At 34.0% G+C, this 72089-nt stretch overlaps 1 protein-coding gene across 1 annotated transcript; it reads left to right on the forward strand.

The window, feature by feature from the left end:
* The first annotated feature begins 28274 nt into the window (after positions 1-28274).
* Positions 28275-56396, forward strand: LOC146997962 (uncharacterized). The gene is made up of 2 exons (XM_085812759.1): positions 28275-28469; positions 55206-56396. The coding sequence occupies exon 2, from the start codon at positions 55309-55311 to the stop codon at positions 56140-56142; it is 834 nt and encodes a 277-aa protein (XP_085668885.1). The 5' UTR covers positions 28275-28469; positions 55206-55308; the 3' UTR covers positions 56143-56396.
* The last annotated feature ends 15693 nt before the right edge of the window (positions 56397-72089 follow it).

The raw sequence follows: 72089 nt of genomic DNA on the forward strand, positions 1-72089 counted from the left end.
TTGATGTTGAAATTGGTATTCAAGTCTTCCTATAATACAACGTTCAAGAATTTCTCCAAGAGCTTTTATGTATAATTTGAATGCAGATTCTATCTGGTCCAGGAGCATTTTTGTTATTGAGTTTTTCAATAATTCGATTGAGTTTCATGTATGTAAATGGGATATCATTTTCGTGGAAGTAGATTAAAACGAATTAATCTTTGTTCAGTTGAATCATCATATATGCGTTCGTTTGGTAGAATAACATCTAGGATGTTTTCTAAAGTGATCTTCGTAACATTTTTATCATTATTTCCCGTATTAGTGACTGTAAGTTGCGTTGGGTGGAAGATTTTGTTGGTTTCAATTTTGTACAATGAGCCATACGTATCCTGGTTGTTTGAACAATAGTTGCACCATGCTTAACGTTTTCAGATATTATTTGCTTTTTATATGAGGCTTTTCGTTTTTTGTATTTTTGAAGTCGGTTTAGTCGTTCTTCATCATTTTGCGATGATTTGAGATTTCTTCGTAATGCTCGTGTTTTGTGTGTTTCTTTGCGGAGTTCTTTCGTCACCAGTTGATTTTTATAATGGGAATTGATGATCTTTTGAAGAAGGTACGTTCTTAGCTATCTTGAAACTTTCTGATAAGTTCCTTGGTAATATTATTAAGTTCTGTTTTTTTTTTTTTTTTTTTTTTTTTTTTTTTTTTTTTTTTTTTTTTGTACACAGAATAATAGAATTTAGAAAGTCATTTGAAATTGAATTGAACTTTTGTTGAAATTTCTTTTCTTTGTTATTATTGATTTTATATCTTGTAAGTGCAGTAAAGGACGTATATTCAGTTATATCAAAAGAGATATATTTGTTATCAGATTCAGTGTTCATCTAGTATTGATCTGTTGTTAATTTTATTATCAAGATGTGTTGTAGAAATAAGAAGATCAGTCCAATCTTTATTGTAGGTATTATCAAAGGTAGGTCGGTCAGTAAAATGATTATGTAGAATGAGATTGTTTGCATTTAAAAATTCTTCAAGTATTTCTCCTCTGTGGTCTCCTCTGATCGGTTTGTAAGTATCCCCATTAAGTACTATGGGAGTTAAAGTCTCCACTAATAACATGCGACTATTATTATTGTTGTAAGATTTTATTTAGTATGGATAAGTTTTGATTTGGATTTTTGACGGAGATATATAGATACTAGTAATAAGAAGCTGAGATGCATTAGTATTGATTAAAATTGTGATTATATCTCGAGTATTAATCATTATTGTAGAATTCCATTTATTGTTTGGAATGAATATGGCTGTACGAGGAGATAAAACACCGGTTGAAGCATGACGTTGAATAATTGTCCAGTTATTTGGAATTTTTCCTAGTCTGCCAGTGATGCAATAAGATTCTTGTGTTATAATAAAATCTGCCAGATAATCTACTTGATACTGACTTAGTTGGTCGGTGACGGTCTTCTCTCTTTGAAGATTTATTTTGAGAAAGCGGATGACATTATTATTCTTTTTATTGATGGAAATGGTCTATATATAGTCTGAAGGATCTTGTATTATTGTTGATAATATGTATTGGATTTTACTCGTCTAACTTCTGTTTGATATGTGGACCAGGAAATAGCTAAAGCTGGATGTTTACACTCAAAGTTTGCTTCATACTTTTCATTGTTAATCCAGCAGTTTATGCAGTACGGATTTTGGGAAGAACGCAAGAAACATGATAATTTCCGATGAAGAATGAGCATTTTGGTTTGTTTGTCTTATGGGAGAAATCCTGGCAGATTTGACATCTGCGTACACCGATAAACTCGGTTATTTTATTGGTGCGCCATCCAATATATATTTGTTTTTTACTCATAAAATTTTGGAAAGTTTTACCGTGACATTTTATGATCCATTTATTATTTTGATCATTCAGTTTAAATAAAGGTCTTAGCTCGGAAATATTATGTTTCTCGGGCGATAATTTGAATCAGTTCATCAGAGTTGAAATTTTTTGGAATATTATGAATTGTGCATTTTGGTATTCTGGCTTCAGGAAATTTTATGTTAACTATATCTTTTGCAACTGTTTTGGCAATGAGGTTATAAATGATTTTTTTCTATATCTTCTGGATTATGACAGTGTATTGGAAAGCCCCCTTGAAGAAGGGTGTTTACTTTTTTGACGTTGATATTTAATGTTTGCAGTGCTATTACTTGCAGTGGTATATGATTGATTTGTTCTATTTTTCTTTTCCGGTTCTTGCTTCGTTTGGTCATTAAATCAATCGTTCTACAATCGTTATCCAGTTCTGGCTCTTTTCGCAGTTCATCCGGTTTCCTTTTCGGGTTTGACAGTTCTTTTCCGGTTCCAGTTTGTTTTTCAGATTTGTATTCTTTTCCGTTTTTGCTTCTTTTCCAGGTATTGCGTCTTTTCTGACTCGTCTATATTTTCCAGTTCTGGCATCTTTTCCGGCTCTTGCTTCGTTTCCTGTATTTGCATTTTTTCCAGTTTCTTCTTCTTTTTCAGTTCTTCTTTGTGTTTTATTTTTTGCATTTTTTCCAGTTTCTTCTTCTTTTTCAGTTCTTCTTTGTTTTTTAGTTTTTGCATTTTTTCCAGTTTCTTCTGCCTTTTCAGTTCTTCTTTGTTTACTTGTTTTTGTATCTCTTCCAGTTGTTTCTGAATTTTTAGTTCTTCTTTCTTTTCTAGTTTTTGAATCCATTCCAGAGTTTGCTTCTTTTTCAGTTCTTGCTTCTTTTCTAGTTTCTGTTGCTTTTCCAGTTTTTGTTTGTTTTTCAGTTCTTCCTTCTTTTCCAGTTTTTGCTTCTTTTTCTGCTCTTGTTTCATTTTCAGTTCTTGCTTCTTTTCAAGTTTTTGCTTCTTTTCCTGCTCTTGATTCTTTTTCAGTTCTTGCTTATTTTCCAATTCTTGTATGTTTTCCAATTCTTGTATCTTTTCCGGTTCTTGCTTCTTTTCTCGTTTTTGTATCTTTTCCAGCTTTTGCTTCTTTTTCAGTTCTTGCTTCTTTTCTCGTTTTTGTGTCAATTCCAGTTTTTTCTTGTTTTTCAGTTCTTGCTTCTTTTCCAGTTTCTCCTTCTTTTCCTGTTCTTCCTTTTTATTCAGCTCTTGATTCTTTTTCAGCTCTTGCATCTTTTCCTGTTCTCGCTTCTTTTCTAGTTCTTTCTCGTTTTCCAGTTTTTGCTCCTTTTCATGATCACAAGGAGGGTTTTCCAATCTACAAAATAATCAGTATCTCTTTATTTCAGTAGTAAAAGAGTGAAAGTAATGCAACGAAAATCACGTTTAACATGTACAACACTTCCATATTTAGATACTATATAACACTTTTGGCTCAGTTTCATAGGGAAAAATCTAACCGTAGATTCATTGCCTGATAGAATGTTTTTCTACAAAGGGCGAATTTTTAGTTTTCGTTGTTAGGACCTAAAGCCAAGCAGAGAAATTAACTCTTTCGCATAAAGTCGCCCGAAAGTCGCCCGAAACGCCCGTGCATTCAGGCAACAGCAAACCGCCGCAACGCCTCGTTTATTTTCTACCTAGTTCTTTCCCCTCCACGTTAGTGTGTATGGCTCATTGGTTTCGCGAGTTGTTAAAAGACATGTCAATCATTCTTTTGAAGCAATAAAATAATAATAATATATAACTAAAAGAGAAATAAAAAATAAAGGAGAAGAAATAATAAAGGAAAGGAGAAAAACGAAAAATAAAAATAATAAAAACAATAATATAAATTAAAAAAGGGAGAAAAACGGAAAGTAAAAAGGAGAAAAACGGAAAGCTATTGACGGTGCAAACCGGCCCTAAGGTGAAACTGCACACAATGGATGAAACCGGAGGGGGAAAGGAAAACTATTCCAAGACAAATTCGTAAACACGGGCGTTTTCGATGTTTATTGAAAACAGATTCGGTCGTCCCTCGATGCGAAAGAGTTAAAGCATTTGGCATGATTTGTATGCAATAAGCGACCACCATGAATCTCACGTAGAGCGTAATAAGTTGCAAAGTTTTAGTGCCTTACTTTTCCTTACTTAATTTTTACATAAGTTGTAATATAAATAATAGTACTAATAAACAGGTGGCTTAAAAGCAGAGGGAAAGAATGGCGAAAATTGCAAAATAGGAAGAAAAAATTAAACTGAAATGAAAAATGAAACAACTACAAACAAAGGATGGAAAAAGCATTTTAGAAGATATACAAGTAACGTACTTTCTGAATCAGCAAAATCTGTATTTAAACGAGTATAAGTTTGAAAGCTTTGGATTCATTTACATTTTTGAATCAATTACTATTTCTTACGCATGCCAGATATATTAAATTTCTTCAATTTTTGTATAATTTACTTACGTATTTTGTATTTTAACCTTTTCTTATTATTATCCCAGTAGAGGTAACCTGACACCTCATTAAATTATCTCCGAGTTTCCTCATTTAAGTCATCTTCCTGTCAGATCAATCTCTTTGCATCGCTGGTTGCAAAGGTTTCAAATTTTTTCTCGTTATTCCAAATTCGGAATATATTGCTGGTCTATTTCGTGGTACAGCAGAGGAGCACTAGGAGTTTTGCCACCATTCGTTTTCAATTGAAAATTTTATTCTCATTCTTCAGTTGCATTCTTAAAGTTTTAATTATTTATACAGGAAGAATGAAAGAAATCAAACAAAGCAAAATAAATTACGAAAAGATATATCTGTTTTCTCCTATATTTATTGTTCCCTGTAATTTCTTTTGTCTGTTCCATTAAATTTATTGAAGGAAAATTTGCGAAGTCTTACAAAATGTATTTCCTAAATCCTAAGCGAATTAAGCCTTTCTGAGCGTTTCGGCTACACTTTAATGGCTTTTAAAATGTAATGTTAGAATATTGACAGCTGCCTATACTGAAATATTTTCTATAGTCCTCGAAAAAAGAAGAATTAAAGTTCCAGGAGTTTATACAATGAAGGACACACATTTCTTATTTGAAGGGCAAGAGAAAAAAAAAGATATTTTCGGATGGGGATATGTAGCATTTTAAACACTATGTTTGTAAATTTCATGATATAGTAGTAACACTTGAGTCATAGGTAATTATGCACATATATGAGAGAGACGACGACGACGAAAAATGAAATGGCAAAACATGACCGAAAACACTTTCCTGGTCGGTACAAACAACACGAAACACAAGAAAGAACGGACACCAGTTATGCTTAGCACAAGAGAAATTAAAAAATAGGAACAAAATTAGACACTTATGGACCTCAATGAAATTCTTCGAAATTACGACCTGAACCCTGATGCAGGTATCACATCTCTCGCACATCGAACATAAGATGTTCTTGAAAATACCGTGCACCCCCAGGACTTTCCCAGCAGCTGACAGGATATGTGCCACAAGTTCCTGTTGGAGTTCTAACGGGGGTTTCGTGCACTAATGTTTTGACGTACCCTAGAGAAAGTGATAATGCAAGTGAGGGCTCGTGATCTTGCTGAACAATGCACTGGACTACCCCTACCAAACCCATGTCTAGGATACTTCCCGAAGGAACTTTCGAATACTTTTTTTGATGACGATCCAATGTTTTTGTTCTTATTTCTTAGTTTCCGCCGCGCTAAGAATAACAAACAAATATCTTTACACTGTTCGTACCCTATTTTTCTTGTGTTGTCTCTCGTCACTATGGCGCCTGAAAGCGTTTCCGACAATGCATTGCAATAAACGATTATATGTATATATATATATATATATATATATATATATATATATATATATACCATTAGTAGATGTTGAATGTCGACATTTACCGGTGTAAGTCAGAAATAAGAGTATTTGAAAATATTTCGGACATACAACAAGCGACTATGTGAATGTTGACATTCACCGGTGAAAGTCGACATTCTCCAGATTTCGGTGTTTCACCGTAACATATATACGATAAACGTATATATATATATATATATATATATATATATATATATATATGTGAATTAATGTTAGGAATTCTGATCGCACATGTTGATCTATAATACAGAGCAAATTTGAAAGATGAATAAGATAAAATATTCAGATTTATTTCAATTCACATTTGCGGCCCCAGTTCATTTGAAATTCCAAACTTACCTATTTCTAGAATATTTATATTTCTCATATTGTTGGAATAGGAATAAAGTAGTACGACGCCGTGTCAGCGGTGACAGAGATAGAAAAAATGTGCATAGTTCGACAATATTGTGGTTTAGTAAGAGAAATATTTGATTCAGGAAATTTTATATTCCCACTTAGCTAAGTCATCATCTTTATGTAAAAATCATGTGATGGGGATATATATATCTACATAAACATATATTTTAATTAATTAATTTTTATTTTTTAATTTGCTATTAATTCAAAATCATTTAATATTACATATTAAAAACAATAATTGCAATGAAAAGTTAGAATCTCGAAATTTTTATTATGTTTGATGAGTACATTGTCAAAACTCGAGCTAAATAATATCATAAATCTCTGTAAATCTAGAAATATATAGTCTAACAGAAAGAATGTGAGGAGAACAATTTATATTAGATTTGTTCCGAATAGAGTATGGGATGGATTTCAGTGTTTATTTAATTTGTTTTACATATATATATATATATATGCATATTATTTATAAACATAAAGTCTTTTTTGTCTTTGTTACTCTAATTATATCAACTATTTGACATTTACTTCTCATTCACAAATTTTACAAACTGGCCGTATAAACACGTGTATTTTGTATATTAGCTTTCTGTTTAGATATTTCATTAGTTAATGCAATAAAGTTTCCTTATAATCAAAAGGTATTACAATAAATATGAATTCTTCACAATGTAATTTTCCATTTTAAACATTTATAATCTATTTTTGTAATGAAGGAATGAAAAAAACTTTAAGCATTATAAATCTGAAAACGTATTATTTTCCAGACCAGCGTTTTTGTCAAAAAATTATTAAAGGTATAATTAAACTGGACCTGAAACATTATGTTTTGTTTTATTATTTTTTCCGAAAAGACTTACGTCTCCGACACGTATTGCAATCTTAAACATTGGGGATCCAATTCTTCTAGTAATTGTCCGCTGTAGTATAATTCTGCTTCTCCTTCTTCTTCTTCAAATACACGTCGATAATTATTTGCGCTGAAATATTTTTATTTCATTAAATATATATGTTCATATGTTTGAATTAATTAATTTAATAAATGATTACTTATACTTTTTTTGTCAAAAGTAGTAAGTTACAGTTTGCGAACATTTTTACAGATTGTCAAAGATTTCTAAACGCTCAATGTTCCACGAAGAAAATATCTTTACTTATTCAAAATCTTTTAAAAACAATAAATATGGAAATGAATATTCCTCTTATTAGCCTAAATTCCATTATGAGGATATACAGGTATAAAAGGAAATAAAGTTGCTGGGACCAGCAGCTCAAGATGCTATATTATAAGGTCTGATTGACATCTATCATCTCAAATCAAACCTTGCAATGAGGGAAATAATTTCCAAACACGTTTTAATAAAATAACAAACAGGATGGGACGAGGCAGATACAAGAAGATTGCTCGACGGTTACCTCCCGCAAGTATCCCTATAAAGAATAAATTTTTTCTCCAATTAGATTGGCAACAAGTCATGGAAAGTTCCCATTTTATTTCCAGAGATTCTTAAGAAGCACGTAAAATGCGAGCGCGAAAAACCTGCAAATCTAGCAACATTTAAGCTTTATAAATGGCACACTTCCTATTCCTTCATATGTATACTTTCCTTTCCTTCATATGTATTGCAATTTATCATATGATCATTATTTACAGCAATGATTCTTAAATGTCTTCCACCTAAGGCTCCTAATGATGCCGAGGAAAACTTGCGCAACTGTGACAAAAAGAATATTTAAAAATACAATAAAAGCTTGAAAGGTAATAAAAATGCCTGAATTTAATTTCCTTTTATTTAAATGAAGCTTAATGTTTTTAAAGGAAATTGAATATTGTAAACAGGAATCAACAATATAAATATCTGTGGATTTTTGCCTCTTTGTTTTTTTCTTCGTAACATCATATCTCCGGAACGGGGAGTTTGAGTTTGGAAGGAGGTATCCCCGGATTTCAAAACTTCTTGGTTAAACTTTCCGACTATTGTTATCTTCCTACGACTATCACTCGAGATATTACATAAAATTTCGGAAAACGGTAATTTTTCGTATTTATTTTTCCAAGTGGCCGAAGTCTAGCGCACTGGACATCAAAATGCTTTACTTGGAAAAATGTTGGCCCTTCTCACTTTCAAATCGTAGAGTTTGTTTAAGAGATATTTTTAAGTTAAAAAAAATATGAAATAAATAGTATTGCCAAACGTGAAACTTATTGTTATTATTATTTACGGTTATATTCTGAAGTTGAAGAAAGCACGTGATTCCATATAACGTCATTGTATGTCGAAAATCTTTCGTTAATATCAGTATTTTAAATGAATAGCTGCTTTTGGCAACTTTTATGTTTCACCTTTGGATACGTGACACGATATGCTATCGCTACGTTAATTCCTTTATTGAGATTTTGAAAATTTGTTATATTGAAATAAATTTAAATCATAACCTCCAATGTATTACCTGAAGGGTCAAAGGTCTTTGTTTCCTGAGTTGGCAAGAAAAATGTATTTACGAATCGCTGGTTGCTTGGAAAGAATGAATACATTTTCTTCATAATGAAATGTTTCTATGCATTTTATGCTATTCTAAATTTATTTATAAAAATTTAATTTCTTTTATTGTATACTTACTTTCTGAGTAGAAGTTTAAACATCTGTAGATATTTAACGTATTTTAGATGCAATGTTACTTTACTACAGTTAAATAATTTTTTTTTTCCAATTTACTAAAATGTCTGAACGCAAGAAGAGAGCACAAATGGTACAGCGAGCTACAGAAAAATGAAGTAAAAAACACTAGGAGACTCAACAGGCAAGTACAATAAAATTTGCGAGCTTCAAAAATGAATGAAGACACAACTAGAAACTCAGCAGGCAAGCATAGTGACAAGACAGCTTACGCATTCAAGAAACTGAAGAAGAAACGAATAGGAGTTCCAGGAGACAAGCAGCAACTCAAGAAACTTCGCGTGCTCAAACTGTATCAGAAACTAGTAGAAAACACAAAAGACATTCAGAAAACCAAGAAACACTGCGTGCTCCGGAAAGGGAAGCAGAAGGGAAACGGAGGCCCATTAGGCAAGTGGAACGTCAACAGACCATGCGCGATGAATAGAAGAAGTAGCAAGTAAACGAAGGATACAAGACTCTCCGCGTCAGCGTCAGATTCGACAGAAAATAACAGAACAGCTCAAGAACCTATATAAACAACTCAAGACGCTGCAGTTTACGGACAATTTTTGTTCGAAGTGGCAGAGCGTATACGAGGGAACAAGCTTCTCATGAACGCATCAAGACATACACGTAGTACTCTTCACAATGCAGGAAGTTTACTTTGAGCAACACACTGTATACATAGAGCTCGTAGACATATATAGTAAAGATTTTGCTTTGGCAACAGCCCTCTAGTAAAATGTATGAAGTTTATATTAGCATCTCACAATACCTGAACGAAATTTTTCTATTTACTTCTTCATTTACAATTTTCTGAAATTTTTTATCAGTAATCCTGTCTATATAATATAGATATCAAAATCAGAAAAATTTAATTAATTATCTTTAAATGTAATTAAGTAATGAATACTTCGCCCCTGTTCATACCGAAACAACATGATGTAATTGTAGATAGCTAGAAAGTAAAATGTATTCAGCAGGCTGTGCAGCAAGCGACATCTATAAATGGTGATAACACAATAATGTTATATAATGTTATATACTGGCAGAGTTTTAAATTAAGAACATATACATCAGTGTTTTAATAATAAGAATTTTGCATCAAATTGCAAAACAAATATCTTAACTTCTGTCTTTTCATGCATAAGAGTTCAGCATTCGGAAAATTATATTTTCGTAAATGGTTTAGCAAAAATAACGAAAATTATTGCCCTGAGAAATGGATAAGCTTGGTATGAATCCGAATTACGCCAAGACTACCCGTCAATGGTTGTTTTGAACACGCCCTTAATGAATATATATAACCCTTAACAAACGTAAAGTCAGTGAATCTACTATCCGAGTGTGTCTTTATATCTTGAGTATTTAAGAAATGCATTTATCTATCTGGATAAAGCTAACGCTATTGCCTGAATAACAACGTTTATTTAACATTTGATATAACCAACTTCATATACATCTTGAAATAAAACATAAATTTCTTAATAAGATACTAAAAATTGCAGAAAAAATACAAAAATAATGGAATTTCTAATAACACTACAAGTAACATACCGAGGAATAAATTGCGCAGCAAAACTGATGCAATCTACAATATGTATACCAAAAAATTTATGTACCGCAATAGAAATGCAATAGAATGAGAAATGAAATTATCATGAGATTTATAATGAAATATTCACCATAAACTATTGATATATGTTAATAAATATATACTTTTAATACTATTCATTTAAATATGCTGAAACTTTCATAATATTCATTACTTACGAACGCTTTTTCATCCATCGAAGCATAGCACAAGCCATTCTCAATTCAGTGCTGGTGCACGTCAATAAAATAAGGATAAATCCAAATTTTTACAAAAAATCAATCGCCTTGACTCGTTTCTCAGAAAACGTATGTCTACAAATGCAGTATTAATATATCACATCAATATAATTCGGGATCATAAAATCTCCAAACAACGCATTAAACGCAAAAAATCGCATTAAGGCAGAATGAAGAATTTTCACTCTTACAATGGCTTTTACAACAATATACAATAGAATCTAATTTCTAAACTAAGTGTTCATTGTTACACCATATTTCATTTTTTGGGGAATCTTTCATGGTTGTTCAGTAATTCTAACTGTTTACTTGTTTAAATAGAATTATGATTTCATATATATGCACAGACTTATATATGTATATATTAATACGTATCTGTAGTAACATACATCCTATTATTATATGTAGGCGTATAATTCTAAATTAATTATACTAGTCAACAGAATTTATATATTGATAGCATCAGACTTTTAAAATTATTTATTACTCTCTGCTTGCTAACGATTAGATAATTACGTACAGTGGTACCTCGACATACGTGTTTAATTCGTTTCGTAACCTTGCTCGTATGTCAAATTGCTCGTATCTCAAAGCAATTTTCCACATTGAAATTAATCGAAATGCCATTAATCCGTTCCAGATCCCAAAACACGACCTCAGTTGTTTTTTAAGTGTTTTTAAATAAGAATCAAAAACAAGAAGAAACATTTATTTATAAATAACAAATACATATTCTATAAAAACATAATTAAAAGAAAAAGTGAAGTGCCTACGGAAGAGCTTAATTTTTGTCACTGGTCTTCGCTTTTTTCGTCATGATCTGCTTATTTCCACCCGCAGATCGTTTAAAAAAACTTTCCAAGGAAGTTTGTTTCTTCCTCCGTGTCAAGGATGCACGACTAGTTGCAACGTTTTCGCGGTGATGTTTATCCACGAACTCTACAACTTTCTCCCACATTCCCAAGACCTGTTTTATATCTCTTGTAGGGATAACCTTGTCCACCTCTAGCTCCTCTTCAAAACTAATTTTTCGTTAACCCAACGTATGCTGCTGCAAATACAGATCGTGTAACTAATCGGTTGTCAGCTCCTGAGACTGTTGTTCGACGAGTTCGTTCATATCTCTCCCATCCACCTCCAGACTCATGGATTTTCCCAGAGAAACAAGCTCCACTACCTATGCGACTTTGGGTTCCAATCCTTCGAAGGCCCTTTCAGCAACAGCCTCAGGCCACAGCTTCTTCCGTGCAGAGGTTAAGGTCCTCGTTGTAACACCCAGCCAGGCCTGATCAATAATTCCTAGGCATATGACGATCTTAAAGTGGCCTTTCCAGAACTCTCGAAGGGTAAGGTTTGTGTTCTCCGTCACCTCAAAGCAGCCCCAAAAAATGTGCTTGGTGTACAATTTCTTAAAATTAGAAATCACCTGCTGATCCATCGTCTGCAGGATAGGAGTGGTGTTGAGTGGTAGGTAGGGAACTTTTATATACTTGAACTATTAGAGTAAATCAACTTCGTGATTTGGTGGGTGAGTAGGGGCATTGTCGAGGAAGAGAAGGGCTTGCATGGGTAGGTTGTTTTTCTGTGGGTATTTTTTAACAGAAGGGCCAAACACCAGGTTTATCCACTCCGCAAAGAATTTCCTGGTGACCCACGCCTTCGGATTTGTCCTCCACATAACTGGCAGATTTTCTTTTGAAATATTATATGACTTAAAGACTCTGGGATTTTCCGAATGGTATACTAGCAGAGGCTTGATTTTACAGTCGCCAATCTCATTGGCGCAAATTGCTAGAGTTAATCTATCCTTCATGGGTTTGAGACCTGGCATCGTCTTCTCCTCTGCCGTTATGTAAGTTCTATTCGCCATCCTTTTCCAGAAAAGCACTGTCTCGTCACAGTTGAAGACTTGCTGGGGGGATGTATCCTTTGGCTAGTATCAGTTCGGAAAACATTTTGATGTAAACCTCAGCTGCCTCACCATGTCTGACGACGGAGTGAATGCCGGTCCTTTTCCTAAAGATGTCAAGCCAGCCCTACTGGATTTAAACAAGTCTTCCGATTCCTCATTTTTAGAAGTGTGTGGGATCTTCTTTAGCAAATAACCGTAAATTGCTCGTGCCTTCTCACATATGATGCTTTATGTTAAGGTTCCTCCTTGAAGCTGCTTCTCTCTCACCCACCCCATCAGTAGTTTCTCCATCTATTCACGGAGAGAGGTCCAGAGTTTAGACATTATTTTATCGGCCTTAGATGGCGTTATACCCTTTATCAACTCCTTTTGTTTAAGCACAGTACATATCATTGATGTGCTACGACCGTACATCATCGCCAAGTCAATTACTTGCACTCCTTGCTCATGGTTTTCTATGATTTCACGCTGTAATTCAATAGACATCATCTTCTTCTTTGTACCCATGGTTATAAAAATAAATATGATAATGTTTTCTAAATGTACAAAAAGCAAAAAGCGCCAACCCAGCTTATCAAAGATGCTTCCAAAACGAGGGAAACAAGCACACAGACTGAGATCTTGTCTGAGGTGGGAGAAACTGTTAGACGCTGCATCTAAATATAAATAACCATCGTCTTCACTGCCGAAACCCTCTAAACTATTCTATAAATCACTATCAAAAAAGTTATTACGTATAACAAAATTACCATGAAATAAGCAATATCCCTTAATTCAAATATTAATGATCCTAATAAATAAATTAACCAACTTCCCTTTGCAAAATCTTAAGAACTCAAATGGTATAAAGGAAGTTAAGAACTTTGTTTCCAAAAAAATCACTCAAAACTTTTCAGTATCTTAAATTCAGTGAAATGAGCAACAAAGAACACAAAAGAATACAAAAAAAAAAAAAATTCTGGAAAGCAAAGTATAATTAATGATAATGCAAAGTATAATTAATGATATCCCTTGTAATCGCTTCCTACCTGCACGCAACAATAGTGGTGACTGCAAAGAACTGGAAAGTAGACAAATTCTTGCGAAGGGTTTAAATCCCTTTTCATTCAACTTTAGAAATTACAAATGCGTGCTCTTGACGCTCGCAAACTACGCCGACCCGGAGGTAAAATAAAAATAAGAAACTAAAAAAAGAATAATAACAAGTGACTAGCTACGAGGCTATCTAAACGTAACTAACCTCACCGCGTTCTAAGATACCGCTGATAATTCAGCAAACTTCTGAATATTACGTTGAAAAATTAACAATCTGCGGAGGCAAGCACACAGGCCTAAACGCGTGGTTCTTCAATTTCTAACTAGCCACCTCCACGCTCGTGCAGCAAGAAAGCACACTTTCGAACTCGTTTCCCTTCTATTTAACTCAGATTACTTCCGCTGACAATTCGAATCCTTTGAGCGTTCTACTAGAATTTACATACTCTGGCATTGGCAATTCCAGGGGAAAGTAAGGTTTAACAGAAAAGATAGTTTAAACTTAAAATAAATGTTAGTTAAAATAAATATAAACCCTACATTTGCCGCTGCCAGAATTTGGTAAACTTGGAAGCAGGTCCTAGAAACGACCTGTTGGAAAGTTTCCACAATTCTGATCTAAATTTTAAGAGCCTCGTTGACATAAAAAAAAAATCTGTTATCTCATAAAAGGTAGAACAAATTTCTGTAGATACTTATTTAATTCTCTCTTCTTACAGCAACCTTTCCTGGACTTCAGCAATCAATCTGTTCTCTTCCTTCCAGTATCTGGAAGGAATAAGTATCAGTATCTTTCTAAATACATTATAATTTATACTTTCTTGACACTGAATAAGTTTTTGTTTTTGAACGATTTATTTTCCTTAGTTACTGCTTAATGCACATACATTCAAGTATTCAAACATGAATTTAACTTTACCCTGGCTCTCCACCATGTGTGGTGTCAAACGAGAATATTCGTGTTTTAGTATTGCAACACTTCTCCTAACCACAATGATTTGTTAGAATTCAACGACCAAATAGACACACCTTACTCGACATTCTACAACTCGATGAGCTACTTTAACATTCTTAAAATTCAAGTCTAGGTGGAGAACCCTGCAAAGCACATTCATTCTAACTTCCCTCTCATTTATCCTTAGACATGCAGGCTTTCGCTCTAAAGCATGATTTTATCTACAGTTTAATACTTAAATTTGAATTCATTGCTATTGAGCCTTTACTTTTAGCATTTAAAGTTTTATGCTTCTAGACTAAATTCTACTTTTACATAACTTTCAAGCATTTACGTATCTTTACAAAATTCTAATAAATATGATTTTTACAATTTACCATAAAATGAATAAGAGAAAAATAAATTTTTACTTTACTCATTCTTCGCCAAGCTGGAGGCACTGAAACTAAAGTAGTTATTAATACAAGAATACGAAGTTATTTTTATCTTCGGCCAAATTTTGGCTTTAAAATAACAGAATTAGTCTTTCGACCAACAGAAACTACTTGTTCCTAGATTTTATACTTAAAGAAAATAATACTTTTGCCTTAGCTAAATAAAGAAAAGAAAACTAAATCTCAACCGAGACACATTGACTTCCGTCAAAACATAGAACTTTGTATTTACGCATAACAAAAGAAAAAAATGTTATAGAAGATTTTTAACTTATCTTTGATTTTTCGATGATTGTAACTCCGACATCCTCTTCTGGCAGAACTGCTCCCACGTTATAGATTTCATCGACGTCAGTCGTCTCCTTAGGGTCCTTCGAGTGTCGTCCACGTTGCTTCTTCTTTTTTGCCCTGAGCATGCTGGCCTCTTGGAGTGGTAGTCGTCGGGTTGCTGTCTTTTCCGTTCTGCCCCTGGACGGCTGGTCTTGGCGTCCTCCCGTCTGGAATCGTGCTTGGATTTCTTCTGTTGGTGGTGGTCTTTTCGTTCCTCCTGCTGTGTTTTTGTTCTCGGGAACGGCGGCCTTGTTTGCACCTGACTCTCTGGCCCTGGAAGCGTTCTACTCGATGTAGAATTTCTACTGCGATACGTTGTAAGTAGCATTTTCCTCTTTACCAAAGTGTCTTTACGCGGCGGCTTTGCTTTCTTGTATTTCTTAAATGCTGGAGTCTGACGTTTTCATTTCTTCTTTTCGGTACCGCCGCATGACTTATAGAAGGGCTAGGTTTCTCTTCAGTTCTCTGCTTCTTGGGTTGTGGAACGGGTGACGTTACTTCTGGACCTTCTACTTCATTTACGCTTGAGTCCTGCAAGAAACTTCTAAGGATTTCAAAATCATTTTGATTATAATATTTTTCACCTGGTCGGGACTTGCTTTACAGATTTCCCCTCTCTCGTTCTTAAGGTACAATACGATTCCCTTGATTTCCTGAATTACATATGGGCCTTCAAATTTTGGAGCTAACTTTGCAGTAAAATTATCTGGGGCACTTGATAAAGAAAATTTCCGCTTCAACACTTTATCTCCAACTTTAAAATCTGCTTCACGGCGTTTTCCATCATAGTATAACTTTTGCCTATTTCTTGCCGTATCCGATCTTTTAACCGCCTGGTCAATAAGTGTTTGCACATCTTTCTGTTTAAATTCTTGCTCTCTTTGTTGTACAAAGAATAATTTATCTAATGGCGAAATTAACTTTCGTCCTAAAAATAATTCTGCTGGGGTTTTCCCGTAGTATTGTGATTTGCCGTTTAGTTGCCTTGAACTAAAAAGCATCAGCTTTGTATAATAAACTTTATTCTTATTCTAAAACATAAAATTCTTTAAGAGAAATATTGCCTGCAGCGCAGTGCGGCTAAGAACGCTATTCTACTGAAACATAAACATGAACAACTGTTGCAATTCACACAAACTTTATAGTAAAATAAAGCACGTTGCCAGTAACAAGATTATTGCAAAAATCATAACATAAAATTAAGCAGTGAGGAAATAAAATATACAAAAAAAAAAAAGAAAAGCAAATATTATATTAAATATGCATCCAACATTAACTCCCACCCTTGCCATTGCATTAACATAGATCATTCCCGATGCAATGGCAACGGTAAAAGTTTTACTACGGGTATTTTAAAATAACCATTAACAGTTTTCACTGTAACAACTCTAATATTGCCATTAATTGATTATTAGATGACAATTTATATCTGTGACAAACAATACATTTATGGATAAAGGACTGAATAAGTTTCTTACCATTTACAATCCAATAGCTTTGCTTTAAAATGTTAGCTAGTAAACTGGGCCCTGCATGCATATAAGTTACATGATATTGTTTAACAAGCAACAAAGCAATCCTGTGTTGACCTGGTATAATTATGGGATGCTTAGCATTGAATGACAAGTCAGAATTTTGCAGCCTACCTCCCACCCGTAAAACACCATCATCATCCAGAAAAGGAAAAAGTGAACTTAAAACACTTTTAGGACTTAAAGATGAATTTTTTTTGAGATCCTTTATATCTTTATGGAAGTGCACAAACTGGATCCATTTAATGATCAACTTCATAGCTGCTTGCCTTTCATTAGATGAAGGTACTACTGCAGGACTTTTTAACCTATTATCTTCAGAACCAAAGACCCGTTCTTTGCACCTAGAAATAAATCTTAAACAAAAAGAAATTACATTAACTATTTTAGATAAAGAAGAACAGTTCTGAAATAAATTGTCCAGAGTGTCATTAGTCAAATAAGCTGTTGTACAAAAAAATGATTTTGTCCTTTGTTCAGTTAAGACAGTTGCATCGCTGTTAGTCTCATTACTGACAGAACATTGTAGAGGCCACTTTGAACTGTCGAACGCTAAGAATGATGGCCCATGCCACCATAGGGATATGTTCGGTAGAACTTTAGGATCGATTCCTCTAGAAGGAAGATCGGCAGGATTCTGTTTCGACGAAATATAGCTCCACTGTTGATAGGGAACAGCATCTAATATTTCTGAAGTCCTGTTTGCCACAAAAAGCTTCCATTTTAGAGGATGAGCTGCTAACCAACAGAGAACAACCTTAGAGTCAGTCCAAGCGTGAAAGGAAATTTCAGTGGTGGAGAAGGCTTTACGAACAGCTTTAATTAATCTGGCAAGGAGCAATGCACTTAGGAGTTCCAGTCTAGGTATGGACACTTGTTTAATGGGAGCAACTTTGGTTTTAGCAACCACCAAATTGACTTCATTTCTGTCGTGAGATGTTGGTTGAACACAGTAGATAACAGCAGCGTAAGCAGATTCTGACGCGTCACAAAAACCATGCAGATAGATGTGGTTAGACGTAGTTTGAAGCCACCTCGAAATTTTAACATTTTTGAGAGCCTTAAGATCTTTTTGAAGTCGCTGCAACTTCTCTTCCCATTCTTTAGGCAGTGGGGCATCCCAGTCAAGTTTTAAAAACCACAATTGCTGATAAAACATTTTCAACTTGACTGTACATGGTGATAGCAAGCCAAGAGGATCAAAGATTTTAGAAGATTGAGAAATGAACCTTCTTTTAGTAATTTCAGTCCCAAAATCCATAGAAATGTTAAATAAAAATACTTCTTCTGTAGAGTTCCAAAACAGCCCTAAAGCCTTGGCACATTCATCTGAGTGAACTTCCAGGTCATCTTCTTCATGATTATCAATGGATAAATTTTCGAGAAGCTTTGAGCAGTTTGACCTCCATTTCCTTAAATTAAATCCACGTTTCTGTAATAGCTGTGAAAGCTTAGAGCATAGGTCAACTGCTTCCTCTAAACTGTTTGCTCCAGATAAACAATCATCTACATAGAAATCATTTTTAAGAACGGAGGATACATGAGGATGATCCTGTTCTGCATCCAAAGCAATTTGCCACAAACAGCGTGTTGCTAAAAATGGTGCAGATGCAGTGCCATAACTAACTGTACATAATTTATATGTCTGCATTTTTGAATTAATAGATTCTCTCCAAACAATTCTTTGTAAATGTTGATCCTCATTATCTACTAAAATCTGGCGGTACATTTTTTCTATGTCAGCAGAAAAAGCTATTTTATGTATACAAAAGTTGAGCAATATTGAAAATATATCTCGTTGTAGTGTTGCACCTACCCCTAAAACAGAGTTCAAAGAAACTGAATTTTTAGGTTTACATGAACCGTCAAATACTACACGAAGTTTAGTGGTAGAGCTACTTGGTTTAACAACAGCATGATGCGGTAGATAATATACTTGCTTATTTTCTTCATTCTCAACAACTGGAACCATATGATTTAAAGTTTCGTATTCTTGCATGAACTCCTATTATTGCCTACCAAGTTCTTTATCTAAATCAAATTTTCTTTCCATGGATAGAAGACGAGAAATAGCCAAAGGTTTGGAGTCGCCTAACTCTTCAGCATTACTGAAAACGGGCAGTCGGACAACAAATCTGCCATTTCCGTTTACTCGATAATTTTCTTTAAAATGCTTCTCACAAAACTCTTCTTCAATCGTTGATTTCTGATTTTGGAACGTTAATTCTTCCAACTCCCAAAAACGCTTAAGTGTTGCATCGACGTTATCCTCAATATGTAAACTAATGCGATTAACACTAATGGGATGCGGAGTATTGCCTTCTGTTTTAATTCTGCCTGATACAACCCAACCAAAAATAGTATTTTGCGCAATTACATTTTTATAGCCAAAAATCTGCCCTGGCTGAAGCAGAGAAAAGAAATAGTCAGCTCCAATTATCATGTCTATTTGTTTGGGCGTACTGAAATTTGGATCTGCAAGATTAATTGAATTCAAATAATCAAGGTCCTTGCTATCAATCTTTACTGAAGGCAAATGTGAAGTTAATTTTTTAAGAATATATGCTTGTATTAAAACACCATTTTTTTTTCAACTCAGATTTGGGAAACAATTTTACATTTACATAACCACGAGTCAAAGCTGCTTCAGAATCACCAAGTCCCTTTACGCAAATACGGGCATTTTGTCTGCGTATATTTAATTGTCGAATAAATGATTCACTGATAAAAGAAGCTTCACTTCCACTGTCAAAAAGAATGATACATTCGTGACCTTGACCAGCAGAATCGTAAATTATTACTGCCGCCGTTGGTAAAAATGAAGTACTCTGACCCTGAATAGAAAAACTCGAAATATTATTTTGTTCGTCTGAATTAGAAATTTGTTCATCAGATGGAGATGAATTTGACACAACTACGTTAACACTTTTAATATCTTCATGCAGTAAAGTATGGTGTTTTGCTTTGCAAATAGAACACACATTCTGCGATGAACAAAATTTTAATTGATGATTTCCGAAACAATTGAAGCATAATAAATTCTTGCGAATGATATTTTTCCTAGTCGTAATATCTGCACCTTTAAATTTATAACACTTTGATAAAAAATGAGAACCATTGCAATGCTGACATTTTAGAACAGAATTTTTATTATTATGTGAAACATTCTTCGAAACAGAGCACTGATTTTTATGCGATACTCGCTTTTCATTATTATGAGTGTTTAACATTTCAAGTGAAACACATCTTGAGTTTAAGAATTCCAAAAAACATTCTAAGGTAGGAAATTCTTCTTCACCATTTTTTTGTGACCATAAATGGCGCGTTTCTGGATCGACTTTTTCTAACAAAAAATAAATTAGCCAAACATCTCTAGACGAAGCCTTTTCGCCAAGAGATTTTAATCCACGGATAACTTCATCAGATGTATCAGATAGTTTTCTTAGATTAACAGAATCAGCGCTAGTAATTTTTGGTTGCTCAAGAAATGTTCTGACAAGCGACATTACAATTTGATTTTTTCTATCATAACGATTCATCAATTTGTCCCAAGCCTCATCGTATGTAGTTTCGGAAATCGGAATATGCTTAATAATAGCAGCTGGTTCGTCTTTTAAAAGTCCTATCAAATATTGGAATTTCTGAATTTTCGCTAATGACTGATTGGTATGAACTGTCGCCATGTACAGATCTTTAAAATTAAGCCAATCAGTATATTTACCATTGAAACTCGGAATGTTTAACCGCGGAAGTTTAACACCCCGAGCGTTACGGGTTTTTTCAGGAAACGACGTAAAAATAATCGTGTTTTGTTACCATGTCTGTCGCAAAAGCGGCAAGCATTTTTACTCAAACTGCTTCAAAAGCGGACCCCCTTACCATGTGGATATAATTAAGCTAATTCTCCCCTCCGTTGAATTTAGCGAGTGAAATTATTTTTTCTCCCTATGGTATCTTCGTCACGAGACTGGTTGCTAAAATAGTATTTTATCTCCTATTTGGCTACTTTATAATTTGCACACTAACACATATTACTGTATATTACTCGTACCTTAAAATCAAGATATGTGCCGAATACAGAAAGTTAGTCAATATACATCAGTAAGAGAAACTACGTAAAATGCTTTAAATTTCCAGTTTCTTTAAGGAATTGCTTCGATAATGGTGAAAAATTAATCTTGCATTTTTTTATCCTTATTTTCTGAGGAAATATTTTTTAATATACAAAGGGATTTTGTGAGAATTTTTTTCTCTCGTGTTCCAATTTTTCGAATACAAATTATTCGCAACTTATTTTAGTATCATGTTTGTATTTAATTTTCAAATATTATAAGTTTATTCCAGTTTAAAGTGTTAGATTTAAATAATTCTTTAGATTGCACCATAAATTTATTAGTAGTTAGTTATTTATGACACCGTTTTGACTTGTGAGAAATAAATAAAGTATTGTAATCGCGAAACATTTCGATTTTCATATTTCAAAGGAAATTTCCATTTTGAATAGTTCCATCATGACGTTTAAACGTACGTATGTCGCATAACTTAACATAAAATGTTGAAATTTTATATTTGGGACTTATGACTAGTTTTAGCGCGACGTATGTATGCATGTATATCGCATAACTCAACAGCAGAATAGATGAAGTGGCTGATGAATGAGATCAGGCAGTTCGGCTTTCATAGAGTAAAATCACTTTGGGGGTAGAAAACAAGTAAACAGCTTGGACAAAGGAGCTTCTTGAGAAAATAAATGTATTTTCGAGTTACAATGCAATTTCCTTGTAATTAGCTATATATGAGTTACAATGCAAGTATTTATATACTACGTGCATTATCGAGATGTTAATAGAAACCAAAAAAAAAAAATTCTTTGTAGCAAAATTGTTAACGATATTATTTCTCCAAGACATTTACGCAGATGTGTATTCTTTTCATGAAGGATGAAAAATAAGTTAACAGTTTTTCGAGCAGATGCTCCAAATTATACAGCTTTGAAGATTAAGTAATGAAAACATAAACTCTTATTTCTGGTTATGTGCTGAAAAAGATATTACCCTTTTCAAAGAAAACACCTAATAGCGGAATCTCCAAGTTGACTTCAACGTAAATATACCTCCAGGGGTATATTTTAGTTTACTGAACTAAAAGCTTACCACCTTTGTACATTTTCTACTTTATATGGGAGACCATTACCTTTGTGCAAGGACAAAAAAGCATCCGCTATCTATTTTTCTCAGTTCTTTCATTTTGTTAACTATGACGAGAAATGGAGCTGCCGAAAATTCTAAATTTATTGCTTCTTCCAAAGACTTTGATTTCAAGTTGTGTATTTGCCGTCTGTTAGTAATTTAAGGCCTTAAATTCAGAAACATCCTTTCATCAGTAATTACAGTACATATAAACACAATATCATTATTTAAATTCAGACTTTAAAAACTTCATTTATGTTAATCTATGGAAAGCGCAATATATATATATATATATATAAATGTAGTAAGCTCGCATAAAAGTTACCAAGAGCTGTTGCTCCAAAAATTGCACAAGATGTTTTCTAGACCAAAATTAGTTTTTCAAAATTGTAATTACTACCTTGCTTGATATATATATATAAATTTAAGCAGTTTATTTCGTGAAAATTTATCACACTTTTCGTAGGAATTATTAAAACTGTTTTGCTGTTAAAATTATTAAAACTGTTATATGTAAACTATATATATATATGTAAACACACAATACAAAACACTGTGTATACATATGGTGATGTAAGTTTGTGAGCATGTGTGCGCGTGTATGTTATATTTCCCTATTATATATCATATCAGTATTTTATTGAAAGTAGTTGTAGACAACATTTAATAGAAAAAACTGAAAAGTATAGTAAATCTCAAAATGATAGTGCAATTATGAAACTGAATATTACATAAAATCGAAAATTTATGTGAAGCAACTATGGAATGAAAATAAATTCTAGTTAGGTTTCACAGCATACAAAATAACACTTTAATCTAACCACTTGAGTAAAACGAATGCCAAGAAAATATCCTGAAAATGTATATCGGGAAAAAAAATTCTCCGGAAAATGCCTCACGGAAAATATGCACCTGGTTAAAAATATCTCTAGAATAATAAACAATGTAAATATTTTTATCAGGTACATATACACATGCACCTTGAAAAATATTTGTAATTTTTATACTTTGTAGAGATATATAGAGGATTCTTTAGTATTAAATATATTTTTCAATTATTTATTACAAAATATTCTTTCTTACTAAAAATATGCTTAATGATTACATCGTTTATATATCCTAATTAATTATGAATATTTTTTTTAGCTTTTTGTTATTTGTGTTTCGTTTCTGAGAATTATTAAAATTCAAGCAATCTGAATTTTACACAAAAATAAATTCTTTCCTTAGTGACAAGTATAACTTTTGCATTAGAAATTATTCATGATAAATGCAATCTTGCTTTTTTGCCAACAGAATGTTTTGGCTTATTTGACTACATCAAAGCATACTAGAGCTGTCTGCCTAAGAAAAGGGTCTCTTCGTGGAGGACTTTTTAAAGGTTAGGTTATATAATTACGGCAAAGCCTCGAGGGCTATCTGCCTAAGGGGAGGGATGGCGTCGTGGAGGACTTTCTAAGGGAAACTGGCTCGTATACACGTTACACATGATGAAAACCACGAAAACACCCATGCAGCCAGCCCGTTCGCGGGATTCGAACCTCGGACCGAACTACCAGTGTTCAGCGACTTTATCGCTCGGCCGCTGGTGGGCCCCAGGACTTTTTAAAGAAACTGCTCGTATATATGTTATATATACGGAAAACTATGAAAACTCCCATGCAGCCAGCCCGGTCTCTTAGAATCGAACTTAAGTCAGAACTCGGTATTCTGCGACTATTCAGCGACTTTACCGTTCGGCTGACAGTGACAGAATGTCTGCTACCTATACATTAATATACTACATAGGTAGATTTGTTTCCGAGAAAGAGATGCGAAACAGAAAAGATATGAGAATCATATCCATCTCACTGAGATGAATATGATCATTTTCAATGTGCCATTTGGTAGTGCTCTATTTAAATGGTCAACGTGTAAGTTAAGTGGGTGGCCAAATACCAGACAAGACATTTTTTAAAGCATAAAGATAATTAAATGTATTTTAAAAATTGAGTTTGTAATCAAGCTTCGCTATCTAGGAATAAGACATAGCTTGCAGTTAAGTTATATTCTTTCTTAAAAAAATATTTCTTTTGTTCACCTATTAAAAATAACAATCAGCAGCGTGTGTTTTTGAAAATATCCCTAAATGAAACATAAATACACGGTAGATTTCTTTAGGGAATTCTTTACGAAGACATTTTACCACTTAGGTGGAAAACGTTTTGCTAAATTAAACTCTAAATTTACAAAGGCGATTTTATGAGAAAACAGAAGGAGGACTCTACATTGGACTAATAATTAGCAAGTTGCTCATCAGTGAAACATGATGACAATCTTGTATAAAATGAAAATCAGAACGATATTATTGCAAATTCTTCAATAAAGCATCTAACGTATTGCAAATTAAAAATTTATAAAAGCGTTCTTTATTTTGTGAGTTTATTTGTGAAACTATTTGAGAAATAACCTCATTTTATCTTGTAATATTGGAAAATATTTTCAGCTGTCATTATCTATCACAAATTAAATACTTTGAAAGTAGATTCATTTTAAGCTGTTTAAAATATGATTTGTGTTCGTGCTTAGGGTGAAGAAATGTTTGTGTGCTGTGTTCATTCATAAGTATATGTATTTCGCCAGGATTTTGATTTTGCACTTCCCAGTTTTTATCAAATAATATAAAATTAGCATTTCATGGGGAAAAAACAACATTTTTTGTTTATCTTTAATTTAAACTACAAAGGGATTAGAATTTTTGTTACTTTGCAAAAAGTACTTAGATAAAAGATGGATTTCGAATTTGAAATGTTTTTGCTATTTGGTTAGTAAATTAATTAATATAATGTAGTATACTACTCAGTTAACTATGTTTTTATTGGGAACCATTTAAGGACATATTATAACGGTGGAAATTACTTTTGTTCTGTTTTAAATTCCTCTATACATTATAAAATTAACCAATTGATAAAAATTTGCATTATACAATAAAATAAGTACTATAACACAACAACGATAAATAGCCTTCTTATATAACAGCCTCAATTAAAATTACTAACTAAAAACAACGAACGTGGAGACATTTCTATTATGTAGTAAAGTAAGCTTTAAAATATTTTGGAAGAACTGGTCAGAAATTATGTGAAAGAAAGTGAATCCAATTTTCATTTTAAAAAATTTTCTTATAATGTGTGAGCTTATTTTAAGCCATTTTACCTAGTAATAACAACTTGATATTGTTTCAGATTAAAAATAATGAATGCAATATCATCCATATTTCAAAATGGGCTTATTTAGTTATGCTGTTATAACTACTAATAACTGTTGATGAAACATTTCCACAGCAACATAATTTTGATCTGCTATGCAAGTTTATTTATGTGTTTATTTTTTAAACAAATATTGAATCGTCGAATGTAAAAAAAAAAAAAAAAAAAAGCATTAATAAAATCTTTAAATGCCCGTCTTTGAATTTGAGTTCGAATACAGCATATTTAAAACAAGAGACTATTACAAGACTTTGCTAGGATCCTGCTAGCCGCCCAAGACGCTTTGTTAGAAGGAAACAACTGATTGAAAGCATGTGTTCAAATTATCACATCTGTCATTTATCTGTCGAACAAAAGGTAGGACTTTTGTATGAGTATGTTTCAAAGCTTGTTTTTCCGTTCCGTAAGTACGCCAATCCCCAGGGGTGTAATTAGTCTTTTACAACAAATCTGAACTACTACAGTTCTTCCGAAACGTGAAGAGAATATACTTACGATGACCTTACTGAATGATCTGAAAACCATCTGCTATTCTGAACTATTTTGTACTTTCTTTAAAAATGCAGAAGTTTATAAGTACAGGTTTTTTTCGCATCTACAGTTATTGTTTTCTAATTACTGTCATGTAACATAAATGCAAAAGCATTTAATATTACTGTCATGTAATATTGTTGTGTTATAGTACTTATTAATCTTTCACATAATATGTCAAAACAAATTTCTCTTAAGTCATCTGTTTATGGCTGAAGTTGCTATGTGTATTTCTTTAATTTATGCTATGGAAGTTAAAAGTACAGCGATCAATAAAAAATATAAAAATTCTGCACATGTGAAAATAAAATTATGATGCTTGAACACCATCTCCAAAACAAGAGACTAAATTTTGAAAAAATCATGTTTGAGCTAAAATATTAATGTCTTGCAAAATCTTTCTAACATACGTGACAATTTTCGATAGAGGGACAGGCTTTCTTTTACTGCTTAGACCTAGAGTACTTTTTTTTACTTCTTACTAAACAATCATAGATCCTTTCCCAGATTTACTAATCAGGTCTTGCTGGCCTAAGATGTAATACTTTGATAAAAAAATTCTAAAAAGTTTAGCTTTTTTTATTTCAGTAACTCTGAATACTTATAAAAATTCGGACTACTACAAATTTTAGTAAAACTCATCCTATGATTCAAAAAGTTGCTTCAGACCGCTGGCGAAGTTTTTAAATTAAAAAGAAACTGTATTTGATATGGTAATGAAGTTAAAATATCATTGAACCTGCTTAGACAATATTCAATCTAAGAATGCTACTATTTTAGAGAATTCTATGCATTTCAAATAAAAAATAGCACAAATAATTATTATATATTCAAATTATACACGACTACTGCGTCATTCGCAAACAACATGCATTCAAAAAACAATAAAAAATTTTTAAAAAAAAATCTTACAGGTCTCAGATTTTAAATTACGTCCAAAAAGACATTTCTTTAACGTTTTGTGTGGTACCTTTATTTATCAAATATCATGTTCTTTGCACTTACGCCATAAAATTCAGTTCAATAGCAATGTCGATAATTAATTTTAAAATGAGCATATATTTAGAATTTCCGGTACACAATTCCGCGCGCTGGAGATAAAAAGGTTTCCACCCCCGTAGAGTGTTGCTATTGCTTGCTTTGAAATCGTTGAGTTTGTTACTCAAAAATTCGTTAAAGTTTCACAAAATATGAAATAGATAATATAAAATTTGATCTTCCACATGCCCATATTCGTAGGAGGATTACGGCATTCAAACTTGGATGGCCTTTTTTCAAACTTTTTTTTTATCACAATGCCAGAAATATACACACATTTACGCAGATTTTCATTATTTACTTACTTCAAATGTAATGCGGGACTCTAACATTTGGTGGCAACAGTCTGAAAAGTGATTCGCCGTTTATAGTGATTCAACGCAAAATCGCAAAAACGAAAACAGTATTAGTATTTAAAACAATAGTCTCTCAAGGACTATTGTTTTAAATACTAATAAGCCCCTTTGAACTAATAAATAAAAATATGAAAGGTTTCAGATTTTAAACTGCGTCCAAAGGAGTGTTTTTAACGTTTTGTGTGTTACCTCATTAAATATCATGTTCTACGTACTCAAACCACAAAGTTCAGTTCAACAGCAATATCTCAAAATTATTTTAAAATGAGCGTATCTTAGAGTCTCTCGCGCTGGAGATAAAATCGCTTTGGAACTTGCTTTGAAATCGTTTAGTTTTTTAATCAAAAATTCGTTGAAGTGTTATAAAATATGAAATCGATAATAAAACAAATTTCAAATTCAAATTAGGGCTTCCATTTTTGAAATTTTGATAGCTCTAGGTACCGTTGTTTTATTACAATGCGAGAAACATACGTACATTCATGCAGATTCTTCATTATTTAATTTCTTTAAGTATAATACAGAGCGATAAAATTTAGTGGCAACAATTGGAAAAGTGATCCGCCGTTTATAGTTTCCAATGAAAAATGCCAAAGCGAAATTAAAAGTTCTTCAGGGCAAATTGCCCCTTTCAACTAAAAATAAAGTAAGCAAACATAAATATAAAAAAAAAAAATCTGAAATTTTTCAGATTTTAAATTATGTCCAAAGGGGCGTTTTTTTAACGTTTTGAGTGTTACCTTTATTTATTAAATATCGTGTTCTTTGCACTTAAACCATAAAATTCAGTTCAAGAGCAATATCGCAAAATAATGTTAAATTAAGCATATCTTTAGAATTTCCGATATACACAGTCTCGCGAGCTGGAGATAAAAGTATTTTTTTTTTCTATATAACGTTGCCATTTCTCGCTTTTAAAGCATTGAGTTTGTAAATCATAAATTCGTTAAAGTTTTACAAAATATAAAATCTATAATAAAACAAATTCCAAATTTGGGATTTCAGATGCCCATATTCGCAGTAGGATTTCGTCATTCAAAATTCGATGGCTCTATGTACCATTGTTTTATCACAATGCGAGAAATAGACAATCATTTATGCAGATTTTTCATTATTTAATTTCTTCAAATATAATGCAGGACTCTAACATTTTGTGGCAACAGTTTGAAAAGTGAACCGACGTTTATGAGTCCGACGCAAAATGCCAAAACGAAAGCAATAGTCCTTCGGGACTGAAATCTCTTTGGACTAAAAAGTAAATTTTCGTGCTTCTTTTCTTAATAGTATTTCGTTTTATTTATTAACTGCGGTTTTTTTTAACTGAAATTTGTTACTTTTAGAAAAGTTGCGGGTTATATTTCGGACATTCAGTTGTTAGGCTGTAGGTTGGTTATTTTAATAATTTATATAGCAAAATACAGAAATTTTAACACACCTTTGCCTTTCTGCTTGTAGTTATTTTGCGTTGAACAATGTAATTACAATTATGTAAGAAAATCAAACTAATTGAATTTTTTTCTAATAAAAATCGCATTGAAATCAATGTACATATAAAGATTTGGAATATTTGAAATGAATTTGAACAGAACTTCATCAAACCAGTATAAGCGACGAATATTGTTCCAAAATGAATAAATAATTCGCCATTATTATTTTTACTATAAAATTAGATTATGCTTCATAAACCCGTTCAAAATACGCTTATTATAAATTACTGTTGATGGCTAATTTTTATTTGAATTATTGCTTAATTATGTTATTCTTTACATGTAATTATATATAACTCATATTAAATGCAGTATTAAATTAAATGCAGTAATTAAATGCGCTATTCGTTCGCTCGAATAATTAAAACTTATAACTTGTCGGTTTTAATTATGTATCTATATATCCATAAGTAAATTTGTTTAAATATTTCCTAATGCTATTTTTTAATTGAATTCACGAGCATTTCGCATATTTCTGAACAATCAATTTAAAAACTAAAGGATATTTTATGAAAATGTTATCTGTTTAAAGAGACTATTGAAAAAACATGCTTACATGATACTTTTTCATTTCGCGAAGAATGCCCACGTTTGTTTGTTGTTTATAAACCATTACATGTTCAAGCGTTTTCTTGGCGATTAAACATAGCGGTCTAAAACGAAAAAGACAACCCTCTTTGCCTCCTACTGAGAACTGTCATTTAGAGATCTCCAGGGTTTCAGAAATAAGGAGGGCAGGAGACATCTGCACGGCCGCTTTAAAGCGGTCATAACGCTTTCGAGGTCTTCATCACTGACCGCCTAGAACCGTCAGTAACGCTTTCGAACACTTTTCCAGTGACCGCCTAGAAGCGTCCGTAACGCTTTCGAGGTAGGCCGTCTTGACCGCCTAAACCCGGTCATAACGCTCAGAGGGTTAAAAGAGCTTCAACGTTTTCATATGAACGTGTATTTCTGTTGAAATTCAACTAGTTGCATAAGCACAAATCTTCATAATTTATTTTGAGATGGTGGAAAAACAGTGCTGATGTGTTATCAAGCTAAAAAAAAAAGGGAGGACTGTGCTATATCTCCCGTTCTACTGGCCCGATTGACAAAATTCAAACTGCGTTTTTCATGTCTCGAAAGCGCGACTTAGGAATATATTACATTTATACATAGCACTATTCTAACATAGGCATCTAACATAGGCATGTGTTGAAATCTTACTCCAGCTTTGGATTAGCGTGAAACGTGATTGTTTACAAGCTCTTTTGCGATTTCTAAATTTCTTTTGACTTTTTTGAAGGTGTTTTTATTATAACATTGCAGTTTTTGTTTAGTATTTTTATCACCTGATAATTATGGAAAATTGTGAAGAAGATGTAAAATATAAAAGATCTTATATTCATCGACCAAAGAAAAAAAGTTCCAGGGAAATCAGCATAATGATACAATGAATAAGAAGTGTGGTGTCAGTTCTTCGTTTAAAAAATTAAATAGTGACACTGATTTGCCACCAAGAGATAAAGATAACTTTAGAGCCTAATTTTAGTGGTTATAGACTATTTGATTTGGATATCCTATTTCAATTTATTGAAAATAATTTATGTTGTAAAATTTGTAATGTTCATTTAAGTGAACTATTTCATCATGGTTTAAGCTCAAAATTTGAGTTACTATGCTCAAAGTGTTCATGTAAAAGAACTTTCAGAAACTCTAATATGATAGGTGTCCGAAAAAATATATCAGAGCTAAACAGAAGATTTACGTATGCAATGCGAACTCTTGGTCAAGGGAAAGCTGCTATGGAGAAATTCTGCTGCGTTATGGATCTCCCTCCTGTGATTGCACATCGTTCTTTCAAATTCGTCGTTAAATGTGACTGTAAGTGGAGACGGTACATGGAAGACTCGAGGACATACGTCTTTGGTTGGAGTCTGTTCCGTAATAGGGTCAGAAAGCAACACAGTAATCGATACAGAAATACTGTCTTATATTGCAAAGGTTGCGAGTCATTTCTAGGAAATGGCGTAAGTGAACACAAGGCCTGTTTGGAGAATAATGCTGGTTCTTCAGGAAAAATGGAAATGAATGGAAAGATAAACAATTTTTCATGTTCCATGGAAAAAAGAGGTGTAAAATATACTTCTTATATTGGTGACGGTATCAGGTTCAATGTTCTGTCTTACTTTTTTCGGGAACATGCAAGGACCTGACTCGGAACAGAGAGCTTACTAAAGCTATGTTCAATAACTGTGGGAAGTAGACAGGATACACAAGAAGGGTATACAAAACCCTTTGTTTTCCTCTCTTTACAATAATTTCCGTACTTCGGAATGCAAAGACCCACTACTTGTGGTCTAAACGTAAGAATATAAAAATATTTAACTAAACTCTAACTTAACTTTGGAATAATAAACGTGGAAGATTGGCCTTATATTAACAGGAAGCCGTATGTAGTACAGAGAACTGTTAACACTACAATACGTTTAAAAATTATCACGAGGATTAAACCTCTGGCCTGGAAGGCAACCAGCAACTGAGTAAAACTTCTAAGGTAAGCGGCCTGCTTCAACTAACTCCATCCTCTCTCTCGCTTGGCAAAAAGCCACAACTTAAGTACTTGGCGTTCACCAGACAAATTTTGCATAAATAAGTTAACGCTTTTAATTCTGGCCGGAAGTAGAAAATAAGAAGTGATAGTAAAGATTTAAAATAAAATAAACGTTAGTAAAACTTAAGATACTTACATACTTCCCGCCAGAGTTAATTAGTTTTAAACTGAGGTCTAAAACGACCTTGTTGAAAACATTTAGCTCTAGAATCTAACGCGAGGCTAATCTTTTACAAACATTTCTCACTAGAAACTAGAAATTAAAAAAAAAAAGAAATTTGTTTTTACAATAGCAGCTCCAAGGACACGCAATTTTTCATCTGTACTGCATCTAAACAGGAGCTTTTATTCAAATCTGTTTCCTTCCAGAGATCTGGAAGGAAAACTAGTTTAATGAAATGTTACACAATGAAATGGCAAGTAACATGCATATTTATATTTCTCTTAACATTCTTATTTCATTCATGACTATTTTAATTATCTCTCCCCGTGCTCTCTGACATGTGTTGTAAAAGAACACCAAACACGAATGTGTTTATGTATACGTGTTCAACACTTCCTCCTACAATCAAAACACTAACGTGTTAAAAATTCAACATACCAAGCCCTCATAACACACCCTAACTTCAACTCTAAACCCTGAGGTACTATTCTGAAAGTGGCTAACTCTGAAGTGTAGCATCAGAGAGCCTAACTACATTCATTCAACCTTTAACACATATTCACCATGATTTGGTCTTTTTACAGTCACACGAATAAAAAAACATTTTAACATTACTTTCACTTTTACCATATCACGGTATTTCTTAACATTTAAAATAACAGTTCACATTGTATATAAAACATATTAACATGCCGTTAATTTTACGCATTTGAAAACATACATTAGTAGTACATTGTTAACTTCTATTCTTTTCAAATCAGGTGCTAATTCTTCTACATTGAAATACTACATTTCAAAAAGTCTTTCAGACTAAAACTTCTTTCTTGCCAGGATGTTTTAAATAAAATTTATACAATAACTTTTACAATATTTAAGTCTTTACATATTCCTATTATACATCAACTTTTGTTTTACGCGCGAGTAATTGAAAAACATAATACCAAAATCGGTAACAACTCATTTCTCGCCTTTTTGGCGATAAAGGTAGACCTCGCATGACGTAAAACTTCTTGAAATCTGCCACTTGCAGTAAGAATGAAAGATTAACTTACGTTTGCAAAGTAACATAAAATTTTACTTATCTTTGTTACATTCGGACATTCTTTTCTGAGCCCAGTCCTGGAAGGTAGCGCAGATTCTCGTTTGATTTATCCTCCTTCTTGTGCGGGCTCGCCCTTCAGGGCCTTCCTCTAGAAGCTTTCTTTTTTCTCCAGTTCGGTCACCCTTGAATACCTTCCTTTTCGCCGCTGCCTGTGGTCTTGGCCGTTTGATGGCAGCTGGTCTTGGCGGAACCGGGAGAATCCTTTCGCGTTCCTGCTTGGACCTCGTTGCTGGCCGTTCAAATTTTCCTTGTAACTTTTCCTCCGCCGCTGGTGGCCCTTCCGCAGTTCGGCGACATTTGCTGCGGAGAGTCCTGTCGGATGAGTAGATCTTCCGTTTTAGAGCCGGATTATAGTTGCCGTCATTTCTCCTGGCTCTCTTTGCATACGTCGTCCTCCTCCCTTCTTCATTCGGGGGGTGTTCGTGAGCTCTCTTTTCTGGACGGTGGAACGGTTTCTTTTTCTTGTAACCTTTAATTTTCCCGCGGGGAAACTTTCTTTTCACTTGCTCCTGCCTCTTAATGGCTTGCCCTTGTACTTGTCGTTGTTCCACCTCTGGAGCTTGTGCCCGCCGTGTCTGTCGTGCCGGATCCTGCAAAAGATCTGTAATTATTTGCATTTTATTACGATCATAGTAGGGTTTGATTTGATCAATGTTTGCGGAGCAGGTTTCACAATTCCTGGCTTTTAACACTACTACAGCGTGAGTTATATTTTCTATGACATATGGTCCTTCAAATCGTGGAAAAAATTTGGCAGTTTAATCTTCTGGTGCTGAAGATAGTGAATGCTTAATTTTTAACACTTCATCCCCTACTTTATAAGTTACTCCCCGTCGTTTCAAGTCATAATGCAGCTTTTGTTTTCTCTGTGCTACTTCAGTATTCTTTTTTGCTTCTTTAATTAGTTTTTCTATATCACCCATTTTAAATTCTGGGCTCTTTGTTGCACATAAAATAATTTATCTAACGGCGTTATAATCTTTCTGCCTAAAAATAACTCAGCAGGAGTTTTGCCCGTTGTATCATGTTTTGCGGTCCTAAGGGCGAAAGCAAATTCATTGACATAGTTATCCCAGCTTTTATGAAAATTGTTAACATAACTACGGATAATTTTCACTATATTTCTATTCAGCCGTTCCGCTATATTTGATTGCGGCCGATACGGGACCATTTTTAAATGACATATGACCAGTTTTGGGCACATGTCTTCAAATACATTACTTACAAATTGAGGACCATTATATAACTTTTAGGGGCGCTCCGTATTTTAAAATATATTTATTTAAAATAGAATCAGTAACTAATTTCGCGGAGGCTCGTTTTAAGGGAACAATTTCGGTCCACTTACTAAAATGATCAACCATAACAAGGAGATAGCGACTTTTATTTAACTGACTTTTTGTGAAAGGGCCCAATAAATCGATGCCAATTATTTCATTTGGAAATTCGGATTTAATACTATTTAGAAACCCGGCCGGGCGGAAATTAATATAATTAACTGCTTGACATGTTGGGCAGGACTGGACATACGCCCTTGTTAACTTTTGCAGTTCAGGAAAATAGACTGCCTCGCGTACGCGTTGGATAGGTTTTCGAATACCAGCATGAGAAGCTAAAGGGCTGTCATGGAGCTCCTGCAGGATATTTAATCTAAGACTAGCTGGGATAACAGGTCGAAATTCGTTGTTGGAATTCGTAGTTTTTGTATAAATTAATAGACCATCTATTAGTTCGTAATGGGCCGCCCTATTTCTTATCGCCACAATATCTTGGTGGCTAAAATTTTCAGGATCCTTTAAATACTCATAAATGCTTCCAAACTCAGGATCCTTACCCAGTTCGGTTATTACAGTTTCTCGGGAATTTATTGTACATGTTGTGAGCATTGCCACCTTTACAGTATTACCTTCTTCATCTATTTTAATTCTGGATAGGGCATCTGCTACGATATTTTCCTTTCCGGGGGTATGCTTGATTACCAGATTATATTCTTGTAGCTTGAGTGCCCATCTTATTAACCTTGGGGATAAGTTTTTCCCTGAGTACAATCTAGTTACCGCCGCATGATCAGTGTACACTGTTATTGGCGCCTTCCCAAAATAGACTCGGAACTTTTGCACTACTAACAGAACTGCAAGTGCCTCTCTCTCGGTCGCGGAATAATTTCTTTGTGTTTGATTTAAAGTTCGGCTAAAAAATGCCACGGGCTGCTGATTTTGCGAAAGTAGCGCTCCTACCGCATAATCCGAAGCATCCGCTGAAATTTCTAAATTCTCATCCTTTTCAGGAAATTTCAACAGAGGGGCTTGCGTTAATGCTTGTTTTAATTTTTCGAAAGAACTATTGGCTTCGGCCGTCCACTAGAATCTCGCCTTTTTCCTTTTTAATTTTAACAATGGTTCAGCAATAGCTGCAAAATCTTTTATAAAGGACCTATAATATGAACAAAGTCCTAGAAAAGAAGAGAGCTTCTTCGCCGTGTTTGGAGTCGGATACTTTTGTACAGCGATTATTTTTGATTCGTCTGTCTCTATTCCTTTCTGAGATATTTTGTAACCTAAATATTTTAATTGAGGGGCTGCAAATTTGCACTTTTCGACATTAACTTTTAGACCGGCTTCATTTAATAAAGAAAACACTTGTCTTAAATCCTGTACATGTTGGTCGAGATTATCACTAGTAATAATGATATCCTCTAAATAGATAAATGTGGACTTTCCATGAACAGGCCTTAACACAATGTCCATATATCGCTGAAATGTTGCCGGTGCCCCTGAAAGGCCAAATGGCATACGCAGAAATGCATAAGTGCCAGACGTGGTTATAAAAGCAGTCTTAGGCACGTCCTCAGGCCTAACCCCTATTTGAAAATAACCAGTCGTTAAGTCTAAAGTCGTCATATATTTGGTGGATGTTATGTTCCTTAGAATTTCTTCAATAATAGGTAACGGATATACCGGATATTTAGTTATGGAGTTTAATTTACGGTAGTCAATTGCGAATCTCCACCTTTTTGGATGTGTCAATGGATAGTCATTATTTTTCTTACATAAAACCACCGGGCTAGCATAACTACTTGAGATGGGCGTTATGATCTTTTTACGTAGCTTATCGGTGATATGCCATTCTATAATTTTTTCCTTATTCTTATCATACCGGTATGCTTTGTGGCGAACTGGCATTGAATCTCCGGTGTCAATACTATGGTTAGTAACCTGAGTAAATCCTGGAATATCACTAAATAACGAAGCAAATCCACTTACCACTTGTCGGATTCTTCGTTGCTCTTCATTAGGCAGGTGGTCAAGGTTTAATATCGGCGGTTCAGCCTTTTCTTCACGAACTGGTTTCATTGTCAGCTTAAGGGACGCTTCTTAAAAATCTAGCGTTGCTTGTGCCTCTGAAAGAAAATCTATTCCTAAGATAATATGTGCTTGCAGATTCTTTACTATGAAAAACATAACCTTTACTTGTTCGTCCTTGATACGGACATACAGCGGTAATTTACCTATACACTTACATCTTTCTCCTTGCGCAGCTAACACTGTCGTATTATCCGAATTATATATACGATATTTACGAAAATACTTCCTAAAAAAATCTTCTGCCACACAGGAACACTGCGCGCCTGTATCCAGGAGTGCGGTGGCTGGGATATTATTCACCAACACTTCAATCTTCGGAAGAGTCAAATTTTTCACCATTACTGTATTTAACTTGAAGGAAGAGGGGTTTTCGTGGCCTTCGGATTTCCGCACCCTCCCGTCAGCAGAAATTCGTTTTAGTTTAAATTATTTTTCATTTCCGTGCTTTTCTTCTTTTTCCACTGGCCTTGAGACTTTTTTCCTGGATTGCTATTGAACTGTGGACGTTCGCCGGCTGTTTTTGAATGCTCGGGTTTCCTTGCCCACTGATTCGCTTTGCTTCCGTAGCCGTGTGCTTCAGTTTGCTGTAGTCTTGGCGCACCAAATTGGTTTCGCTGTTGATAATGGCGTCTTCTTTCAATGTCCGCCGTTCTTCTACTTTCAAACTGGATTGCTAGCATAAAATAACTTTTCCAGTGTAGTCGGATTTCTTAATTGAATAAAGTCTTGCACTTGGGGCAGTAACCTCGGCAAAATCACTTGAATTATCTCAGGATCCGGACGGTTTCCTAACAAGATTTTGAAGACGTGAATTTTTCTTAAAATACAGCTTGAGAGATTTTCGATTCTTTGCTGATATATGCTGAAAAGTTCCGTTTCTAGTTTCGCACGATCCCTTACGACAGGGAAGGCTTTTACTAGGGCAGTCTTGAAATTCTCGTAAGTATAGGTGGGACTTCCTGCTTGACCCAAGAGACTTCTGCCTATACATTTGAACCAATTAAGCGCTTGGCCCCTCAAAGCGCTGGTAGCTAAGGTAACTTTTTGAAATTCGTGCACGGGGTAGAGCATGAAGTGGTCATCCAATTTTTCCAAAAAACTGGTTACCGGTGAGTTTCCATTAAATGTTGCTTCTGGTTTCATCGAAGCGCACATGGTCTGGACGATGTAACCAAATCTTTCCAGGGCGGCAGCTGGCATTTCTGGATTCTGAGCCGCTTCTGCAGGCAGCACAGGTTCTTCTTGAAACTCGGCCATGGTTATTCTTCTTCGTTGGGCGCCACTCTCAGGTTCAATGTTCCGTCTTACTTTCTTCGGGTATATGCAAGGACCTGACTCGGAACAGAGAGCTTACTAAAGCTATGTTCAATAACTGTGGGAAGTAGACAGGATACACAAGAAAGGTATACAAAACACTTTATTTTTCTCTCTTTACAATAATTTCCGTACTTCGGAATACAAAGACCCACTACTTGTGGTCTAAACGTAAGAATATAAAAATATTTAACTAAACTCTAACTTAACTTTGGAATAATAAACGTGGAAGATTGGCCTTATATTAACAGGAAGCCGTATGTAGTACAGAGAACTGTTAACACTACATATACGTTTAAAAATTATCACGAGGATTAAACCTCTGGCCTGGAAGGCAACCAGCAACTGAGTAAAACTTCTAAGGTAAGCGGCCTGCTTCGACTAACTCCTTCCTCTCTCTCGCTTGGCAAAAAGCCACATCTTAAGTAACGGCGTTCGCTACACAAATTTTGCATAAATAAGTTAACGCTTTTAATTCTGGCCGGAAGTAGAAAATAAGAAGTGATAGTAAAGATTTAAAATAAAATAAACGTTAGTAAAACTTAAGATCCTTACATAGGTGATACAAAACCATTTGCAGGTATAACTGACGCCAAACCATATGGTTCATTAAATATAGAAAAATTTGAGTGTGTTGGACATATTCAAAAACGAATGGGAATATGGCTACGCAAATTAAAACTTGAAAGAAAAAAAGTAAAATTAAATGACGGTAAAATCTGTCTGGGAAAGGGAGACTAACAGATAAGTTAATAAATGAAATAACTTCGTATTATGGTAATGCGATTAGAGAATATAATGAGTCTGTTAGTGATATCAGAAAAGCCATTTGGGCAATTTACTACCAGAAAATATCGAGTGATGAAAAGCCGATTCATGACGTTTGTCCTACAAATGAAACCACATGGTGCAAATACAATATAGCTAAGCAAAATAAAGCTGATTATAAGCATATAAATTCTGAACCAGTCGCTGTAATGGAGGCAATAAAGCCAGTTTTTATAGATTTGTCACAACCTTCGTTATTGAGACGTTGCCTTGGCGGCAAAACACAAAATAATAATGAATCATTTAATTCCTGAATTTCGAAATTTTGTACAAAGACATGTCGTGCTGGTAGTAGGATAGTTCAAATTGCTGGAAATGAAGCAGTGATTGCTTTTAACGAAAGGTCTGTTGGTAGACATTCTGTAATGAATGAGCTACAGCTTTTTAGAAGTAAGTTTTCTATTGAAGGATTTTTACAAATCGATAACAAGAGAATAGATAACGCAGAAAAGAAAGGCTTGTCAGAAACAAAACAACAGCGTAAACTTGAAAGGCAGCAAAAAATGTCAGAAGTGCAGGCCTCCATAAAAATGATGGGGATGTTTATTGTGCTGGTGCGTTTTAATTTGTAAATAAAATTTTAGCAGTTTAGCATACAATTTGAAGTAAGTCGTAAAAGATTTTTTCACACATGTTAAATAATATGTATATTATACAATATAATACATCTCATATGCTTAAATGCTTGAGTTTATTTAACTAAAGTGGTTATGTAAAAATAAATTTTTGTGCAAATATGCTACATGTATTTTAATATACGGCTATCACTCTGTCATGGTAATGTATATAGCAAAGTAAATTTAACGTGTTTCATACTAACAAAAGCTTCTGCAATTTATTAGGATTTATACTTTTTAAATGTATTTTGAAAATAAATATACTATGCACTTTATTATTAGAAAGTTATATACTGAAGTATTGGCATTAAAACTCAAATTTCTTAAAATACGGTTTTTCGCAGTTGTATACATAGCATTTAAAGTATGCTAAAGTTACATTGTGGAAGAACTATTAAATGTTTTATATGTTTGATATACAGTAATATATTACAGAGAACTTGAGCTAAGACATTTGGCTAAGACATTTGTCTATAAGTAAATTCTTATTTGTAAGGAAGTTTTAGTTTTATCATTCTTAGTCGATATGTTATACTTCGATGAATGTAGCAGTTTAGCATACAATTTCAAATAAGTCTTAAAGGTTTTTTTCCCACCTATGTTTAAATAATGTTGCATAATATGATACATATCATATGCTTAAATGCTTGAAAGTACTTAACTGATGTGGTTATGTAAAAATAAATTATTTGTTCAAATATGCTACACGTATTTTAATACACGGCTATCATTCTGTCATGGTATTTTATATAGTATGGTAATTTTAATGTGTTTCATATTGACAAAAGCTTATGCAATTTATTAGGATTTATACATTTTAAATATATCATTTTGAAAATAAATATACTATGCACTTTATTATTAGAAAGTTGTATACTGAAATATTTGCATCAAAACTCGATTTTCTTAAAATGCATTTTTTCCCAGTTGTATACATAGCATTTAGAGTATGCTAAAGTTACTCTGTGGAAGAACTATTAAATGATTTATATGTTTGATATACAATAATACATTACAGAGAACTTTACCTGAAACATTTGCCTATAAGTAAGTTCCAATTTGTAAGAAAAATTTAGTTGTATTATTGATAGCGTAGAAGTTTCAAATCATTTTTAGTTGATATGTTATACTTTGATGATGGCAGCTTATTTTACATTAATTATGCTTATACCAACTATTGGAAATTATATAATATTACAATATCTCTCAGAAAATAAGCATTTTATATATTTTATAACAAGAGAAGTATTTAAAAAAATATTTACATTAAAACTTGATTATCTCAAAACATAAATTTTCACTGTTGCGCGCATGATATTTTAAAAACGGTTCTTGGTACACACTTTAAATTTAATGGACTTCTTTATATGAGTATTATCATCGAACTGAACCAAAAAATATATTGAATATTTTAATAGTCAAAAATTTTACGCATGGAAATATTAAAAATTTTTTATTAAAATGCATTGTATAAATTTCTTAAGATTTTTGGTTCACAGTAGTCTTTAGATGCTATACAAGCTGTATATTAACTATGAAGTTAAAATATATAACAGAATGTTTTAAATTGTGCACGCAAAGTGGGAGTATTACGTGAACATATAAAAAATTACCTCACAAAGAAGATTAAATTATAAAAACATTTGTGGCAACACAAACTATTTGCTTACTAATTCAGCTGTGCTATGTAGTCAGCTGTAAAAAACTGGAAGTAATAGCTTTAAAAATAAATATGCTATCCCAATTCTTACAACAGGATCATATTCAGAGATTTTGAGGGTTTTAAGGTGTACGAGACCCCTTAACGTAGTTCAATGGAGAACGTGATGCAACCACTTCTCATTCCCCAATGACTTTAGCTTTGGCACTTACGTTTCAACCGTCACAGGAATGACGGCCTTGATAATTCAACGAAAGAACATATTATTAGTACTCATTTCGTGCTCATAACGTTCTTAGCATATTTCATAATGCCTTACCGGAAATTTCTGTTTTCAGCTATAATCCTGGAAGGAAAAGTTCTGTTCATGCTGGTTCTATCATCTCGACTTGAGGTTTTGGATGATGGTAAATTACTCATGTATCGATTGTTATACTAAGGGAACTCTATTTTTATGCCTCATGATTGAGAAGTCCATTATTGCCACCAACCATAACCGAAATCTGAAAGGATTTTATGTGGGACTTCTCAATATCTGGCAATCTCTGGCAAATTCCGCTCAACATCCACGATTTGTTTTCGTGACTTCTTGCTGATTAGCAGCATTATCTTCTGTGTCCTAATGTGTTCTGCAGTTCTTTCGTAAGTGTTCATCACCACTGCAGTTCTAGCATACTAAGGTCGCTTTCGTCTGACGTCTGTTCCGCCTTAAGACACTTACTTAAGTGGGTAGACTGCCTGGACGAGCTGTCACTTGTCCACTAGCTTCTGGGTTGGAGTAGTTCCGATTGGGCAATGGTGTGTGCAAGTTTCTGAAAGGACTGCCACGTTTTTCATGGCGTACACTCTAGGCATTTTTTAAATCCTTGAGATCCACTATTCGCAATTGTTTCTATACCTCAGGTTCCCGTATGCCACCGAGGAAGTATTTCATGGATTGTACTTCACGTATTTCTGTTGAGCAGTCAAAAAAGGAGAGATGGGAGAGCATTTCCATAACAATGGCGAGCTTCTGGATTATTTTGTTGAGCTTCTGCTGTCGAGATATTAACTGCAGCCTTCTGTAGTCTTTTAAACACTTCTTAGTAGAGCTTTCGCGTACCGGGTACAGCATCAAAATCTAGCCTCTGGGTTTCTAGAAGAGTGGGACCGATATCGTCTTCTTCTATTCTCAGAGAAGCTGCGAAATTACAGGTTTGTCTTCGGAATCCTACCCATTTCCATTTGGAGCTATACAGAACTGAGCCTTGTACATATGTCACATGTTTTTTCCATCACACGTGGAAAGCATGACAAAATGGGTCGGAAAACATAGGTACCTATTTAAAGGTATCACAATCGTCTCCAGTTGTCATTATGAATGTGTTAAAGCTGTCAGATTCTTTGGCGACAACAGCAGAGACTTTGTCATCGATTTGTTGTTCGACATCAGAAACTCTTCCTTTGATTTGTAGTTTGACAGCATTAACTCTTTCTTTGATTTGCTGTTTGACAGCAGAAACAAGTTCTCCAGTTTCTCTAACTCTCCTTTCGACCATGTTATTTCTGCTTTCAAAATCCTCGAAAATCTTCTACTGTTGTCTTTTATTTCTTCTTGACAGGCTTAAGTATCAATTTTGGATAGATTCCATCTTTCCTTGAACTGGTATTATTTCCCCTTTCCCTCTTTTGTTGGACGCATTTATCTCTTCTGTAAAGGAACCTTTTATATCTTCCTGGAACGCAGCAAAGACTGTCACAAGCTGCCTCAGATGCTCCTCAATTGTTCTTGTCACTAGCATTCTGTCCTACTTCTAACACCCAAAATTGTTCCTGGCATAAAGGTTCGTAAAGCATGCGGAAGAGCTGGTAGTTTGTTAGAATTTATTTGTCCCGAAAAAACACTAAACAATTCTGGAGTTTTTCGAAAAGTACGAGTAAAAAATATAATTCCAAAAATATACGAAATATAAAGCAACACTGCTAGTAGTTATCACTTTAAAGTGCTGAGAATGATGAAGAAAATACGATGAAAAGCGCACGTAAAGAGCGAACATAAATCTGTCAATACTCCTTACTCTATGCTGAACTGCAGAGTTCAGAATGGAAGTTCATTCTGGTCTTATCTCATTTTCTCACTCTCCATACCAAAAGCCCGAAACTGACAAAACTGTTGGACGTTCGAAATTTTGGAAGAGAAAACAAATGAAGCCACAAGGAAAAATCTACATGGCTTATAATGATTGTCACATTAAAAAAAGGAGTTCTAAAGTATAACGCCAACTAAGGGCGTTACAATAATTTTTAAGCTCCGACCTCTCTCCGTCAAGACATGGAGAAACTACTGATGGTGTGAGTGAGAGAGAAGCAGCTTCAAGGAGGAACCTTATCACAAAGCATCTTTTGTGGGAAGGCACTATTACGAGTTATTTACGAGCGATTTACGGTTATTTTCTAAAGAAGATCCCACACACTTCTACAAACGTGGAATCGGAAGACCCGTTTAAAGCCAGTCGGGGCTGGTTTGACAACTTTAGGGAAAGGACCGACCTTCACTCCGTCGTCAGGCATGGTGAGGCAGCAAATCCGGATGTAAAGGCAGCTGATGTTTACATCAAAATGTTTTCCGAACAGATAGTAGCCAAAGGATACATCCCCCCAGCAAGTCCTCAACTGTGACGAGACAGGGCATTTCTGGAAAAGGATGCCGAATAGAACTTACATAACGGCAGAGGAGAAGATGCCAGGTCACAAACCCATTAAGGATAGATTAAATCTAGCAATTTGCGTCAATGCGAATGGCGACTGTAAAATCAAGCCTCCGTTAGTATACCATTCGGAAAACCCCAGAGGCTTTAAGTCATATAATATTTTAAAAGAAAACCTGCCAGTTATAATTTTAAGAAGATATGTGGAGGGCAAATCCGAAGGCGTGGGACAGAATGAACTTCTTTGTGGAGTGGATAATTCTGGTGTTCTGTTCTGGTGTTGGCCTCGACAATGCCCCTACTCACCCATCAAATCTCGAAGATGATTTACTCGAAGAGTTCAAGTATATAAAATTTCCCTACCTACCACCCAACACCACTCCTATCCTGCAGCCCATGGATCAGCAGGAGATTTCTAATTTTAAGAATTTGTACACCAAGCACATTTTTCGCCGCTGCTTTGAGGTGACAGAGAACACAAACCTTACCATTCGAGAGGTCTGGAAAAACCACTTTAACATCGTGATGTGCCTAAGAATTATTGTTCAGGCCTGGCTGGGTATTACAACGTCTGCATGGAAGAAGCTGTGGCCTGAGGCTGTAGCTGAAAGAGAATTCGAAGGATTGGAACCCAAAGTGTCAGTGGTAGAGGAGCTTGTTTCTCTGGGAAAATCCATGAGTCTGGAGGTGGAGGAGAGAGATGTGAACGAACTCGTAGAGGAACAGTCTCAGGAGCTGACAACCGAGGAGTTACACGATCTGCATTTGCAGCAGCATACGGTGGTTCAACGAAAAATTAGTTTTGAAGAGGAGCCAGAGATGGAGGAGGTTATCCCTGCAAGAGATATAAAACAGATCTTGAGAATGTGGGATAAAGTTGTAGAGTTCGTGGATAAAAATCACCGCGAAAAAGTTGCAACTAGTCCTAAATCGGAGTTGTTCAACGAAACTTGCCTAACTCGATTCCGCAATACCTTGACAGGTAGGAAGAAACAAACCTCCTTGGACAGTTTTTTTAAACGATCTGCGGGTGAAAATGAGCAGATCATGACAAAAAGAGCGAAGACCAGTGACAAAAATTAAGCGCTTCCGTAGGCACTTTTTCTTTTAATTATGTTTTTATAGAATATGTATTTGTTATTTATAAATAAAGGTTTCTTCTTGTTTTTGAATAAGAAACTACATTTTTCTTATTCAAAAACACTTAAAAAAACAGCTGAGGTCGTGTTTTGGGAGCTGGAACGGATTAATGGCATTTCGATTACTTTCAATGCGGAAAATTGCTTTGAGATACGAGCAAGGTTACGAAACATATTAAACTCGTTTGTCGAGGAACCACTGTACTTAATTATATAATCGTTAGCAAGCAGAGAGTAATAAATAATTTTAAAACTGTGCTGCTATCAATATACAAATTATGTTGACTAGTATAATTAATTTAGAATTATGCGAATACATATAATATAAGATGATGTATGTTACTACAGATACGTGTTAATATAATACATATATAAGTCTGTGCATATATATGAAATCATAATTCTTTTTATACCAGTTAACAGTTAGAATTACTGAACAACCATGAAAGGTTCCCCAAGAATGAAATATGGTGTAACAATGAACACTTAGTTTAGAAATTCGATTCTATTATATATTGTTGTAAAAGTCATTGTAAGAGTGAAAATTCTTCATTCTGCCTTAATGCGAGTTTTTGCGTTTAATGCGTTGTTTGGTGATTTTATGATCCCGAATTATATTGATGTGATATATTAATACTGCATTTGTAGACATACGTTTTCTGAGAAACGAGTCAAGGCGATTGATTTTTTGTAAAAATTTGGACTTATCCTTATTTTATTGACGTGCACCAGCACAAAATTGAGAATGGCTTGTGCTATGCTTCAATGGATGAAGAAGCGTTTGTAAGTAATGAATATTATGAACGTTTGAACATATTTAAATGAATAGTATTAAAAGTATATATTTACTTATATCATATACTAATAGTTTATGGTAAATTTTTCATTATAAATTTCATCACAGTTTCATTTCTCATTCTATTGCATTTCTATAGCGGTACATACATTTTGTGGTTTACATATTGTAGATTGCATCAGTTTTGCAGCGCAATTTATTCCTCGGTATGTTACTTGTAGTGTTATTAGAAATTCCATTATTTTTGTATTTTTTCTGCAATTGGTAGTATCTGATTAGGAAATTTATGTTTTATTTCAAGATATATATGAAGTTGGTTATATCAAGTGTTAAATAAACGTTGTTATTCGGGCAATAGCGTTAGCTTTATCGAGATAGATAAATGCAATTCTTATTTCTTAAATACTCAAGATATAAAGACACACTCGAATAGTAGATTCACTCACTTTACGTTTTTTAAGGGTTATATATATACATTAAGGGCGTGTTCAAAACAACCATTGACGAGTAGTCTTGGCGTAATTCGTATTCATACCAAGATTATCCATTTCTCAAGGCAATAATTTTTGTTATTTTTGCTAAACCGTTTACGAAAATATAATTTTCCGAATCCTGAACTCTTATGCATGGAAAGGCAGATTTTAAGATATTTGTTTTGCAACTTGATGCAAAATTCGTATTTTTAAAACACTGATGTATATGTTCTTTTTTTAAAATTCTGCCAGTATATAACATTATATAACATTCTTGTGTTATCACCATTTATAGGTGTCGCTTGCTGTACAGCCTGCTGAATACATTTTACTTTCTAGGTATCTACAATTACATCGTGTTGTTTCGGTACGAACAGGGGCGAAGTATTCATCACTTAGATACATTTAAAGATAATTAATTAATTTTTTTCTGATTTTGATATCTATAATATATAGACAGGATTACTGATAAGAAATTTAAGAAAATAGTAAATGAAGAAGTAAATAGAAAAATTTCTTTCAGGTATTGTGAGATGTCAATATAAACTTCATACATTTTACTAGGGGGCTTTTGACAAAGCAAAATCTTTACTATATATGTCTACGAGCTCTACGTATACAGTGTGTTGCTCAAAGTAAACTTCCTGCATTGTGAAGAGTACTACGTGTATGTCGTGATGTGTTCATGCGAAGCTTGTTTCCTCGTATGAGCTCTGCCTCTTCGAACCGAAATTGTCCGTAATCTGCAGCGTCTTGAGTTGTTTATGCAGCTTCTTCAGCTGTTCTGGTATTTCCTGTCGAATCTGACGATGACGCGGACAGTCTTGCATCCTTCGTTTACTTGCGACTTCTTCCCGTCATCGCGCATATTCTTTTGACGTTCCGCTTTCCTAATGGGCCTCCGTTTCGCTTCTGCTTACCTTTCCGGAGCACGCAGTGATTCTTGGTTTTCTGAAGGTCTTTTGCGTCTGCTACTAGTTTCTGATACAGTTTGAGCCAGCGAAGTTTCTTGAGTTGTTGCTTGTCTGCTGGAACTCCTATTCGTTTCTTCTTCAGTTTCTTGAATGCGTAACCTTTCTTGTCACTATGCTTGCCTGCTGAGTTTCTAGTTGTATCTTCATTCATTTTTGAAGCATGCAAGTTTTCTTCTACTTGCCTGCTGAGTCTCCTAGTGCTTTTTACTTCATTTTTTATGTAGCTCGCTGTAACATTTGTGCTGTCTTCTTGCGTTCAGACATTTTAGTAAATTGAAAAAAAAATTATGTAACTGTAGTAAAGTAACATTCATCTAAAATATGTTAAATACCTACAGAAGTTTAAACTTCTACTCAGAAAGGAACTATACAATAAAAGAAATTAAATTTTTATAAATAAAATTAGAATAGCATAAAATGCATAGAAACATTTCATTATGAAGAAAATGTATTCATTCTTTCCAAGCAACCAGCTATTCGTAAATAAATTTTTCTTGCCAAGTCAGGAAACAAAGAACTTTGACACTTGGGGTAATACATTTGAAGTTATGATTTAAATTTATTTTAATATAACAAATTTGCAAAATCTCAATAAAAGAATTAACGTAGCGATAGCATATCGTGTCACGTATCTAAAGGTGAAACATAAAAGTTGCCAAAAGCAGCTATTCATTTAAAATACTGAAATTAACGAAATATTTTTCGACATACAGTGACGTTATATGGAATCACGTGCTTTCTTCAACTCAGAATATAACCGTAAATAATAACAATAAGTTTCGAGTTTGGCAATACTATTTATTTCATATTTTTTTAACTTAAAAATTTCTCTTAAACAATACGATTTGAGAGTGAGAAGAGCCATCATTTTTCTAAATAAAGCAATTCGATCTCCAGCGCTTTCCGAAATTTTATATAACATCTCGAGTGATAGTCGTAGGAAGATAACAATAGTCGAAAAGTTTTACCAAGAATTTTTGAAATCCGAGGGTACCTCCTTCTAAACTCAAATCTCCCCCCCCCGTTCCGGAGGATATGATGTTACGAAGAAAAAAAAAAAAAAAAACAAAGAGGCAAAATGCCACATATATTTAAACTGCTGACTCCTGTTTACAATATTCAATTTCCTTTAAAAACATTAAGCTTCATTTAAATAAAAGGAAAATAAATTCACACATTTTCCCTAGCTTTCAAGCTTTTATTGTACTTTTAAATATTCTTTTTGTCACTGTTGCGCAAGTTTTCCGCGGCGTCATTAGGAGCCGTAGGTCGAAAACATATAAGAATCATTGCTGTAAATAATGATCATATGATAAATTGCATACATATGCGATTCTTTTGATTAGAATTTGAGTACAATTCTTTATACATCAGCTACTATGCCCCTTTATGTAACGACAAGGATTATTTTCAATGATTATCCGATGAGAATGATTCTTTACAATGATTATTTGATGACAAAGATCATTTGCAAAGAATATTAAAGCCGATGACTACGATTACTTAAATAGAATATGCATGTCATTCGATGACAACGATTATTTCCAAAGAATCTTCGATCACGTCACTATTGTATATCGCTATACTTCTGGGTTTGGGGGGGGTTGTGTATTATACTACGGCCCTGTAATTAAGCGTTTTAAATGACATCAAAAACGTTAGTAAAACTTAGGATCCTTACATACTATCCGCCAGAGTTAATTAGTTTGAAACTGAGGTCTAAAACGACCTTGTTGAAAACTTTTAGCTCTAGAATCTAACGCGAGGCCAATCTTTTTCAAACATTTCTCTCTAGAAACTAGATATTAAAAAGTCGTTTTTACATTATCATCTCTATGGACAAGTATTTTCATCTGTACTGCATCTATAAACAGGAGTTTCTTAGTTGAAATCTGGTTCCTTATGGAAGGAAAACTAGTTTAATGAAATGTTACACAATCAAATGGCAAGTAACATGAATATTTATATTTCTCCTTTAAAATTCTTATTTCATTCATGACGTTATTTAATTATCTCCCCGTGCTCTCTGACTTGTGTTGTAAAGAAAAACACCAAACACGAGCGTGTCTATGTACAAGTGTTCAACACTACCGCCTGCAATCAAAGCACTAACGTCTTAAAATTCAACATAACAAAACCTCAGAACACACCTTATATTCATCTCTAAACCCTGAGCTACAATTCTGAAAAGTGGCTAACTCTGAAGTGTAGCGTCAGAGAGCCTAACTACATTCATTCAACCTTTATCACATATTCACAATAATTTGCTCTTTTTACAGTCACACGAATAAGTTAAAATTTTTGGCATTACTCTAATATTTTTACTTTTAACATATCACAATATTTCTTAACTTTTAAGATAACAGTTCACATTGTATATAAGGACATATTAACATGCCGTTAATTTTACGCATTTTAAAACATACATTAGTAGTACATTGTTAACTTCTATTCTTTTCCAAGCAAGTGCCAATTCTTCTGCATTGAAATTCTACATTTCAAAAGTCTTTCAGATTAAAACTTCTTTCTTGCCAGAATCTTTTAAATAAAATTTTATACAATAATTTTTACAATTTTCTTAAGGTACCTTTCTCAAAGATTATCAATGCTTTTTCAATATTCAAGTATTTACACATTCCTATTATACATTAATTTTAGCTTTACTCGCGAGTAACTGAAAAACAATACCAAAATAGGTAACAACTCCTTTCTCGCCTTTTTGGCGATAAAGGTAGGCCTCACATGAGGTAAAAATTCTTGAATTCTGCCACTTGCAGTAAGATTGAAAAATTAACTTACGGTTTCAAAGTAACATAAAGTTTTACTTATCTTTGTGATATTCAGACATCCTTTTTTCTGCCCAGTCCTGGAAGGTAGCGAAGACTACGGTCTGGTTGATCTTCCTTCTTGTGCGGGTTCGCCCTTCGGTCCCTTCCTTTAGCATCTGCCTGTGGTCACGGCCGTTTGATGGCAGCTGGTCTTGGCGGAACCGGGACAACTGTCTCTCGTTGTTGCCTGGATCTCGTTGCTGGCTGTTCAAATTTTTCTTGCGTCTTTGCATCTGCAGCTGGTCTTCCTTCATCAATTCGTCGACATTTGCTGCGTAGACTCCTATCCGATGGGTAGATCTTCTGTTTTGGAGCCGTGTTATAGTTGCTGTCATTTCTCCTGGCTTTCTTTGCATTAGTCGTACTTCTCCCTTCTTCATTCTGGGGGTGGTCGTGCTCTCTCTTCTCTGGTCGGTGGAACGACTTCTTTTTCTTGTTACCTTCAGTTTTCCAACGGGGGAACTTTCTTTTCAATTGCTCCTGTCTACTAATGGCTTGCCCTTGGGATTGTCGTTGTTCCACCTCTGGAGCTTGTGCCTGCCGTGCCGGATCCTGCAAAAGATCTTGAAATATTGGCATTTTATTACGATTATAAAATGGTTTTATCTGGTCTACGTTTGCGGTGCAGGTTTCACCATTAATGGCTTTTAACACCACTAAGCATGAGTTACTTTTTCTATGACATATGGTCCTTCAAATCGTGGATAAAATTTAGCAGTTTTATCTTCTGGTGCTGAAGAAAGTGAATGCTTAATTTTTAACACTTCATGTCCTACTTTATAAGTTACTCCCCGTCGTTTCATATCATAATAAAGCTTCTGTTTTCTCTGTGCTACTTCAGTGTTCTTTTTTGCTTTTTTAATTTATTTTTCTATATTGCCCATTTTAAATTCTGGGGCTCTTTGTTGAACATAAAATAATTTATCTAACGGCGTTATAATCTTTCTGCCTAAAAATAACTCAGCAGGAGTTTTGCCCGTCGTATCATGTTTTGCGGTCCTAAGGGAGAAACCTAATTCATTGACATAGTTAACCCAGCTTTTATGAAAATTTTTAACATAACTACGGACAATTTTCATTATATTTCTATTGACCCGTTCCGCTATATTTGATTGCGGCCGATACGGGACCATTTTTAAATGACGTATGCCCAGTTTTTGGCACATGTCTTCAAATATATTACTTACAAATTGAGGACCATTATCCGATATTACTTTTAGGGGCGCCCCGTATTTTAAAATATATTTATTTAAAATAGAATCAGTAACTAATTTCGAGGAGGCTCGTTTTAAGGAAACAATTTCGATCCACTTACTAAAATAATCAACCATAACAAGGTGATAGCCACTTTTATTTAACTGACTTTTTGGGAAAGGGCCCAATAAATCGATGCCAATTATTTCATTTGGAAATTCCGATTTAATACTATTTAGAAACCCGGCCGGGCGGAAATTAATATAATTAACTGCTTGACATGTTGGGCAGGACTGGACATACGCCCTTGTTAACTTTTGCAGCTCAGGAAAATAAACTGCTTCGCGTACGCGTTGGATGGTTTTTCGAATACCAGCATGAGAAGCTAAAGCGGAGTCGTGTAACTCCTGCAGTACGTTTAATCTAAGACTAGCTGGGATAACAGGTCGAAATTCGTTGTTGGAATTCGTAGTTTTTGTATAAAATAATAGACCATCTATTAGTTCGTAATGGGCCGCCCTATTTCTTATCGCCACAATATATTGGTGGCTAAAATTTTCAGGATCCTTTAAATAATCATAAATATTTTTAAATTCAGGATCCTTACTCAGTTCGGTTATCACAGTTTCTCGGGAATGTAACTTACATGCTGTGAGCATTGCCACCTTTACAGTATTAACTTCTTCATCTATTTTTATTCTGGATAGGGCATCTGCTACGATATTTTCCTTTCCGGGGCGTGTGCTTAATTACCAGATTATACTCTTGTAACTTTAGTGCCCATTTTATTAACCTTGTGGATAAGTTTTTCCCTGAGTACAATCTAGTTCCCGCCGCATGATCAGAATACACTGTTATTGGACCTTTCGAAAATAGACTCGGAACTTTTGCACTGCTAACAGAACTGCAAGTGCCTCTCTCTCAGTCGCGGAATAATTTTTTTGTGTTTGATTTAAAGTTCTACTAAAAAATGCCACGGGCTGCTGATTTTGCGAAAGTACCGCTCCTAGCGCATAATCCGAAGCATCCACTGAAATTTCTAAATTCTCATCGTTTTCAGGAAATTTCAAAACAGGGGCTTGCGTTAATCCTTGCTTTAATTTCTCGAAAGCACTATTGGCTTCGGCCGTGGACGAGAAAATTGCCTTTTTCCTTTTTAATTTTAACAATGGTTCAACAATAGCTGCAAAATCTTTTATAAAACTCTAACTTCAATCTTTGGAAGAGTCAAATTTTTCACAATAACTGTATTTAACTTGAAGAAAGAGGGCTTTTCTTGGCCTTCGGATTTCCGCACCCTCCCGTCAGCAGAAATCCGTTTTAGTTTAATTTTCTTTCTTCCTTTCCATGCCTTCCTTGTTTTTCCGCTGGCCTTCAGACTTTTTTTCTGGCTTACTATTGAACTGTCGACGTTCGCCGGTTGTTTTTGGATACTTTTTGGTCCTTGCCCTCTGATTCGATTTGCTTCCGTAGCCGTGTTCTTGCCTTTGCTGTGGTCTTGGCGCACCAAATTGGCTTCGTTGCTCAAACTGGCGTCTTCATTCGATGTCCGCCGTTCTTCTATTTTCAAACTGGATTGTTAGCTGAAATAACTTTTCCAGTGTAGTCGGATTCCTTAATTAAATAAAGTCTTGTACTTGGGGAACTAAACTCGGCAAAATCACTTGAATTATCTCAGGATCCGGACGGTTTCCATACAAGAGTTTAAAGACGTGAATTTTTCTTAAAATAAAGGTGGAAAGATTTTCGATTCGTTGCTGGTATATGCTGAAGAGTTCCGTTTCTAAACTTGCACGATCTCTTACGACAGGGAAGGGTTTTACTAAGGCAGTCTTAAAATTTTCGTAAGTATAGGTGGGACTTCCCGCTTGACCCAAAAGGCTTCTGCCTATACATTTGAACCAATTAAGCGCTTGGCCCCTCAAAGCGCTGGTAGCTAAGGTGACTTTATGGAACTCATGGACTGGATACAGCATGAAGTGGTCATCCAATTTTTCCAAAAAACTGGTTACCGGTGAGTTTCCATTAAATGTTGCTTCTGGTTTCATCGATGCGCGCATGGTCTGTACGATGTACCCAAATCCTTCCAGGGCGGCAGCTGGCATTTTTGGATTCTGAGTCGCTTCTGCAGGCACCACAGGTTCTTCTTGAAACTCGGCCATGGTTATTCTTCTTCGTCGGGCGCCACTATCAGGACTTGTATTCCTCTTTACTTGCTTTGGAAACATGAACTATCCTGACTCGGAACAGGGAGCTTACTCAAGCTATGTTTACTAAATTACGTGATTCAAATCTTATTTATTGCAACAACTTAAACTGTTATGACACTTTCAATTGCACAAGAGGCCCTTGCTTTTACAACTGCATTTATTTGCGGAACACTTCCTTTTGCAATAACAGTGTGTACATATACTCCTCTCTTTTCAATCTACACCAGAGCATATCTGTGATTGTCGACATACACCGGTGAGGGTCCGAATGTAGAAGAATGTAATGCAATATTCGATCTTTCACCGACGTATTTGGTGAATGTTAACATTCTCCGGTGAAAGTCGACATTCTTTAATTTCGGTCTTTCGAGGTAACATATTTTTATACGATTATATACATATATATATATATATATATATAATATATATAACACTTTAAATTGCACAAGAGGCCCTTGCTTTTACAACTGCATTTATTTGTGGAACACTTCCTTTTGCAATAACAATGTGTACATATACTCCGCTCTTTTCAATCTACACCAGAGCATATCTGTGATTATCGAAGTACACCGGTGAGGGTCCGAATGTAGAAGAATGTAATGCAATATTTGATCTTTCACCGACGTATTTGGTGAATGTTGACATTCTCCGGTGAATGTCGATATTCTCCGATTTCGGTCTTTCACGGTAACATATGTTTATAAGATTATATATATATATATATATCGTGTATATATATTGTTTATATATATATATATATATATAATCGTTTATTGCAATGCATTGTCGGAAACGCTTTCCTGGCCCATAGTGACGAGAGACAACACAAGAAAAATATGGTACGAACATTGTAAAGATATTTTTTTATTTTCCTTAGCGCAGCGGAAACCAAGAAATAAGAACAAAAGCAGGGGATCGCCATCAAAGAAAGTATTCGAAAGTTCCTTCGGAACGTATCCTAAACATGGGTTTGGTAGAGATAGTCCAGTGCATTGTTCAGCAAGATCACGAGAACTAACTTGCATTATCAGTTCGTCTCGGGGTACTTCAACACATAAGTGCACGAAACCCCAGTTAGAAGTCCAACAGGAACTTGTGGCACATATTGTGGCAGGTGCTGGTAAAGTCCTGGGGATGCACGGTATTTTCCAGAGCATCTCATGTTGGATGTACGAGAGATGGGATACCCGTAACAGGGTGCAGGTCGTAATTTCGAACACCTTTTTTGAGGTCCATAAGTGTCTAATTTTGTTCCTACTTTTTAATTTCTCTTGTGCTAAGCGTAACTGGTGTCCGATCTTTCTTGTGTTTTGTGTTGTTTGCACCGGCCAGGAAAGTGTTTTCGGCCATGTTTTGCCATTTAATTTTTCGTCATCGTCGTCTCTCTCATATATGTGTATAATTACATATGACTCAAGTGTTGCTACTATATGATGACATTTACAAACACGGTGTTTAAAATGCTACATATTCCCATCCGAAAATATCTTTTTCTTTTCCTCTTGCCCTTCAAATAAGATATATGTGTCCTTCATTGCAAAATTACCTGGAACTTTAATTTTTCTTTTTTCGAGGACAATGGAGAGCATATTTCAGTATAGGCAGCTGTCAATATTCAAACATCAAATTGTAAAAGCCATTAAAGTGTGGCCGAAATGATCAGAAGGGCTAAATTCGCATAAGGATTTAGGAAATACATTTTGAATGATTTTGTAAATTTTCCTTCAATAAATTTAATGCAACAGGCAAAAGAAATTACAGGGAACAATAAATATAGGAGAAAACAGGTATATCTTTTCCTAATTTACTTTGATTTGATTGATTTCTTTCTTTCTTCCTGTATAAATAAATAAACTTTAAGAATGCAACTGAAGAATGAGAATAAAAGTTTCAATTGAAACAAATGGTGGCAAAAATCCTAGTGCGGCTCTGATGGACTACGAAAAAGACCAGCAATATGATCCGAATTTTGAATAACGAGAGAAAATTTGAAATCTGTGCAGCCAGCGATGCAAAGAGACTCGTTAAAATACAGGTTTGGCTGATTCAGAAAGAACGTTACGTGTATATCTTCTAAAATGCTTTTTCCATCCTTTGTTTGTAGTTGTTTCCCTTTTCATTTCAGTTTCCTTTTTTCCTCCTATTTTGCAATTTTCGTCATTGTTTCCCTCTGTTTTTAAGCCACCTGTTTATTATTTCTGTTATTATTATTGCAACTTATGTAAAAATTAAGTAAGGAAAAGTAAGGCACTGAAACTTTGCAAATTATTACGCTCTACGTGAGATTCATGGAGGCCGCTTATTGCATACAAATAACGCAAAATACTTTAACTTATCTGCTTGGCTTTAGGTCAGAACAACGAAAACAACAAATTCACCCTTTGTAGAAAACAATTCTGCCAGGCAATAATCTACGGGGAGTTTTTTCCCTATGAAACTGAGCCAAAAGTGTTATATAGTATCTAAATATGGAAGTGTTGTACATGTTAAACGTGATCGTCATTGCATTACTTTCACTATTTTACTAATGAAATAAAGATATACCGATTTTTTTGTAGATTGGAAAATCCTCCTTGTGATCATGAAAAGGAGCAAAAACTGGAAAACGAGAAAGAACTGGAAAACGAGAAGGAACTGGAAAAGAAGCGAGAACCGGAAAAGATGCAAAAACTGGAAAAGAATCAAAAACTGAATAAAAAGGAAGAACAGGAAAAGAAGGAGAAACTGGAAAAGAAGCAAGAACTCGAAAACAAGAGAAAACTGGAAATGACACAAAAACTAGAAAAGAAGCAAGAACTGAAAAAGAAACAAAAGCTGGAAGAGATACAAAAACTAGAAAAGAAGCAGGAACAGGAAAAGATACAAGAATTAGAACAGAAGCAAGAACTGAAAAAGAAGCAAAAATTGGAAAAGAAGCAAGAAATGAAAATGAAACAAGAGCAGAAAAAGAAGCAAAAACTGGAAAAGAAGGAAGAACTGAAAAACAAACAAAAACTGGAAAAGCAACAGAAACTAGAAAAGAAGAAAGAACTGGAAAAGAAGCAATTACTGGAATGGATTCAAAAACTAGAAAAGAAAGAAGAACTGAAAAAGGAGAAAATACGGGAAGGAATACAAAAACTAGAAAAGAAAGAAGAACTGAAAATGGAGAAACATATTGAAGAGATGCTAAAGCAAGCACACAAAAATGAACTGGAAAGGCAAAAGTTGAGGGAAAAATTGCAAAAACCAAAAAAGAGAGACCTGAAAATGAAGAAGGAACTGGAAAAAATGCAAAAACTGGAAAAGAAGCAAGAGCCGGAAAAGATGCCAGAAATGGAAAATATAGAGGAGTCTGAAAAGACGCAATACCTGGAAAAGAAGCAAAAAACGGAAAAGATTCCAAATCTGAAAGACAAGCTGGAACCGGAAAAGAACTGTCAAACCCGAAAAGGAAACCGGTTGAACTGCGAAAAGAGCCAGAACTGGATACCGACTGTAGAACGATTGATTTAATGACCAAATGAAGCAAGACCCGGAAAAGAAAAATAGAACAAATAAATCATATACCTGCTTCATTTTACCAAAATTTATTATCAACAACAATTTTATTATCAAGAACTTTATGGTGTTCTTAGTATATGGACGGCATTTGATAATATTTTGCTCGGTAAGTGTAACTACTGATATATTATAAGCTAGTAATTAGTCATGCTAACTTTAAGATACCAGTATTATTTTAGCAGCAAGTAAGTACACTCTTTCGTAGTTCAGATCTATGTTTTCAGTGCCTTTCATGGCTGCGAGGTCTTCCGGTTTTACCTGGAAAGTCACAGTTTATTGACTTTTTTAACACATAGCTTTACACATGACAATATTTTTCAACAATAAATTTATGTTGTGCTACTGGCTTTAAATTGTGCAAATAAATATTGCACGGCATATCTTTCATAATTGAACTCATGAAATTAATTTATACAAATTTCATTTTAAAATTTGTTTGACCCTGAGCTGTCTTATCCAACTGCAGATATTCATAGAACTTTATATCAAGGTTCAAAGAAACGTTCAAAAAGGAATGTTTATCCACTTTTAATTATGTGTTAATCAGCATGATTTGCATTACTAAGATTGTAATTCTAAACAAATTAAAAGCTATTGTAGTATGTACATTAGCTTTTCATTTGCTTTCACCTTGTTTAAATTCAGTTTGACATACCACAGTTTCCGTCTCTACTCAGGATTTTTTCAGTGTAAAAATTCAAGATTACAAATTGAAATGAGCGAAAGAAATAACTTTTAAAATGTGTGTATACATTACATCAGAATCATAATATAATTAGATAAATAAACTGAATAATATGTTATAAAGCGAATTTATATCAATTTCGATTTCTTTCAAAATAGAAATTCCTTCGCACCTCATAAATCTCACAGAAACTCTCGGTTTGTGATTCGTGAGCTTTAGTTTTTTATATTTGGAATTTGGCAGCAATATGATTCACTGTTACGATGCAAATTCTTGCTCACAAATTGGTTATCTAACTAGAAAATGGTATAATTAAAATAAAATGAATATTATTAGATGGAAATGTTGGTTTCCTTTGCGTTTATCTGAATGGTATCGTATATATAAACCTGTTGGAGACGTTTTTTTCCCACACATCGAATAGAGACACATAGTCACATAATACAAATAATATGAATACAAGAATATAGTGTAAGATGATGCTCTACCACATTTCTCTATTACTTAAGACTGCGAAAGATTTGTTAAAGCATTACAGGATCATACTCTGATGGATCTCGCCGTTCTGTTTCATTTTCTGCCCTCGAAAACACATTATCTTAGTACAATAGATTACTTTTGAAGGAATGGATTATTTGAAAACATTGTAACTGTAAGAATTATTCTCTGACGTTATTACTGAAAAAGCGGCTGAGAGCATAATCTTTGGCTATGCTCTTTAAGCTGTATTAAAACCATTTTGAAATGTAAGGCCTACAAACTGAAACGTAAATTTATCTTATTTCTGTACTATTCATTAGAGTTATATACATTCCCGTCAATAGATACTGAATGGCTAAATATTCTGCTTACCCAAATCAGTTATTTTTTTTCTCTCTTCTTTTTCTTAATTTTAATTAGTCCGGAAAGTAAAGCTATAGAGAATTTCACTTCTTCATTAGAAATCTGATTTAGAATTTTGTTTTCGGAGATAAAAGTTTGAATTCTTTATCCCTTTTCTAAACACAAAGATTGAAAAACGTAACATCGAAATTTTGAAAACATTTATACACTAATAGAAGGGAAAAAAAACAGAATATAATGCTTCAGCAAGCATGTAAATATCTCTATCACTTAAGTTTCAGCTATGTTTGCTATAGTATATTCAGGCGTATAAGGCGCACTTTTAAAAGAAAATGCAAGATTGAAATTTATGGGTACGCGCTGTACGCCAGCTATAAAAATGTTATGTTTAGAAATATGGAAAAAGTGATTAGAATTAGATAAAATTAGATTTCTGCGTGTAATTAAATGCTTTTTATTTAAGAGAAATAACATAGTTTATGTACTTAAAAATTTTCGTTATCGGATTCTGTTTCATTTTCACCTTCACCTCTGATCCATACTTGCATAGACAGATCCAAGTTCCTCATATACGTCTCAATCTATAACTTCAAGCACATCATCGAATTCTGTTTCAGTTTTGCCGTAACTTTTACTCTGATCCACACATAAATAATCATCTTTCGTTGCATCTAGACCGTCAGATATACCACATAAATTAAACGGGTTTAATTTTATTCCGTGATTTTATTATCTGCTGACACACTATTTATGCACTGACATGACGTATTTGGTCTCCATTTGTAATTAGTTTTTTCACCTTCACTTTTGTTCGAGTATTCCACTAACGTTTAAAATATTCTATCGATGATTTATTGACATATATGTCTAATATATGAACTAATGGCAATAATCCGCCTGGATAAACTGTCATATCTGTATAACACTCTTTCAACAACATATTTGTGCTGTCCGTTAGATGGAGGATGAACATGTCCCAAAGTATTAGACTTTCTTGATTATCTGAGGCAAAAGGAAGCTTTTGCCAAATATTTCTTATCCACAGTTTCACAACATTTTCCTCCGCCGATCATTTCTCGTGAATACGGATGAAAACACTTTCGGGAAACTGCACTTCAGCAAAGTCTTTCTTTTCAAGATATCGATGAGCTTTTAATTTCGTACGGTCGGCTAAGCAGGAGATCAGTACGGTGAGGTGAGATTTCTCGTTGGCCTATTGATTTTATGTTAACCGTTATTTTTCTTTCATATCATTGTTTCTTTATCTCCTACTATATCAAAACTTCAGGAATGACATCGATATTTGCAACACGTGATAGTAAATAAAGTTTAACATATTTTTAAAAACTCATCAAAGTTTTATCTCTATATTTTCGAAGCCTTTGAAAAAATTTTATCTCTTTTTCTCGGAGAACTGAATTATTCCGTGAAGTAAATCGAATACACAACCTCAGTTTGCTTTAGAGTTTTCACTTCCATTTGCACTCGTTTTTTCTATTTTTAAGGCAAAGAAACGTACGCTGTTTCTTGTTACAATTAATCCATTCTAGTGATGATGGGGATTTTCTACAATGCAGTTTCCAACACTTTCGCCGACGGTAAGCTATTTCATTACTTCTTTATGCAATACACATTTATTCTTTGGCGCAATAATCATTGTAAAATTTCATGCCTCTTCCACTCGTGTACGAAGCATTCACGAAAACCATCCTGCATGATTTCCATTTTCTTTCGCAAACTGAATGACTTAACATTTGAAACTTGCATAGTGTTTGTTTCGTTCGGCGAAAGCCATAACTGCTGGTGAAGAAAGCACTGGATGAACTACACTTCACTAAAAGCAAATGTGATATCGTTAAGTCTTTGATGTTGACATCAGAACCACGGCTTCAAATGACTACAGAAAGAAGAAACATGACTCCTAATTCCGCAAATTCACTTTGGTCGAAAGTGCACTCTTATCCAAATGATGTTCCTTATTTCTCGAAGTCCTAGAATAACATTCTCTTCCACATCCAGAATGAATACAAATCACCTCCTACCTTGAAGAAATATTTTCCCCGATAATCATTTCTCCTGCGCACCACCTTATCGCTTGCCAAATTGCAATGTTTCCGCAATTGACATATTTGCTCGTGTTTCCTAAGGTATGAAATAATCAAGAAGAGCTGTTGCGAGATATGATGTTTTTGGTATTGCCAAACCACCATGTGTATTTTATTGCTTTCTTTATTTACTAAAGACCTGATGCATTGTAATTAAGCGATATAAGAACTTGATTTATATGCGATTACGTTTTCTTATACAAAATGTTCCAACAAGGTGCTTATGGGTTGTAATTTCATTTATTCAAAACTCAGTCTAGTTATATTTATAAAATTTTCAATAGCAAACGAAAGTTTTAAGAAAACAGTTTAAACGTTTTGAGTCAAGATACTTTTCAAAAAAAGTCTAATCCAAGAATTATTTATATGAGAAATTTTATGTAAAAACAAATGGCGCACATTTTTACGTTTGAAATTTACTGGCATATTCCATGCCAAATTTAGTAAGAGATTTCAGGTTTTTACCAGCTATAGGAAGTCAAGGATTTCTAGAATAATTTACAAAGTCAAGGACGAGTTCTGTCTATTGTTAATTGGTATTTTCATTTCCAAAATAGAACATTGAAAATTAAATTTTGAGAGAAGTCTTTTTAATTTTTTTGGCACGCTGCATAATGAGTTCATTTCAAAAAAGCTGAAAATAAAAGTATCAGTTTTCTACATTTTACTAATTATTCTTTCCTCCAATACCTAGACTTCATTTCGGAAACTTTCCTTTTGGTTATAAGAAATAAATCACAAAACAATTGACTGATGTCAATCGAAATCAGACGGAGATACTTATGTTCAAAATTATTTCATAACGAGTGCAAACTTTTTCCTCATAAAATTATGAGTGTCGGAGAAACATATGAAGAGCTAGGCTTCGTAATTTTTACAAAACAAATGACTTTAAATTTAAAAGTACCAAAGCGCAAACATTTACGTTTTTCAAAACACATTTGTACTTGCAAGTCAATGCCTACCACAAACGACCAAGATCCGGTCTGAACTTTTGCAGACAGTGCACAGACATGCGTTTCGAGTACCTTTCATTTTGGTTATTTGCGTATGCCATGTAACCTTCTCAAATATTCTCATGCTTGTGACTCAGAATTGAAATATCATTTTAACTGATATTTTTATGTGATGTGTAACAATAATTTTGTTTATTTTTCAGGATGAAGATTCAGGCCCCCTTTGCGCATACCGACTGTAATTTGAATAGCCAGTTTACAATAACAAGCTTAATAGTAACCGACCGTCATAGGAAGACGCCCGAGGCTTAAAGGAACGCGAATCTCTATCAAAGTTGCAACTTGTGTAAATGCAATTTTGACTTTTAAATTCTTTTATTTTCCCTTTCTCGTGTCAAAAATGTTTCTTTCTTCAATATTTAGTTTAATAACGTGAAACTTTAATTTAAATTTTTCTTTTCGCTATTTTTACTTTAAAAAGATTTTAAGTTCTTTCATTTTACAAAAGTAATACTGATTTTAAAAACTATAAATATTTCCTTTTGGTTTTTTATTTTAAAAAATTGCTTTTAAATTCTCACTTTATTTATTTTACAGAAATATTATATACTCTTATAAGCTAAACATATTTCTTTTTTGTATTTCCATAAATGCCATTTTTTCAAAAAATATTTTACTCCTTTTCATTAAGGGGTGTTGGAAACCCTATAGCAACAATGTTGAATTGGCAATTTTTGGATTACCTTTTCTGAAAATCTGCTGTTCTTACAGGCTTGAAGGTTTTTACGTAATTAAAGTACATCTATCACCTCGCGCTCTTACAAGCACGAGGCAGGTTCGTCTATGCGCTCGCCATAGTAGGAAAATAATCTCTATCTTTGAAATTTTATCCTCTAATTTATTACACATAACGGTACACAATATACAATAAAACAAATATCACTAGTATAGTATACATTTAATTATATACATAATATAAGGCGTGCAAAACATGTTTTAAGTAATCTCAACTATATACATAATATAAGGCGCGCAAAACATGTTTTAAGTAATCTCTTTCCACACGGCATGGCTGCCGGTCCAATCGCTAAAGTACCAAGTCTCGTATTCACGCCACCAGCCTGCCTCGATCGGTTTTTCCGAGGAATCTCGAATTCTTTATTTTCCCGATAGTGAAAATATCGAACGAAGAGCACAACTTGACGCTGATAACTTTAATCATGAGCACACTGCAGTGGCATGTAACTTGACATGATTACAACACGGTAATTCACATTATCCCTGATTTAACTTTTCATGATTTCACTAGGATGATGAACACTGATGATCCCATTTTACCACTCACTGGCTGTTAACTTTTTAGCACATCACGCTTTCACAAATCGGATGAATTTATTCGCACACATGGCCCTAAACGCGCCATTTTCTTTCGTCATAAAAATCTTCTCTCATCGTAGATCCATTCGTGAACTATCACCGAATTTCATTTTATAACTTTCAGTAACTTTTTACAACCATATTTATTTATTATTTTCACTATTTAGTGATTTCCTTTTTCACAATCTTATCCTATCGACTGCGCCGATTTGCACCTCGCGCCGTTTCAAGTCCGAGGCGGGTTCGGTCATTTCTCATGCACTCGCCATAATAGGAAAATAATCTCCATCAGCTTTGAAATTTTATCCACTAATTTATTAAACAATACACAATAAAACAAATACCACTACTATACATTTAGCTTAAGTTATCTCTTTGCACACGGCATGACTGCCGGTCCAACCGCAAAAGTCACAAGTCTCGTATTCTTCCCACCAGCTTGCCTCCACTCTGTTTTCCGGCGTAACTACGTCCCTTCCTTTAACCGTCTTTCGCCCCTCGCGGATAAAATGTTCTGGAAACGTCTTTCGCTAAGGGAAGTAACATCACAATACCTAGCTGAATATACTGAAAAGAGCTTTTTTATCATTTTAAATTTTAGAGTATTTTACAGTATATTTTGTTACGCATAGTAAAATTTAGCACTGATTATAATCAAAAGCTCTTTTCGGCAAATATTTGGAAGCGTAGTAAATAAGGTATAAAAATTTCAGATACCTGTGAGCAGTAGTTCTTGAGAACAGGTACTACATCGAGTATAAAAAATCACGTTCGGGGGAAAACGCGATTTTATGTAAAAATTCTCAATTATCAAAGTATTCAATGACAAATTAAAGCTAGATTTTGTACAGTCCTAATTTCCATAGAGATTAAAGAACGGTGTTTTAAGAAAGCTAAAATTGTAGAGAATTTGAAAATGCAAATATCAGAAATCCTCATTTTATGAAATGTTTTGGCTTTCATCACCCCTTCAACTATTCTATTCTTTAAAGTCCTTTCTCTTTTTTTTCTATTCTGGTAAAACTTGATATATAAATTTAATTCTTTGTCTTTTAATTTTTAATTTTATATCTCTGGTCGCATTTCTCTTTAACGATTAACATTTTGCATTTGGCTTATTATTATTATATTAAAATTATGCAAAATGAACAAACAGTAAATAATGAGATGCTCAATTAAAAACAAATACAGATTTAATGATAAAAGGGAAATTTTTAATGTCATTACAAACAAGATTTCAAGGGGTTCAAGAGGCCGTTGCCTAAAAAAAAAAGAAAACAATTCGTCGTTTCCGGAAGAAATGAAACTTTAAAAAATATTTTCGTTGTCACAAAAACCAAACTTTTTGAAACATTACGTTATTCAAACTCTTACGTCACTTCCGAGTGTCACGTTATCTAAGATGGCATAGGTTTCGGCTACGTACCCAAGCCTCTGGCATCTCCTGAGGGCGGTTGGTTACTACACCTGAACCAACGATAGTGAACTTCCGGTGATATCCTTCTGTCTGTACCTGAATGAAACTGGCTCTATTTGACGGCACACTAGCGAAACACTAAAAAGTCATGATTTAAACGACGATGATTTGAATAATTTAACTGGAATTTTGAGGACGACAATTTAGATTAACTGCTGCTGATTTTTTATTTAGGTGGTCGTGAGTATATGGTTTAGTGATGAAGAGTATGAATAATTGAGTAGGATGATAATAAAACTTTAGGTGATCGGGCTTTGTATCTAGGTGAAGTTTTTTTATTCTGACGACGACTTCAATGATGATGATGAAGATGATACATAGGATGGTTTAGAATGACTGCTGTGATTTGGGTGATGATGGTTTATCTTATTCTGACGATGATCATGGTGACGCGATATACATGATGGTTAAAATGACGATGTGTATTAAGTGATAATAAATATTTAGATGAATTTGATGGTGACATAGTTTTGACTGATGACGATTTTATACATGATGTGAGAGTGATTTATATAATACTTTAGAGGAGTTAGACAATAAAGACGATGATTAAATGAGGATGAAGAAGATGATGATTTGGTTGATATTGCTTTCTATTTAGATGATCTGGAAGATTATGATTTATCTATCTCGACGATGATAATGGTGATGATGACATATACGACGGTTTAAACTGAAGGTATGATTTCGATGATGATGATTATTTAAATGATGGTTTTGAATTATCTGGTGATAATTTTATAATTTCTTTCTTGGTTATTCAGATAACAATTTTGATGGTGATTTAGAAGTTTGAGGTGATGAAGACGATGATCAAATGAGAATCATATTGTTGATGGTGGTGATTTAGATGATACTGCTTTTTATTTAGTTGATTTGAGCTATAATGATTTATCTTAATTTGGCGATATTTTCAATGACGATGATGATGATAATATATATATATATGATGGTTTAACATGAAGATGTGTTTTGGGTAGTTATGCTTAGTTAGATGTCTTAGATTAGCAGATGAAGTTGATTGGATTTAGAAGGAAATTTATATATATGATGATTTCAATGAGTTAGATATTGATTTAGATGAAGGTATATTCATTTGATAATGATTATTTAAACAATAAGAGGGTCGTCCGAAAAATTACTTTGCCGTAAACCATAAAAAACAAAGTCTTATTACCTGGAAAAACCTATTGCAAAAGATACAGCTATATTTCTGCTACTTCTCAGCATAAGAAACATCGGAACTATACCAATTGTCATAGCGTCGGTTACCTATTTCCATTAGAGTGTCATAGAAGTCTGTCGCCTGGGAAGAAAGGCAGCCCGTCACATTTGTCTGCAACATTTCACCTGTAGGAAAGTGTGCCCAGACAAGAACGTCTTCAGGTGCAATAACACGTGGAAGTACTTAACAACAAGATCAAAGCCATAGAATGGATGGTCAGACATCTCCCAGCGAAACGTCTGCAACATATATTTTGTGGAATTCCCCGTATGCGTCCGATGTTGTCGTAGGACACCACAACACCAGCACTGAGCATCCCAAACCATTTGTTCTGAATGGCTCTTCAGATGTTCTCTAGTAAAGCGCAATAAAGATCAGCTTTCACCGGAGCACCACTCGCCAATACGTCAATGAGCAGAATGCCTTTACTATCCCAGAATACCGTGGACTTCAATTTCCGTGCATAGACTGAGGATCGTCCGGCGCGTGGATCCCTGTGACGCCAATCAATTGTGAGTTGCTGTTTTCTGTGGTGAAGTGAGCTACCCACATCTCATCACCTGTAACGATTCTGTTAAATTGCGTTCAATAAACTGATTTATGTATCTGCTGCCTCTAGTTCTTTGTGTTTAAGTTTTGAGTATTCGAAATGGAACTCAAATACAATCAATCATATATATAGATTACATATCAATTCATATATTTGAATTAAATACATATTTACTTACCGGCCCGAAACTTTCTTAACACGTTGAGCGCGGCGCCGGTCTCTGGGGATTGACAGTGAACTTTCCGTGTGGCCGGCGTCGGTCCCTGGGAACCGGCACTGGAATTTTCGTTTGCCTGGCGTCGTTCCACGGAACCGACAGTATAAGTTAAAAAATAAATATAGTCTCAATGAAATGTGATCAAATTTAGCATTAATGAAATGTATTGAAACATTCTAAACAAAAACACGGCTTAGCTTTAAGGCTTAGCTCGCTGCCGGCTGAACGGAAAGGACAGCAAATTCGGCGCCGAACTCAGCGTGTTAATTAGAAAGCTACCGCTCGGCCTTAAAAACGCACAGCAGTTTGGTTTAAATAACCATTGATAACACTATTCTATAACGTTCTATAACGTATTATTCTATAACGTTCTTTGTACGTTAAAGTACATATAGGACAAGAGTGTGCAAGGAAACTGATATATAACAAATTTATTTAATATTTTTCATATAATAAGGATAATTTCAAACTGTAAACATAATTCTAAAAATCCATGACATTATCGAATTGAGACCTGTTTCGATGTCAGATATATCTCGTAATGAAATCTGATATTTTTTGAAATTTAACAACTAATTTTTCGAGGTATTTGACAGTCCAATCTGTATAAGTTTCATTTATTTGTTTAAATGTTTGTAAAGTGTTATCACAGATTTTCATAAAAAAGGGTGTGAGAGATAATTGATAAAATTGATAGATAGAAATGGAGGGAATATTATGCATTTGTTCAGAAACATAAACGTAGTATTTGTGAGATTTCTCGCACAGCCAAATTATAATTGTTTTGTTATTTCTTTTTTTTCATATTTAATTCTTTTAAATTAATTTCTCAAAGTTTGTCATAATTTATGTGACTCAACTAGGTACGAAAAATTGATTCGGAATGTAAAAGAAATATATGTATTCTGTAACATTATTTTTTGTAAAGTTTAATTTTTTTTAATTAACAAGGTCTGTAACCAATGTTTGCACTTATTTAATGCACGGAGTTCCAAGCAGTTTCACTCATCATCCTACAAGCTGCAATAAACACAAAAACACAACTCTGAAAATGAAATATTCTAACAAGGATTGTAAAGCCAAAGGCATATAACTAGTCTCCTCTGTATGCTCAGATCATTCAATATGATTTCTCTCACAGCTTATACATTTTCAGATGAGTTACTCACGTTCGTTTTTAAAGGTAATCAAAATAATGTAAAACTGCAATTAAAAAGATTAAAATTTCGACAAATTGACTAAATGAAATATATATTCGCTGGTCGCTTAAAATTGCTTCAACGGTACCTAGTTCCAAATTGCAAGATGGGTATTCCACACACGGATAATCGAGAATTAGTATAACATTCTACAGCAAAACATTGCAAATTCCGTGCTTTTTTCATATAATGCATTCATGCTGTCAGATTTATTATGTCTAATCTTATAATATTATTGTAAAATTACGGCCGGTAGAAATCATTCCTTGAAAATGAAGGCCCCTTGCCACCTTCTTGATGACTAATTTCAAATGGATAATTCAAACGTGGCGAAAAGAGAAATATTAAAATTTTCAAAAATTCGTGTTTACGGTTTTTTAATACCTAGATTTACCACTGCTAACTAATATTATGATATAATAATATATTAATAATTAGTCAAATGAAATTTATGTGGCTTCGTGTCAACCACTTGGTATTTTTAACGCTGTGTTTGAGCAAAAACAGAATATTGTTTATTTAAGCTATAATAAACATCCTACAGTAACATTTAGTTATTGTACATTGTTTTTTATCAGCACTTACGAGCTGAAGTTTCGTCTTATTAAACTATCCATATTGGTGTTTTTCATGCTCCTATATTGTTTTTGTATATAAATAATGGAAATTACAATTGGGATGATCAGTTCCATAAAACTCTCAGTATTCTGCAATCCTAACCACATGACCAATGGTGCCCCAAACATACAAGAAACAAACAGGTATTTACAAGTAGGAATGATTTTCGAAACGTTTGCTTAAACTCAAAACAAAATAAAACAAAAGGGTCGAATCAAAATGTTAATGTTTCATAAAAATGTGCAGGATAATGTTAGATGTAAAGCCTGTTTTCGTTTCCCTGGCAGACGTACTAGGAAGTTTCATAAATGAAAGTTTTCTCTTTTGGTGGGATAGTGGCTGTGACCTATACATCGAGCATTCATTGCTGGACAGTACGTGTATAATTACAGATAGATAGAGATAAGTAATTAATAGAGTATTTGACATATATAAACTCATCATTCAGATCTTCGAAAGTGTTCAAATAGTAAAAACACGATACCGTATGCTTTCACCACTTCACTTATGATGTAGACTATGCCCATATGAGGTACTTCTCCCTGTTAGAGTTAACTAAATCTTAGCTATTGAAATATAGCATTTTCAAATTCTTTCCATTTGAATTTAACATGAATAATTTTACTCTGATCTCTCTCTTTCTTTTCTGTTTGTTTCTTACTTCTAGCCATCTATATCCAGTTCTATATCTTCTACTTGTGCCTCTGATATTTAATGTAACGGCATTTTGCTTTAGAGTAAATAGATTTAAATTAATTAAAAATTACATTCCTATTTTCAAAATACTTTTATTAATATTTCAAGGTAAACATTTTGATATTCGTCAAATGGAACTCGAACCTAAAATTTAATTTTTATTAAATCTTTAATCTATTTCCAGCACTATGCATAAAAATGCCCTTTCTTGTTAAAATAACGAAACTGATTTTAGATTTACTAGTAATGAATCAAATTGCAAATTGCTTAGTTGACATTTTTCAGCTCTCAGAGTACATTCCATTTAACTATGCAGTAAATCGAATGATTGTTTGCAGTTAACAATATGTAAAAAGCTGTTTGGGCCAGGTCGAGAAACAGGTGGTTTACATCTGGAGGAAACGAATTTTTGACAATGTCTATATACTATATATAAACGAATAATTAGAAACTTCCGCGTAATGCTCTTATGAAATAATTCGCTGTATATTAGAAAAGTACGAGAAACAGACGCATATTTTTTCAAATGAAAAAAATCGAAAAATTATGTGCTTACTAAAATCAAAAATCTCAGGCGAACAACAAATAAGGCCTTATGTATTGTTCCTTATAAGTTATGTGAATTTCCTTATAAGGCCTATTAAATTATACACACTTTTTGCTGCTGATCATTTAAATTTATTTCTTCGAATTGCTCTTTCAAACTTGAATACCCGATTCCTAAAAGAAAGTTGCTGATTTTGAAATAATGTATACTGCTTAATTTTGGTCGTGCGTTTATGAATTTTTTCTAATTTTATTTCTTTATTAGCGGAAGTACCCGATGTCAATTAAGTTAGATTGAAAGCAATGTATCTAACAACAGAGAGAACGATACCGTTGTAATCCTTCTCTAACGATGTAAAAAATACGATTCATAGTTATACATTTTTCAGTCTGGTGCGATATGCAACCCCACATAAAAAATTTCGATAGAAAAATATAATTCTCTCTCATTGTATCAGAAGCAATGTCACTCAGCTTTTAGTGATTTTCGTCTTTCTAATCAAATGGCCATAACAGCTCAAGTTCCATCCAATATTTCACCTATATTCAACTTTAGTCGATTCAATGTCGCAAAATATTTATCATAATTGATGAGAAATCAATAACGCAAACAAACACACAAACAGACATTCTTCTTTATATATATAGGTTATGTAAAATTGACAATTTTTTTTATTAACAAAATGTAAGATTTGCAAGCGAGCAGTAGCAACACTTTTCGAAATAAAACAATTCTATCTTCAACGCCCGAGACTGTTACCACTAGGAAAAATGAGTGCGAAAATTAGAACTTTCAGAATTTTTAATTAGTATTTTCGCTCATGAAAGTGGTTAAGATGAGAATAGTCGAAATGGCTTCCCTCGAATTTTCGGAATCGGGAATAACGTATTTAATGTTTGGGAAAGCTATTTTTATTTCATCTTTTATCTATTTTCGTATTTTAACAAACTCTAGGATTTGAAAGAGAGCAATGGTAACAACTTTCGAAATAAAGCAGATTTTCGTCTCCAGCTTGCGAGACTGTTGCCACTCGAAAAATGAGAAAGAAAATTATCGTTTTTCCGAGTTTTTATTTATAGCTCTGATTTTAGCTACTTTTTTTTTTTTTTTTTTTTTTTTTTTTTTTTTTTTTTTTTTTTGAGAAACGTGACGTCGACCTAATTGTAGAATGTTTGGTGGTGATAGCTATAGTAGTGACCGAGTTATGAGAGGACAAACACACAAACTTTCTTCTTTATATACTATATAGATAACAAGTATGAAACTTTCCCAAATGTAAGTATACGAACCGCGAGACTGTATTAAAATTTGGATTTACTTATTTGTCAAAAAAGAATTTTTTTAAAAATTTGACATCGCCAAAACATGAATATTTTCGTGATTTAAAAACATTTCCATAACTGGAAGTATATTACTACAAGCAACGATCGCAAAAATAAAGGTCGTGTAGGGACTTTTAAGCCGGATAAAGGATGTTGGTGTATATATACGTGAGCATATACATATACGGTTGGTACAGCTAACCTGCAATATAAAGAGAGAAGCAAGCCTACTCTTTAGAAAATTTCAATATTCTTCGGCTAATCGTTTTTGAGTTATGCGAGATACATACACACATATATTATATCTACATACATACAGAGAACACGAAAAAATCCCTTTTAAATGCATTATAAAATATACTATGAAAAGGAAGAAGTCTTTATTCTGTCCGTATGAGATGTCGCACAAAAATCATCCAAATGGATTCAGATATGGACAAAATGGATATTTCCACTGAAATGTGATACTTGAAAATTTTCGTAATTATAATACTTCCTTTATATTGTAAAATGCAGTAATAAAATATTACCTAAATGGGAAATCTTAAATAGATGAGAATTAGTACCAGAATTCCACAGCTATACTTTTAAGAAGTGGTCGTAAAAAAAAGTGGTTCGCTGAGAACTTCGTTCTAAAAGTTCAAGCAATAACTAAAACATTTTCGAATAAATTGTGTGTGAAAACTGTATGTCCCGTCGTTCAAAAGTAGTGGACTGTAAATTCACTTGATGTTCCCTCAGTTTAGAACCCAAGAAACCTCAGAGTCATAATGTTGACCGAAACTACTTTATTGGCTTTCAAACATTAAGTTGGCTGAGGAACGGCGAAGAACACTTTGACACCTCTGACTTCAGTAGCGGCTCACCAAGTAAACTCGGGAGAACCTCTGCTTAGTTGAAACTCACAGCAAATTAAAAGCTCTAAACCCGAGCTTTACGATCCTAACAAATTTGTGTCTGCGCCTCTCCCCGGTACAAAGAGAGAAATACAATTTGCGTAACATAGAACTAAAATATTTAATCCTTTGCGGCGCACTGTACGTTAAAGTCGGAATTTCAGCAAGAAACGTTGTATTCAGTCTATTTAGTCCTAAATAAGTATACAGGTAAAATTTTGTAAAAATTGCACTTACCGTTTTAATTCTGTGGGTGTTCCATGAGGTGGAACACTGCGCCGCCAGAGCTTTGAAAAGTGCGACTAAGCGAGCATTGCAGTGAAGCACGAAAATGAGTAGAAGCGTTTGCATAAGAATGAAAAAACTCTGTATTATGGCTGTATACATGGTTTCCTGGATATACACAATATTCTTGAATATATACGGATAAATGAGATACATATCTACATACACAAGTCCTATATACAAAAATGTTTATAAATTTTCCTATTTCTTATCTTCGTGAAATTGTTCAAAGCAAGTCACACCTTTTTGATGGAAGCACAAACCAACTAAGATTAAAATAATTAACTACGATTAATATTAACAAAAAAGAAAAATAAGCTTATAATATATAGATACACGAAAAATATCTACACAATTATTGAAAATAAACGGGAATGAGACTAAAAAGGCAGCAAAAATTTCGCGTAGGTCTAAGTAAAGATGAGTCAAGCTACTAATGAAATTCCCGCCTAAAAACTACCCCCAAAAATTTCGAGATGCCAATATTAATGCTTTCATAACACAAAAACCACCTCGCCCCTCAATGCTGCTTTGTTTGAATTCATTCCCTCCCCAAAAAAAATCAACAGAAAACGAAAACAACGGATGTTCTCTCCTAAGAGCACACATGTTCTGATTAGTAACAGCATGAGATTGCTAAAGGCGCAGTGTTCCCGCTAATGGAACACCTGGTTTTATTCAATGATTCTGCGTATGATTTTTGTATGAAAGATTAAAAAAATAATTTGGAGTACAGCCAGCAAAATTATGCCTATTTTTCTCCAAATAAAATTTTTATATCATTAAAAAAATAGAGAAAATTACTTGCAAAAATGGATTTTAATAACACATAATAAATTAACGTTATGTGTCTCCTTGTGATATGCTGCTATCTACGGTTTAAAAAGAAAAGTTCAAAGTA

The sequence above is a fragment of the Stegodyphus dumicola genome, chromosome 3 (assembly GCF_044657685.1).
Source record: "Stegodyphus dumicola isolate Sdum_Otavi_A_Nest chromosome 3, ASM4465768v1".
NCBI lineage: Eukaryota > Metazoa > Arthropoda > Arachnida > Araneae > Eresidae > Stegodyphus > Stegodyphus dumicola.

Coding starts and splice junctions, on each gene's coding strand:
- LOC146997962 (XM_085812759.1), top strand. CDS start 55,309: ATGCAAAAACTGGAAAAGAATCAAAAACTGAATAAAAAGGAAGAACAG.